The following is a 69,705-nucleotide window of genomic DNA, read 5'->3' on the forward strand; positions in this document are numbered from 1 at the left end:
ACAACTTACTTCGCATGAGTTTGAAGAGCTTCAGAGACGTACGGCCGTTCAGCTCACGGTGCTCACGGCACAAATCAAGCTACTCTGCCATCTCTCGAAAATTCACCGACAATGTAGCCTATTATTTGTTTTGCAGTGAGCAGACATCGCCTTCGTCTTGTTTGATACAATGCTGCAGGTTTCATGCGACGTTCATAATCCAAAATTAATCTAAAATTGCAATTCGTAACTTCGATCGCGTTCCATAGGTATTCCAACTCCGTCGGCCTCGGCAGACTATCCGTGTTGTGAGTGTGTGTGAGTGGGAGAGAGAGAGAGAGAGAGAGAGAGAGAGAGAGAGAGTGTGTGTGTGCGTGTGCGTGTGCGTGGCAGAGAGCCCTGGGTAGGAGGAGGAAGCAGTCTTGCAACTCCACTGTAATTAGATGACCATCACCACCTCACTTCCTCTGCGCATATTCCCATACCAGCCACCTGAAGAAAAAATAAATATAACCAGCCACCTGAAGAGCGACACCTATTAATGTATTTGAAGGCATACAATTAGCACATGTAGGCCTATCTAGATTATTGTTTTTGTTAGTTGATTTTAGCTTAATTTCTTATTTATTTATTTTTATCATATTTTATCCCATGTATATGCTGTGCCTTTTAGTTATCATTGCATGTATCTGTTTTTATCTTTGTTTTATCTCTGTATTATTTTATCTCTTCACTATGTAAATGAGGGCCGCCTGAACCTGTGTCCTTCGAGTTTAAATGTTATTGAATTGAATCACATTTTATTGTTAAAATTAATTCAATTCCAGCCATTGTTGAACTGTTGGTTGAAGCTAACCAGCTGTAATATAACTGAATATAACCGATTTTCCTAGATATCATGCAACATGTATGATGGTAGCTGCGCCTTTATTTTGACAACAGTCTGAGACGTGCACGCTGTGGTGCAAATGCATTATTATCACATGTAGCCTAGTAGGACACTCGATGTCAGATACAAACGAACATAGATGTAGACGGTGTAACATGTAATATTTAGCTTCAAAATATTGAACAATTGCACACAAAATAAGGACTTCAATAGCCTATTACAACCATTGATTAGCCAACAACACGAGAACGACGTTGCCCAAGTGTCTTGAACACACCCCCAGATCCAGCGGCCCAACCCTGTTTCTATGACAACGAGCCGTTGCAAACTGGAGATCAGCCAGTCAGTGGTCATCACCATCATCTCGGAGTTCTTCTATAGACAGCTTTTATTCGTTAAGATTTGCCTTTTTCGATTACATTTTCAAGGAAGAGGTGAGTAGTACATCGCGAGTAGAAAGAATCCTTGGTTTTGGAATAAAGTAGCTTTAGACATTGACTTTTAGATGCGGAGATATGAATGGCTGGCACGCATGAGCAAGCTAGCCAGCTAGCCTAGCCTAGCCTAGCTAGCCATCCACCCATCTGACGTCACGTCAAGTTAGCCAGCTAGGCTAGCTATCCACCCGATTGTCGACGTTACGCTAGCTACGTTGCTAGCATGAGCTAACACTGTCACTGTCCTGCTGCTTGGGTTGGCTTGGCTATGTGCTAGCTAGATCTGTGTGCTCTTCTTCCATCAGAAAAACAACAATAGCCATGAATACCGATGCAGATCGCCAACCTACAAATGATGGTATGTAGTACAGAACCGAGGCCTTTACTCTAGCTCACGTTATATTCAAAGTTTCCCCAACCGAGGAATCTCCTTGTTCCCAAGCAGGAAAGTCTGGTCGTGGAGTTGGGTGGGGCTAGCCACCTAGCATGCTAACACCAATCCTTTGTGTAGTTAACGTTATGTGGAAGACCGGTAATCAGCGGTGAACCGATGAGGGCTGTAGTGTAAGTTGGACACCACACACAATTCGTAGTTTAATCAAGCGTTTGTATTTTGGATTTGAAAGCAGAGTGCCATGCTGATGCTAACGGGACAGCCGGCGGCCTCGCTGGCCCCGCCTCGCAGATCCCCGGGCTGTCTCACGGGCTGTCTCACGGGTCAGAGGGTCCTGAGGAGAGGACTCGGGGTGGACGCCGTGTAGGAGTTCTGGAATCAGATTCTGTCTATGTCAAACTTGCAAAACAAGGAGGACAAAAGGGTAACAACAAATACTAGCTAGCTACCCAAATTCATTGAGAAAACAGATCGTCTGCCTGTGCATGCACCAAGAATGTTACTGTTTTTCATTTTTCAACAGACCTTCTGTGGCACGAGGAGACCAATTTGGGAACGGAGACCAATTTGGGAAACAAAGCCAACGCGGCATACCACGCCCCTGACTGGTTTGCCGAAGGCTCAGAAAACCACGAGCAACCGAGGTAACGTAAAATAAGAACGTCTTACTGCTGGAGAGTGGCGGAGAGTACTTCTGTAGCCTGCTGTAACCATGCCCTGTCTTCTTCCCAGCCCGACTGAAAGCGAGAAAGCTCTACGTACCCGAGAGGCCGCCCCCTTCGGGAGCGACAACAAGTCAACCTGGGAACGACAAGCTGACGATGACAAGGTGAACGCAGAGTCCCGCCAGCCGTCTCCCCACAATCAGTTAACTGTTGGCAAATTGTTTGCGCTACCAACGCTTATGTTGACCACCTATCCATTTGACCTCTTCTAATTATGCCGTCAGCTATAGTGTGTGCATTAAGTAACTGAACGCTCACAGTGAGAACTCTGTGAGCTGTGGCAACCCAGGGGACAGGGAAGACCAGCGAACAGACAGCAGCATGCAGAGACCAGGGAAGCAAGTTGAGAAAATAGGCCAGGGGTCAATTAAACTTAAGTCAAGGTTTTACTAATAAAAGGTATCAAACAAGCAAAAATCTCATGAGGCAGCATGCTGTCTGCCTCTCCCCTCCTCTTCAAGGTTCTTCTGCTGACTTTTTAGAGTCCACTGGCTTGGCCCTGGCTGATTGCTCATTCACCTCAGGTGTGCAGGATCTGCCAAGTATCTGCCAGCTCCCCAAACCACAGCCTGAAGGGTCATGGAAGCTGTAGTTCCGTTCGGCGTCCATCTTGTGGCACAGGCCGCCTAGCCTGGCGTCGCCAGCCTGATCTCGCAAGCTCACATTTTATTTCACTCCAGAGATCAGTCTGGATATCCAACCGGCCATTTGATCTACGCCCGTTGGTAACGATTCTTGGGAGTCGGAAAGCAACTGTGAGTTTTTAGACCCTTCTCATTTTTGCGAATTGGGTCTGGAGAAGCCTGGCTACAGGCCGCCGCCTCCGGTGGCCATTTTGGGATCGATGGTCCCGGGTTGCCATCGATCCCAAAATGGCCACCGGAGGCCCCGGGTTGCCACAGAGCGCCGAGCAACTGCCATCTAGCACGGATAATGATGAATGTAGCTCAGGAGGTAGAGTGGCTGACTGGGGATCGGAAGGTCCCCACTTCCATCCCAGCTAGCGGCAGCGTGCCTTGAGCAAGACACCAAACCCCCAAAACGTGTGTGCCACGGTGGCGCAATACATAGTACTGTCGCCTCACAGCAAGAAGGTCTCCCGGCCTTTCTGTGCAGAGTTTGCATGTTCTCCCCGTGTTCACAAGGGTTTCCTCCCAAAGAACCCAATACGAAAAACACGCAGAAGAACAGATGCTCTTCAGTCTGGTCCCTGACTGTAGGGTATTGTTCTGCTTGTTTACTGTGCAACATATCAACTGACCAGTTATCAAAACAAAATGCCAACAAACTGAAATGCTAGCCAGCTAGTGTTGAGCTTATATCACGGCTGACAATTAATAGGCTAAATGCTCTGAGCTCTGAGCAAAGCTGAACCCTTCAGTTACTTAACACACCCTATTAGCCAAATACATTAACAAAACATGCTTGAATCTTGAACATAAATCAGATGGCATCTATTGTAGTTGTGTGATGTAACTGCATTTGGGTGAACTGTCTCTTCAGTGATGGAAAGTGACCCAGTCCAACAAAGAAAATGCAGATCACTGGTTTTCATCTCATTTGTTTTCATAAATCTTAACCCCAATTCAAACGACACTTTCCATAATGCTTTTGTTATACCAGAAACATGGAGACGCTACTAGCAGCCAAATGCAGAAGCTGTCCGTAACTGACGAGGACCAGCAAGATGCCTGCAAATTCAAGAAAACGTAAGTGAATTAGGGCCTCTGTTTCAATAGCACCGTGTGTCCACAAGATGGCACTGTTGCACTTGCTGATCGTGTCCAAGCGATCAGCAGGAAATGGTCACTTCAGATAAGATGGGAATTTAGCCTAACGTTTGAGCCTAACGTTGAACAATACACTAAAAGGCACTGGGTTTGTGGTCACTCGGCTTGTGAGCTACAACATTGTTTGGGTAGTTAAGATAAGGACGAAGATGACAAAAAAAAGTCTTCAATATTTGGAGCCAGGGAACATCTATGGTTGGGTTTGACTGTGTAATGAAAGTCTAGTGTTTGGTTGCCCTGTACCATACTGATCGAAAGAGCACCACTCACAAACTGGTCACATGATACAGACTTCTGCCTCCTTGTATCACTGGCAGATGGCGAATGCCAGTGATATGACTGTTTGTCTTGGCTCTCTGCTGCATTAAGCAAATGTTCTTTTACATTTGACACAATGGCATGTCATTCACCAATCATGTCCCAGGCCACAAGAAATGTGGCTTTAAAATGTGTAGTATAGCATTGGCTGTGGTGTCTATCAATTATTTTCAGATAATTGTTGAATAACAAGTTGCTATTTTCAAAAAACACATACCATCATCACGTAGTAGGAAAACACGTGAAGATGTGTAGGTAGCACTCACCAACCATGAAAAGACTTAACAGGGACGACGCCTCAATTCCACCAGTTTATTCGGTCATCCAAACAATTCTGCCAATGTTTCAGTCCATCTGCCTTCATCTGAGAATCATCGTTATCATCATCATACTCATGTTGTATGAATGGCCAAATAAATTGGTGACATTGAAGCACTGTCCTGTCTTTTTTCCGAAGTTGGTGACACATCTTCAGTTTGTTTATCTGCGACACGTTTCTTGGTTTAGCGCCACAGTAAGTCTTTTTTTTTGGGGGGGGGGGGGGGGGACGTGTCCAACTCCTCCACTGCAGTACCGTCAACACACGGTCTCTCTTTTTCCATATATGTTGTATCTCTCCTCTCCCTTTGGGGGAAAACATGGTACTGTGTAATGAGTAGCCAGACTGTCTGTTTTATAATGTTTTCATGGTCCAAATTCAATGTTTGCTTTTCTAGCGATGACCCCGCGTTCCTTTTCCAGAGGGACCTTACATCATATCACCAGCCAGGGGATTATCACTGTCTCTGGGGTTGTTGGGTGTTATGGTTGATCCAGACTGGCTCCTACTGTAGGGTTACAGAGCAAGTTAGGAAATGTAGTCTGTGTTGTTGATTTGTATATGTGTTTTATTTATAATCTTTATTTCACCAGGAAAAGAAAGCCATTGAGACGCAGTCTCTTTTACAAGGGTGACCTGGCCAAGAAGGCAGCCAACAATCAATAACACAATGAAACATACATTGCAAAACATAGTGACGGCAAAGACCGATACACAACTATGACCAAGCAGATGGACAATGGTCAAGCAGATGGATACCTCGTACACTGGTCTTTTCTTCTTTCCTGTTCACACACACACGCGCTTTGTCCCTGATATGCGTGATGTTCCTTTGTCCTTGCAGAGCTCAAAATAAGAAGCCAGACCCTGTCAGCATGTCTAAGCTCCTGGGCTTCGGCTATGCCAAGGATGAGAAGGAGACATCGAACTAGGGTGCCCCGGGTGAGTAACCTCCAGTGGAGGTTTTAGATCAAATCTTCAAGGTCATGTCAACTCAAGGGGTTCATTGCAAAAAATAACATGTTTCCATTTGATGTCCAAGCGAATACTTAGTAATTAGTTATGTATTGATTGTGTATGACAGTAAAAAAAAAAGTATAAGATCTACATATTTGAAAGGAAGAGCAGAGAAATCGAGGGGAGAAATTATAATGCGTGAGCGATCCAAGAGATTATGGTATGCCGCTCGACAATTAGTCTGGGGGAAATTGAAATCCTGACTTGCATTGTTAAAGACGGTGCTGCTCATCTGCAGGCAGGGCTGGGCCACTTATCATGTGTGTGTGCGTGTGTGTGTGTGTGCGCGTGTGTGTGTGTGTGTGTGTGTGTGTTCCTTAAAACAGACTCCTGGCTGCAAGGAATAGAAAGGAGCACAGTCCTGGAGGACAACTGACATCCCTTCTCATCAGCCTTCTGCTCCACCCCCCCCCTCCCCCCAGCGCTGATGCCTGCCCAAGTTCATCTTTAGGCTATTTAAGTTAATTAGAAGTTTGTAGTTGCACTATTGTCTGGTTGGCTGTGTGTGTTCCAAGAGGTTTACAAAAGTGCGAAATTAGATAATCGGTTAGAGAGATCAGCTCTTTGCGGTGCCTGACGTTGCCTCACATTAATTGCATTTGCACTGTGACTGTATGATAACATGTCCTTACTAAACTATACTATGTGTATGTCATGATTCTTTCGAATAGTGACTGGTCCTTCATGAAAGAAGTATGGCTTGGAGTGCCTCTAAAATAAAAATGTGTTCAGTGTTTTTAAGTGTTACCTTCATGCCTTGATCAAATACATGTTATGTTCAAATAAACAAATCATTTGCGCATGGAAAACCAAAACCAAACCAATCTTTGGTCTTCTCTTCATTTATTTCCCACAATTAGTTGTAATTTTGCTCTAATGTAACGAATGAGCTGATTGTACATGATATATTAACTTGCAGAACTGTCCTTTGCTCTTCCCCACAATCTTCTAATTGGTAGAAAGTGAATGTGATGGCTTACAATAAATAATGATAAACACTACTTTACCTTCAATAATAGGCTGTTGAGCGTGCATTGTGTAGGTTGAGAGTGACGACAGGTGATTTTTTTTATTAGGCCTACGATACAGTGACATCAAATACATAAACAGTCTGCTCTGTCTCTTGGATGATATGTTGTTCATGGGAATTGTAGTTGATTAAATGCGGTCTCCCAACATAAGTCAATGAAATGTAATGTTATTAGCATGTTTTGTAACCTGCATGTGGTCACTGCTGACGTGGTAGAAGATCGACTTTGTCTTTGGAACGGGGCCAGCTGTTTGTACAGTAACACACACATGCTGTTGCATTTTAATGTGTTTGGTTTGTTTTGTTTTGGCTGGGTGAAGACCCACTCCTCCCTCGACAGCCAATCAGTCGTCAACAGGGGTCAGGGGTCAGGGGCAACTATATCACCCCACCGCACGAAACCACAGGCTTATTACCCGCACCTGCACCAGATCAGCAAGACTAGAGCTCCGACGCAGCACCGCAAACTGAACAATATATATAGTAGCTTTGGATTCAGAACTTACTTTTCTAATCTGAGAAGTACGTATTCTATTTGGAGTTGTTATGAATTGTGTCTGTTTTCATTATCAGATTTTTGTTGGTAATGTTTCGCCTTAATTTCACATCTATTTTAGTATAGGCTACAGATGACTGCAACCATGGCTCCTATTCTGCTTAACTGTCTGGGGACCGATCACGCGGAACTTATCAAGTTAGTCTGATTCTCCCTTTTGAGGCACTGGAGTAATGTTATATTTGGATTAATTTTTGCATCTTATCTTCTAGGAAACACATCTGTTAATTTATAATTGATCTCTTATGCGCTGTCTCTGATGTTATTACATTGTTAATACACAGACAGACAGAGGTCCATGTGATGAACCCTCACCTGGACACTATGGAGGAGGACATCCTCTATCATTTCAGCCTAGGGACCAAGTCTCACAACCTACCTGAGATGTTTGGAGACATTAAGGTTGGTGCTAGTCAACCTAAAACCCCAAAGTATCTGTTCTTGAACGCTATGTATGTATGTATGTATGTATGTATGTATGTATGTATGTATGTATGTATGTATGTACATATGTACACACTTAAAAAAAATCTATTCTATAGGCCTACTGTACAAATGCTGTACATATGCATGTATAAAGTCCACAACTGTAATGTCAAATTTCCCCCTAGAGAGATCATTAAAGTATCTATTTATCTATCTATGCTCTCAAAAAAGAGGAATACAATTCCTGTGGGGGCGACTGTGGCTCAGGAGGTAGAGTGAGTTGTCCAATGATCATAGGGTTGGCGGTTCGAATCCCGGCTCCTCCTGTTCACATGTCGCAGTGTCCTGAACCCCAAATTGCTCCCAGTGAGCAGGCTAGCACCTTGCATGACAGCTGTGTATGTGTGAATAAGAGGCCATTGTAAAGTGCTTTGGATAAAAGTGCTATATATAAGAGCAGTCCATTTACCAATGCCTTGGTCTCTGTCCCCCCCCATGTAGTTTGTGTGTGTTGGTGGCAGTGGAAACCGGATGAAGTCCTTTGCCCAGTTCATCCACCAGGAGCTGTCTCTGGGTGGGAGCGTGGAGGACATCACAGACATCTGTGAAGGGACTGACCGCTACTCCATGTACAAAGTTGGACCCGTGCTCTCTATCAGCGTAAGTAGGCCTACTTCAATTCATGATACCGACCTTGTATTGCTTCACTCAGATGTCAGACCACGATTAAGATAAGATAAAAACTTGGGAAATCCGGCTGTTGCATGCAGCAGAGAAGAAAAAAAGTACTGAGTAAAAAAAAAAAAAAAAAAGGCCAAGTATGTAACCGAGTGAAATGTGGAGTAGCTGGTGACTATTGGCTTTTGGCGCAACTGTCAGCGCATCTGCCTCACAAGCGGGAGAGCTTTTCGGACGCAGGTTTGAATCCCGCCCTGGGCGAGCCCTTAACATGGGTCGAACTGTTGAACACAACGCAGACGAAAGCACGACGGTTATATACGTAGTATACATAATAAAGTAATAATAAGCAAGTGAAACATCTAAAGGAAAAAAAGAGCTATTTCAATGTAAAGTATTGGCTATACTGGAAAGTGGAAGTTCCACCTTTGAACAAGATGATGTGGTGGCGCTATCTAACCCGAGGCGTCTGCCCCCTGCCCCTGCAGCATGGCATGGGCGTCCCCTCCATCTCCATCATGCTCCACGAGCTCATCAAGCTGCTGCACTACGCCCGCTGTCACGACGTCGTCCTCTTCAGGATCGGCACCTCTGGGGGAGTCGGTGAGTAGAACCAACACGCCCGCTCAAGGTGTCGGCACACTGCCCCAACCGACGCCAACGCTGGATTGGTGTGCCATGTTTGCTGGTGACAGTTGGCGTCGGTTTGGGTGGATTTTGCAGCTGAATTTGAAAGATTTCAAACATTCTAACAACTGCCAAGTTTTGAATGTTGGGAGTTGGTTGGTGTTGGATGGGACCGTGTGCCTTAAAGGCCAGTCTTTCATCCGGAATGTTCCACACAGTCCTCCTCCTCTCTCCTGTGTCTGTGTCCATTTTTTATAGGAGCCTATTTGCTAAGTGCTTAGGCTACTGTGCCTTATTATGATATACTTATATATATATTACTCGTCGCCACTGTAAATGAGGGAAACCTGTGTTCTTCGAGTCTAAATAAAGGTTATTGAATTGAATATAAGTATATATATATACTATTATGGACTACAGGGATAGCTAACACATAATGGCCTACCATGTAGGTAACATCTCTGTAACTATTTATCTACTCTACTGATAGTCATGTTTATTATTATGAAAATAATATTGTAAAATGTTCCTAATCCATAGACTTAAACATTTTCCAGGAGCTTGCTCCATCGTCTCGTTGAGAGAGGTCAGGGAAGAATTTTTACAGCTCATCTATTTTGGGTCCCTGAGTGAACGTTTTTTTTTTTTTTTTTTGCTTCACCCTGGAAAATGTAGGGGTAGCACCTATGTCCATCACCCCTTTGGTGGTTCTGTCTATAAAGCGCATTGTGCTGCCTCTGTGGATGAAATGCCCTGTACACATTTGATTTGATTCAGTTGTCCACCCCACACAGGCCTGGCCCCCGGGACGGTGGTGATCACGGACAAGGCGGTGGACTACTCGTTCCGGCCGCAGTTCGAGCAGGTGGTCCTGGGGAAGGTGGTCACCAGGAGCACGGAGCTGGACGAGGCCGTGGCCGGAGAGCTGCTGCAGTGCTCGGCCGAGATCCCGCACCTGCCCACCGTCATCGGAAACACCTTGTGCACCCACGACTTCTACGAGGGTGAGGACATGACAGGCGGTCAGGTTTATACATGGTCAGGTTTACACACGGTCAGGTTTATACACGGTCAGGTTTACATGCGGTCAGGTTTATACACGGTCAGGTTTACACACGGTCAGGTTTAAACACGGTCAGGTTTACACACGGTCAGGTTTATACACGGTCAGGTTTACACACGGTCAGGTTTATACACGGTCAGGTTTACACACGGTCAGGTTTACACACGGTCAGGTTTATACACGGTCAGGTTTACACACGGTCAGGTTTACACACGGTCAGGTTTATACATGGTCAGGTTTACACATGGTCAGGTTTATACATGGTCAGGTTTACACACGGTCAGGTTTACACACGGTCAGGTTTACACACGGTCAGGTTTACACACGGTCAGGTTTACACACGGTCAGGTTTATACACGGTCAGGTTTATACACGGTCAGGTTTATACACGGTCAGGTTTATACATGGTCAGGTATATACATGGTCAGGTTTACACACGGTCAGGTTTACACACGGTCAGGTTTATACACGGTCAGGTTTATACACGGTCAGGTTTATACACGGTCAGGTTTATACACGGTCAGGTTTATACACGGTCAGGTTTACACACGGTCAGGTTTACACACGGTCAGGTTTATACACGGTCAGGTTTATACACGGTCAGGTTTACACACGGTCAGGTTTATACACGGTTAGGTTTAAACACGGTCAGGTTTATACACGGTCAGGTTTAAACACGGTCAGGTTTATACACGGTCAGGTTTATACACGGTCAGGTTTACACACGGTCAGGTTTATACACGGTCAGGTTTATACACGGTCAGGTTTACACACGGTCAGGTTTACACACGGTCAGGTTTACACACGGTCAGGTTTATACACGGTCAGGTTTATACACGGTCAGGTTTACACACGGTCAGGTTTACACACGGTCAGGTTTACACACGGTCAGGTTTATACACGGTCAGGTTTATACACGGTCAGGTTTACACACGGTCAGGTTTACACACGGTCAGGTTTATACACGGTCAGGTTTACACACGGTCAGGTTTACACACGGTCAGGTTTATACACGGTCAGGTTTATACATGGTCAGGTTTACACACGGTCAGGTTTATACACAAGTCAGAGCACCATGTGCAACCACGACTTCTAAGAAGGCGAGGACATTTTTAGTATTTTTCATTTTACCTTTATTTATCCAGGTAGTCCCATTGAGATGCAATATCTCTTTTACAAGGGAGACCTCACCAAGACAACAGCAGCAATAAAACACCCACACAGAGTACCTTACATGGTCATAAAAGTACATGATTGAATGTGGTACCGTCGTTTTTCAGTGGGGACCCATTCTACAGAAAACAACTACACTCTTCCTGCAATGAGTTGTGTAATACAGAGGTCCACAATGTCAGCTCTACCCACCAAGCCTATGGGCATCTATATGAACATACTGGAGGTGGTTCGATGTGGTTCTGCAAGACTAGTAGCCTATATATAGCGGCGGTATAGCTCAGGAGGTAGAGCGGGTCTTTCAGTGATCGTAGGGTCGGTGGTTCGAATCCCGCCTCCTCCTGACTACCTGTCGAAGTGTCCTTGGGCAAAGACACTGAACCCCAAATTGCTCCCAATGAGCAGGCAAGCGCCTTGCATGGCAGCTGCCGCCATCGGTGTGTGAATAGCGCTTCGGGCCAGTGTAACAACTGGATGGGGAGCGCGTTACAAATGCAGTACCTATACCTATATTCATGAGGCCTGAAGACTTGTGTTTGCTGTTGGGTCTCATGCCTTTTAGCCAGCAGGCTTTAGCTCGCTGAGTTAAGCGGTGGGTGTGTTTTCCTGCAGGCCAGGGCAGGCTGGACGGTGCCCTCTGTTCGTTCTCCACCGAGGACAAGCTGGACTACCTGAGGAAAGCCCACCGGGCCGGCGTCAGGAACATCGAGATGGAGTCCACCGTCTTCGCCGCCATGTGCCGCGTCTGCGGCATCAAAGGTACGGGCTAAGAACCGAACGCGGCGCTCCGCTATTCAACTTCGCCTCAACGGGACGAAACCCCCCCGGGGTGGGGGCGGAGATTAAAAACATGTACTGTACGCGAGAAAAGGCAGAATGAGTCGAAGTGTGACGCGAAAAGAGTTGTTCTAACACTCCCGTGTGTCTCGTTTCCCCCGCCAGCTGCCGTGATCTGCGTGGCTCTGTTGAATCGCTTCGACGGGGACCAGATCTCCACCCCTCACGACGTCCTGTTGGAGTACCAGCAGAGGCCCCAGGCCCTTGTCGCCCACTTCATTAAGAAGCGGCTGGGCTACGCCGTCTAAGCGCCGTACCAGCAACACCTCTGGCTGTGGGGTTCACCGCCACGGACTCAATAGCTGCTATGTGGATATGTGTAAATAGTCATGTTGATATGTGTTGATATGTGCAGTGGAATTCTACTTATGAAGACGTTTAAGATGTTTATGAGGATTTGTAGATGTTGTGGATGTTTGATTTGCAGTTTGATGGCCTTTGCGGAAGCTCTGAGAGTCTCTCCTGTACCTATTTGTGTATATTTGTATGGTATTATATATTGCTTTGCTATTTTGCTACTTGTGTTGCACATGACAAAGTCGTCAGTTTGAAAATGAACAAATAAATCTATAAAGCGATGACACTGCTAAATTTCAGCATATAAAACCTGGGAGCTGTGAGAGGCTTTGGGAGACTGGTGACACGGGGCTACATTTAGAAATGAAAGAAGCACATCTCTGACTTCATCACACCTGACATTTCCACACGCGGAATAGGCTAGACTGGGAGGGGGTGGGGTGGGGGGCGCTACCTCTGAGTTCACATGAAACGGCTCCAGCTTCAAAATAAGAGATGGGATTTTCATGGGATGAAGGCAGCAGCAATTTCCAGATGTGATTAATGCTTGAGGGAGGCGTTTGAACTTTGCTCTGTTACGTCCAGTATGGACACCTCAGCTAATCTCGGTGTGTTCCAGCCTTGGAGGGGACGTGTGAAATGGTGTAGAACCGCCAGCAATATCTAATAGATAGCCACAGGAGCCCTTTGGAATAATATTTGCATGCAATGCAAACTTCCCTGAAGATAACATCAGCAAACACAATATAGGGACTGGTATGCAGACAAACACATACATGTGATGAAGACATGTACTCTATTGCAAACAGGTCGGGTTGGGGTCAGCGGACGAGTGTTCCGTTTCAGATTAGGTCATATGGTCTAGACAAAGGAATTAACCAAACACTGTTTTAGTAGTTTTTATTCTTTATCCCTATGCTTGTTTAGAGGTCATGTTTTCGGTGGTGTGTGTTGGCTTATTTATTGGTTCGTTAGCAGGATTATGCAAAAACTACCAGAGCGAACGCGGTGGAGGGGTGGAGCACGGGCCAACTCACAACCCATTCAACTTCAGAGGGGATCCGAATCACGGGGCCGATCCACAAATGAAAACAAAAATATGAGCGATGCCGGCTCCCCGTGTGGGGGACGCTAGAGACGTGGGGTTTGGACTAGGGGGTGCGGGGGAGGAGCCCCGAGCGCCCCAAACCCCCCCCCCCCCCCCCCGCCAGCTGCGACCCGAGGTGGGCACCACACCAAACACGCCCCCTTCACCTCCAGTCATTTATTGGAATGAAACGGACATATCTCGACGTGGGAAGGTACCAGAGACGCGGTTTGGACCGGAATAAAGCTCTCGACCTAACGAATGCAGCGATACCAAACGTCCTGCTCGCATGCAGGTGCGCGCGCACAGAGCTACGAAACGCATTCATGGGCGGAGTTCTGTGCTCTCCGAGCACCACTTCTAGTTGACCATGCAATAGAAAACAGTTCAATTGTTTCAGTGTTTTGGCTGCGACAACCATTGAGCCCTTCAAGCGGTTAGGTAGAAAACACCACTCTCATTGTTTTACAAGAGCGCACATTCAAATACATGTAATCAATAAAACAATACTCATCATATGTGACTTCTATCTCACTGTGTGGAGAAAATGTAAATATATGGCCTATACTCTAGACAGGTTAGCAGTATAGACAGCGTTGAAACAGAGGAGGTATGGTTCAGGACTTGAAGGCTGTGGACTGGGTGTCTCGTCGGGGCGGGCGGGGCGGGCGGACCTCTGACAGAACCTCTTTGGCGTACCGGCTGTTCTGGAGACCAGCGAGCCGAAGGGCCTGTTCCATCCTCACTCTGGGGTCAGACACGATCTGGAGAACACAACAACACAACGTGAGCCGGGAGACAGAACACTGTGTTTGTGTGCTTCCTAAAGGCGTGCCTTATCCACACAGATATGGAAAAACACCCAAAGAAGATAAGACATGTAGTTTCCATCTGCTTTTGATAACACGGTCGAATCTTCTTTTCTCTAATCTGAGGGGAGAAAAATTGATATAAACTCCGGTGGGAAATTGCTGTGTTTCAACAGTAAGGACAATAAAAAGGCAAAACTGAGACTAAATACAAACCAAGAGTAAATACACAAGATATACAAAAATGATGTGCAAGATACTGTATACAAAAAGAGTGCAATACAATAAACAGCAGAACCCAGCGCAATACAATCGTCCGGCTGAACCCTAGTCAGTTACTGATCTCCAAAGATGTGGGGTTAGACGAGATGATCATTGAAACAGCCCCATTGCGCAATTGACTCTAACTACTGTAAACCGATGTGTGCTCTCTCTCTGTTTCCCCCTCCCTCTCTCTCTCTCCCTCTCTCTCTCACCCTCTCTCTGTTTCCCTCTCTCTCTCTCTCTCTCTCTCTCTCTCTCTCTCCTGCCAAGCATCCCAGATGCGCTTGCCACACACTGCTAGCTCTAGCTTGGGCCTTGGACAGAGGGGGCTTTCTAAAGGTCTGTCCATGTGACAGAGAGGTTAACATGAGTTAAACATTGTTGTGAACCATCTTCCGGCTTACATAGTTACCAGTCATAGGCCCTGGGCCATCCAGGGCCACTAGAGCAGAGGCCGTCTTACCACCTCCCTATAAGAGACAGGATCCAGGTGAAGAGACCGGAGCCCAGACGAGCGGAGGCGTCGGACCGATCAGCCTCACCTGAGCGTCCGTGTACGTGTACAGCGGTTTGTGGAGGACAAACTCCGCCTCTCCATCGCTCCGCCGGCGGTTCCTCCAGGCCGCCGTGTCTCCCATCATCCTCTCTGGGTCCACCTCAGCCACTACCGCCACCTGGGGAGGGGCGCCCGCAGAGAGAGATAAAACAACAACAACAACAACGGTTAAAAACAACAACACAGCCTGGCGGCCCAGCGCTGCACTCTCACGTTCCACCAGCAGGTGGCGGCGGTGCCTAAAAAAAACTGGGTTCGCCCTTCGCCTAGGGGTGAAACGACCCGGTCCAGTCCTCCTGGGCACGGGGGCTTTAAGAGGCAGATCCAATCAGCGGAGCTAATGGGGGCCGGGCGCTGATAAGACCCACCTGGTTTCTGAGGGCCTCCAGACGATCCCGCCTCTCCTCCTCGTCTTTCAACCGCTCCAGACGCCACGCCTCGCCCTGCGCCCGGCGCCGCTGCAAAGCCTCCTCCCGGAACTGCACCCTGGAGGGGGGGGGGGGGGGGGGCAGGGAGAGAGAGAGAGAGAGGGAGAGAGAGAGAGAGGGAGAGAGAGAGAGAGAGGGAGAGAGAGAGAAAGTCAGGAAAAGATAAGTTGGCAAGGACATCAGGCCTCACGGCTCTCCTCTCCTCCACCTATCTCTCCTGGTGCAGCGCACCCCCGGGCTGAGAGAGCTTTACAAACCTGCCATGAGGCACCTCACTTCAGCTATCTCCTCTCCTCTCCCCTCCTCTCCTCTCCCCTCCTCTCCTCTCCTCTCCGACCCCCCCCCCCCCTCCCTCCAGCTCTGCACCCCCTCGACAGCCACACACCCGACAAGAGGCTGCGGCTCTCTAGGACTGCCTAACGTCGCGGACACAGACACGGTCATCCGTGATTCGGACGGGATAAGTAGTTGAGGATGATGCTGATAAGACGACGGATAGCAAATGTCCAGTTTGGGAACCTTTAAATGTCTAGCTGACTGGAATGAGGAACTGATGAGTGTAGATAAGATACTGTCGGACAAGCGATGATAAGGATTCCACTGTACCTGTACTCGTTATATATGGCAAATAAACGTTCTATTCTATCTATTCTATTCTAAGCGACCACGCGTAAGTAGGAGAATGTGTGGTTGAACTGAACAGGGAGAAAGAGATCTAATCCAGAGATTCCTGAAGTGCATTAACAGGCATCTAAAATGTAGTTCATTGTCACAGCCCAACACCGGGTCATACTACACTGACATGGTGAAGGGACAAACAGGACAAAGTCAATATTAGCCAGAGTGCTTGATGGGAAATGTGACGTCCGCCGTCTGTCCGTATCCCAGAGCCACGGAGCGAGTGAACGGAGCCTGTCAGGGTGAAGTCCTCTCCTCTGGAGTCCGTGAGACGGGAAGGTCTCTCTTCTGCGGTCTCTCTAGCGGAGCAGGGCTCACCTCTGCTTATCTCTCCTGGCCTGCTCTGCCATGAGGCCCCGCAGCTCCGCCAGCCGCCGCTGGTCTCTCCTGTCCAGCACCTCTCTCCTCCTCTGCTGCTCTGCATAGAACTGCCTCACCTGGGAGACAACACACACACTGTTACACAACAACAACAACAATACACGCTGTTACACAACAACAAACACACTGTTACAACAACAACACTACACACTGTTACAGAACACCCACTGTTACACAACAACACACTGTTAAACAACAACGACACACACTGTCACACAACAACAACACACACTGTTACACAACAACAACAACAACACACACTGTTACACAAAAACACACACACTGTTATGCAGCAGCAACAACACATACACTTACACAGCAACACAGTTACACCACAACAACAACAACAACAACAACACACACACTGTTACACAACACATACACACTGTTACACAACACACATATTGTTACACAACAACAACACAGCTGCACAACAACAACAACACCACCACACACTGTTATACAACAACAACAACCACAACAACAACACACACTGTTACACAACAACACACTGCTACACAACAACAATACACACACTGTTACACAACAACAACAACAACACAAACACCGTTACACAACAACAACAACAACAACAACAACAACAACACATACAGTTACACTCACTGTTATGCAACACATACTGTTACACAACAACAACAGAGTATTGTTGCACAATAACAAAACACACACACACACAGTCACAAAACACCACACACAGTTACAGAGCAATACCACAGAAAAGTTCACATCATGGCTCGGAGCGAGAGGACGACAGGGAAACTTTAATATCTTTATGTCCTATCGACTGTAATGGTGAAAGTCAGAGTGCAATAAATAGAATGAATGAGATGATATTTCATTGTCGGACAGATGATTGCAGAGAAGTATAAGTAATCAATTTCAGATTAAACACTGTCATTAATCAGAGATTCTACTCTCAGCCTTCCCTGTGGTCCTCTGGCCAGAGATAATGAACGAGGACAACACACACTCACTCACACACACACACATTCACACTCTCTCTCTCTCTCTCTCTCTCTCACACACACCAACACACACACACACTCTCTCTCTCTCTCTCTCTCTCTCTCTCTCTCTCTCTCTCTCACACACACCAACACACACACACACACACACTCTCTCTCTCTCTCTCTCACTCACACACACACTCACACATCCGGACACACTCGATTAATGAAGTGATGGTGGTACTCATCCTTTCTAACACGCACACTCTATTCACTAACAAATACACACACACGCACACACACACACACACACACACACACACACACACACACACACACACACACATACACAAACACACACACACTATCTGCTAACAAAGTACAATCATATAAATAGTCCTGGGACACACGTTTTATGAATAGAAATGTTGTGGTCCGGCGTTCTCCGTCTCCCGCTGCCTCGTCGGATTGCACAGGCCGCTCCCCCTCCCCCAGCTCTGACGCGGCGGAGACGTCGGAGAGCGCACGCGCCGCGCCCTGCGGAGACGAGCGGTGTGCCGCACCAGGTGCAGGCCATCACAATCAGGCGCACCTGGGACAATCAGCACCGCTCCCTATAAAAGCTCTCCCAGATCGTCGCTCAGTGCTTCGACGTACTGACCCCTGTGGTAATTCTCTGACAAGCCTACCAAGCCTCTAGCAGGTAGCAGCCGACATTTAAATGAAGTTTAAATGAATAATAAATTAATTTAAATGAATAATAAAGTTTAAATAAATTAAGTAAATGCTGACATTCCAGGCAGACTCAAGCAAACACCAAAGTAATTGAAAGGATTTCAAATTGTGTATTTGTCCCCAGGCCTGGTCATTAGCTGGACAGTGTAGAGGTTGTTGGCTAGGGCAGAGTCATGGCAACCTGACGCACCAGGTGGTTTGCTTCACATCCGTTGGAAACAGCTTGGAAAAAGGCAGGAACTTTCCAAAACACTTGGCGATTGGATGAACCATCAGTCTACCGCTAACCATCAGTCTAACTTCAACCGCTCCTCGCTGTCGTCACACCTAAACCCGCCCGGCGTAGCTGCTTGTATTTCCTCATAGAACGCTGATTGGTTAGATCGTTTTCTGATCTGGCACAAACGGATCTCTGCGGAGACTGATTTGCGAGAGAAACAGAATGTGAGCTGGCGGGATCAGGATGGTCTCGCGAAGCTTCAGCTGTTGGTGTGAGGAGAGGGCTTGACCTCTGACCTTCTCTTTCTGCTGCGCCCTCAGGGCGGCGTCTCTCTCCTGCTCCCTGCGCAGCCTGTCCTCCTCCTCCTCCTGCTGCCTGGCGGCGATGGCGGCCTCCAACCTGGCAACCTCCTCCTGGTGAACACGCCACTGCTGTAGCTGGATACACACACACACACACACACGATGAACACACACAGAAACAGACACGTGCGCGCACGCACACACACACACATACACACACTTGTACAGTTTGGGACCCTGAACATTTTGAGAAATGGAGCCATTGCAAAAAAAACGCCTCATGGTGGCCATGGTTGTTGTTCTGCTTTCTGCCATACCCTAATTATGTATTTTGCATCATATCTCCTGAACCAAACATGATAACACACATGAGGTCCCTCCTTATGTTTTGATGGTCAAGGATCACAATGATACCACACACAGCATCATACGTCGTTCAGGTGAATAGTTCATAGTGAATTCAGAGACGTTGAGAGAAGGAAATCACGGTATCTGAGACGTGCGTCCCTCCTGGTGTTCACTCGCTTAAACGTCCTTCTGACGTCGTCGTGCTCAGAAAGAGGCTCTCTCTCCCTCGCCGCTTGGATGTCTACCTCAGACTGACGGCTTGTCAGCTACCGCTAGCCTCCGAGCACACAGAGAATGTGTTGAGCTCGTCCGCAAGAGACGTACAGCATCAGCGCTGACAAAGGAGGAGACGGAGGGGGGGGGGGGGGGGTGTCAGTATCATCCATCATTGATCTTGGTCCTTGTGACATGCTTTAGGATCAAGCTGTTAGAGTTGTTAGTTAAACAATGAGAAGCAGTCTCTCTATTCCAATGAAAAAAAGCGTATTTCCGCACCCACTTTCACCTCTGCACTGGTTTATTAAAAAGTCGACGTTTCGGTCACCGAGACCTTTCTCGAGACGTCGAACCGCCAATCGTCAACCCATGCAGAGGTGAAAGTGTGTGTGGGAATCCACTTTTTGGAATGGATCTTCAGGGGATTTGATTCCCAGCGCCGCAAAAAAAAACGAGAAACTAAGCAAGTTGGTGTGTGTGTTGTGTTGCCTCTGCTCAGGCTGTCTCTCCGGACAATCTCCCAGGCCCAGGCGTCCAGCTGTGTCCCTCCCTGTCCCTCCCCGTCTCTCCCTGTCCCTCCCTGTCCCTCCCTGTTTCTCTCCGTCCCTCCCTGTCTCTCCCTGTCTCTCCCTGTCCCTCCCCGTTTCTCTCCGTCCCTCCCTGTCCCTCCCTGTCTCTCCCTGTCCCTCCGTCTCTCTCCGTCCCTCCCTGTCCCTCCCTGTCTCTCCCTGTCCCTCCCTGTCTCTCCCTGTCCCTGCTGGTGTGAACGCGCAGCGAGGCGTGGAAACAGCTTCACGCAGCACATCTGTGTTACAACGCTGTAGAACACAGCTGGATGTCGCCCCGGGGGCACAGAGAACCCTGACAGAACCATGAGAGAACCCTGCACACACAGCAGACAAGACCTAACAACCGTAGAACCCTGCACACACTGCAGACAAGACCTACCAACCGTGGAACCCTGCACACACTGCAGTCAAGGCCTACCAACCGTGGAACCCTGCACACACTGCAGTCAAGGCCTACCAACCGTGGAACCCTGCACACAAAGCAGACAAGGCCTACCAACCGTGGAACCCTGCACACACTGCAGTCAAGGCCTACCAACCGTGGAACCCTGCACACACTGCAGACAAGACCTACCAACCGTGGAACCCTGCACACACTGCAGACAAGACCTACCAACCGTGGAACCCTGCACACACTGCAGTCAAGGCCTACTCAGTCAACAATAGAACAATAGTAGTCCATGCACACGCATATACAAAATGCATACACAGGTCCGCGTGCGCACACACGCACACACACACCCACACACACACAGGCCGTAGCCTAGCAGTTGCTGAGTGAGTGAGTGAGTGAGTGAGTAACAGGCCGGTTATGCACCAGGCCCACATGCCAACAAGACGGGCGGATCCACAGATCTATCAGTGCTGAGCTTAGTGAGCCCCCAGAAGAGAGAGAGGCGCGCATTAACACACGCCATCAGCCATTAACACTGCCAACGTCGTCAAGCCCCTCCGTCGGCCTGCGTGGAACCAACAACTGGCAGCTCTGTTATTTGCAGAAGGATTTAGAGGGCCTATAACCTAATGATACAAGGATTAGCATTGGAGAGGCACTTTGATATGAAGTAAATTAGGGCTGTCGCCTTGGGGATGGATGGGGAAATAAATAGCTACCGTATTTTAATGACTTTTTTTCATGTTACAGATAGTCCTAGGGCTTACGGTATATTCCAAGTGTGTTTATAAGAATTAATAATGGCAAAACCCCCAGGTGGTTTTCCAGATCTGGTTAAATCAATATTTATTTAGTGTCTGCTAATTCTCAACCCGAAGTGCTTCTCTCTGTTACGTAACCCAAGGCAGGTGAGATATCGCAGCGGGGAGAATGTGGGTTTTGGATAAAACCTTGGATAACTGGCACATTGTAATTGCACCATCAATCAAGCGCCACCCTGGCCCACATAAGATAGCTGATGCTGGCTGAGTGAGTGTGAGTGTGTGTGTGTGTGTGTGTGTGTGTGCTAATATACCCCCCCCACCCCCCACGTCATTATTTGGTGTTATTTCTCAATTTCAATTTCAAATTTCCAATTTTATTTGTCACATACACAATTATACAAGGTACAATGTGCAGTGAAATGTTTTTTATTTCGACAAACACAGAGATTAAAAAGACAACAAGCAATAATTTAGCAATAATTTATCTACTTGCATTCTGATGAGTGCAAGTAGATAAAAGTGCATCAGAATCAGAATGCGTTTATTGCCATGCAGTTTTCCCACTTACTAGGAATCTGCTTGGGAGACAACACTGGACACTGGACACTGGACAGGGTGCAGGGACGAGACAGGACAGTGCAAAATGAGTACAAAATGCTAGTGCAAAAAAGGATAAGCTAAGAAAAAGAACAATATACAAACAGTAGTGAAGTCAGTGTATATACAGTGAGTGTGCAGAGCGTAACGTGTGTGTGTGTATGTGTGTGTTGCATGATGTGTGAGTGTGTGTATGTGTGTGTGGCGTGCATCCAGTACAGTAGCACACGAGTGCAGTGGCAGTCCATGGTACTGTATGGTAATGTGTGTGTGTGTATATGTATGTGTGTGTGTGTGTGTGTGTGTGTGTAGGGGAGGCTAGGCACAGTCCTTATTCAGCAGGCGGATGGCCTGAGGGATGAAGCTCTTCCTCATCCTCTCTGTGTTTTCCTTCAGGCAGTGATAAGGCCTTCCCTTCCCGAGGGCAGCAGAGAGGAGTCTTTTGCTGGGCTGGCTGGGGTCCCTGAGGATGCTGTTGGTCTTGGACCTGCACCGTTTGTTGTAGACATCCTGCAGGTTGGGGGGGGGGGGGGGTGGTTCTGATGGGTCACTCAGCTGAACGGACCACCCTCCTGAGAGCCAGATGGTCTTTCTTGGTGCTGCAGCTTCTCACCATAGCATTGTTTTGCCTCCTTTAAAAAAAAATTCGTCCACACGTGACACACACCATTGCAGTGGCACACACACACACACACACACACATGCTTTTCTTCGGGTGTCGCCGGTGGAAATTGTTCCCAGCATTTCTCCAAGCCGTCCTCCTCCAGGGGCAGTCAGGAGCAGTGGGCAGCCATCGTTCATGATGCCCGGGGACCAAGTCTAAGTGCTCAGTCCAGGTCCTGGTCAGGGACAGGACTGAAGAGCATCTGTTCTTCTACATGTTTTTCATATTGGGTTCTTTTGAGAGGAAACCTTTGCCAACACAGGGAGACCAGAAAGCTCAGAGACCTTCTTGCTGTGAGGCGACGATAGTTCCAGATACTACGCCTCCGTGCCGCACGTGAGACATTTTGAGGTTCAGTGTCTTGCTCAAGGACACTTCGGCACACTCCGGGCGCTGGGATCGAACCGGGGACCTTGTGATCCCCAGCCGGTCGCTCTACCTCCCGAGCTACGCTTTTAATATGAGGCAGCTTTATACTGGTCCATGTTCCCGGTCTCAAGCCTCGTCTTGTAGGCAGGACTTCAACCTGTCGCCAATAGTTTTCTCCACCCACGCCTTCTGATTGAGAAATGTGCTGATGGTCATTTTTGAGCTTCTTCAGTCCAGCACAAGCTGCACAGTACATAGGGCTCCCACAGCTAATCACGTCACCCAACACCACTATAGCCTACTACAGTTAACACTGCCAATACAGTTTGTACAACTGATTTTATAAGGCTAGACTATTTAGCCTAATGCCAGATAAATAAATAAAAAGTATCTTTGAGAGAACCACAAGAGTAATGGGCTCATTATGTGTCGTCTACAATGTGATTTGTCACTACAATCTAATTCCCCCTGCCATTCCTCTGCAAATGGCCCTCCGCATTTTTACATGGCAGCTCCTAAAAAATGAATACAACTCAAAGAGTAAATGGTAAAATGTCAGAATGACAAAAGACGCAGCTGCATTTTCTCTGTGCACACTCTGCCCCCCCAAAGCATTTTGGTTTATATCTTTCTGACATTGCTCTGGCGTTTGCCCGTTGTGACCAACCAACCAATAATTCATTCGAGTTTTTAGAGGTTTCTATAAAAATAACAGTCAGGTTTAGATAAAGGGAAGTATAGTGAAGACAGGGTATATATAACATGACCTCACTGATGGTCAGCAAACTCTGTAGTACAGATAACTGTGAAGACTTTTGTGCCAAGGGGATAAGGGAATCTCAAAAGGGCGGCTGTGGCTCATGAGATAGAGCAGGCCGTCCAATGACCGCAGGGTCGGCGGTTCGAATCCCGGCTCCTCCTGTCCACATGTCGAAGTGTCCTTGGGCAAAGACACCCAACCCCAAACTGCTCCCAATGAGCAGGCTTGCATGGCAGCTGCTGCCATCGGTGTGTGAATGGGTGAATGAGAGGCCATTGTAAAGCGCTTTGGATAAAATAAGTGCAGTCCATTTACCATTTACCATCGTGGCTGCTGTTCTGTGGAATGGTTGCCCCGTGCAGGCACATTGATTACTGGTGCACTCACCTGTGAGGAGATTTCAGAAGGCCAAAGTCTCACCACTGCCTTGGTCCATTCTTGACTCTGATGAAGATGGACTAACGTTGAAACCTTCTTATTTGTGCATCACAAATAAGAAAGTTAAGCTGTCCATGTGCTTCTGCCTTGCAAGAAACTTGTGCCCTCAGCCGAACTCAGAGTAGGAAGAAACTAATGTTTGTTTGTTTGTTTGAGTGGTTATAGTCATGCCTTTTCTCCTCAGGTGCCTTTTCAAGTCCTTGAGACACCCACCGTACAGCAATGAACATTTTATTCCTCAGTTCTGGCAGCCGAGGCACCACTGTGTGGTCCACACACTCCCTCCTGCTGGACCTGACCACTGCTGCCCCCTGGAGGCCAGGGGTCTCTTCAGGGGAAACGCTGTCTGAATCCAGTTCATCTAGAACAGTGTAGGCTAGGTGCTGCCAAGTTCTCAAGAGAGCAAGGGCTGGAAAAATGAACATATGGTCTTTTCTGGGTCCTTGTCTCTCTCTCTCTCTCTCCCCCTCTCTCTTTCCCTTTCTCTCTCTCCCCTAGGCCTACCCCGCCCCTCTCTCTCTCTCTCTCTCTCTCTTCTCCTCTAAGAATGCTTCACTTGCCAATTTGCAACAATAGCTCATCATAATCTCTATGAGAGAGGCACATCTGTGGAAGAGATTAATACGTGAGAGATGGTTTGCGAGTTCAAGGTAACCATGGCAATGACTTCACATGCCCATGTGGAAGGATAACGGGGCGGGAAAAGAAATCCCACGTCAAGAATTCATTATCTTCAGCTCCAGCAGGACGCCATTATTAATCTCTCATTAGCCTACTTCATCACAGAACCAGAGAGTGAGTTTCCTTGTACCATTCTCTCCTCTAATCTTTCCCCCATGTCAATCTGTTTGCTTCGTTGCCGCAAACACGCGCGTCGCGCCCTGAATCAAGATAGAGCGGCTCCAACCCCGGCAGCTGTACTATCCGTAACTTAATAACAACAACAACAGCAGCTGGTTAACAATCAATGTCGCGCCCGTGGAGATGTACAGAAACAGATTTCATTCTACCCACCCCACAGGGAGGCTCGTTCTTCAGCCATCTGTGTGAAGGTGGGCGTGGGGTGGGGTGTCAAGCTGAGGGCTGAAGAATTGACCATGCTTTCTCCGCCAATCAGCATGGAGGTTGAGGGAACGACGACATCGATAGATCCGTCTCGAGCGAGCTGATGGCCTTCACGCTTCGGCCACCCCCGAGTTGGTCACACAGGAGGTCGGCATGGACTAGTTCAGTCCAGTCTAACGGTCTAACGCTGGGCCTGCTGCACGGTAGCGAGGACCTGGAGCTCCTGCCGGATGGCCAAGATTGGACTCCTCCGGGAGGGGCTCCGCCAGAACCCTTATTCTGGGTCTGGGGCGGTCCACTAGGAGGAGACAGACAGGAAAATAGGTGCCACACACAATAAAAACGTCCTTGTGCTCGAGAGCGCTGTAGAGGGTTGGAGGTGGAGTTGGTGCGGGCTGGCGTGGTGCTGCGGAGGAGGTCCGGGGGTTCTGGACAGACGAGGAGGACGAAGGAGGGTGAGCGATAATGATCACAGGCGAAAAGGCAACGAGCAAAAAGGCCGGCTGTGTAAAGTTAGCGAGCGAGAGAAACGCACCGCAAATTACGAACGGCCAAAAATGTAGGCTATGGCTATACTTTACCATACGGATAGGCCAGCAAGATCTTTTGAGGAACGAAGCGCCGACCAGGTTCTCGTAGGGGTTTGCGGGCGACTGCAGACGAGGATCAGGTGTGGTGATGAGGGATTAGGAACAGGTGAGCGGAGCCGCGACGCGTCACCGCCGGAGGGCTCGCGCCGACGCGCCGAGAACCTCGGAGTCCGATTCCAAGCCAGACAGGCGAGAGGAACGGGAGGGGCTAGCCGGGAGGGCGGAGTCGGCAGGAGACGGGGGACAAGAGCGGCAGGTCACCGGGGGGGGGGGGGGGGGGGGGGGGGGACCGGAGCGCCGCACGCCCGGGTCCGAGGCGGCGTGCGGACGAGGGCGCGACGGGAGAAGAGAGAGACCCGCGTGGAGACGAGGACGGGTGAGACATACCACTGTGCTAAACTGTGTGATTTAGACTCCATAAATAAAGCTAAGATCTGTCCTATTTTGAAATATCCTCTGTGTTATGCCCTAGGATACATATTCATAAGAGATATTGGGGGGATTCTCATAGGCGACCATGCACATTACGGTACGGTGGGCCACAAAACAACATGGGCTTCGCAATGCTTCACACCATGCACGCCAATGTTCATGAACCAGCAACTCCTGCGGTGTAAAACAAGTGGTTACAGAAGCAAAGTACAAAAATGGCACAGGTGACAGTGACCCGAACCGGTCACAAGACGGGCCTGTGTAAACCAATAAAAAAAACTCACAGCTTCACAGAGCCGTATGATAAGAATGAGAGTAGACTTCATGGTGACTGGAAGAATGCGTGTTGGTTCAGAAGAGCCGGTGATGACGGAGGCGCCAGCTGGAGAAACAGCCATTAGAGGAGGCAGACAGAGTGGAGGGAGAATCCATCTTGTCCTCCGGCGCGTCTCTGTGCAGACATGATAAAGACTCCGCAACTCTGGGGGAGATTGGCTGGAATAATACCTCCATCTGGGGTCTCTCTCCATCTCACACACTCTCGCTCTCTCGCTCTCTCTCACTCTCCCTCCCTCTCTTTCTCTCTCTCTCACACTCACTCACGCACGCACGCACACACACACACATTCACACACATTCACACCCGCACAAACAATCGCACCCACACGTAGGAAAGCTGGTAGTACTATAATGATAGTATGATTCATATGAGTGGTGAGATGAAAGTGTGTATATGTTGAGTGTATGTGTATTTTATGTGTACTATATGTGTATCTTTTATGCCTGGATTGGTTCAACAACAGTGGACTCTGAGAGGTGAGGGAGTACATACTGTGTGTGTGTGTGTGTGTGTGTGTGTGTGTGTGTGTGTGTGTGTGTGTGTGTGTTTAGTCTACAGTCCAGGAACACAAACAGGTCTACAGATCATATGTGTGAATCAGACCTTGGGCGAAATGCTTTCAACATTTTCAACATGCTATTACTTCTCTGTGCTTGATTGCTCTTATCTGGCACTATGTTCCACAAATATGACCCCCCCCCCCCCCACCTGACACTCTGGGAGACTCATGTAAACACTAAAGTGACAAAGTATTCAAATATTTTGAGACCAGGTTCTGGTGTCCGACGCGTTCGACACGCCAAAACATCACCCCAGAGCATAGTGACCCGCTGTGGCAGCTGTGTTCTCACAGTTACTAAGTCAGACTGTCTTCTTATCTAATATGTGTCAGTGACACCGCCAGGCCCTTCCACCCACCCCCCCCCCCCCCCCCAACCCCATCCACCCCTCTCCAACGCTGGAGAACACAAACACTGCTCGTTTGTCTGCTCCTTGATGGTTGAAACCTCATTATGACTTCTTGCAGGAATACGTTGTTCCCCCCCCCCCCCCCTCCCCTTCTCCTACGTTGTTTGCTGCTGTGTGAATCAAACACGCCCCGGGAGACAGATACATCATGTTAGCAAGACGCCAAGGCCCTAATTAGAGTGTTGGCTCACGGCTCTGTCCCCGGTGGCAGCGTGGACCGGAAGAAGAAGCTGGCACCCGGCAGGCTAGGCTAGGCTAGGCTAGGCTAGGCTAGGCTAGGCTAGGCTAGGCTACGCTAGGCTATGCTATTGTAGGCTAGGGATGGCACAGGAAGTGTGAGGATGAGTACGCGTTTTTCCCGTGCAAGGGGCCTTCCAGAGAGCCCGGTCCGACGGGGGAGAGAGGTCCCTCTCTCCAACGGGTGTTCTCGTGTGGTCTCTCTCTCCAAGGGGTGTTCTCGCGTGGTCTCTCTCTACCGAGGGCTGTTCTCCTTTGCTTTCACTTACTCTTCTCGGCAGAAAGGGCCGATGATTAAATACCGCATGATGGGATCTCCCTCTTGCATGCGCTTCGAGCCGATCCCAACGTTTTCATTTGCGAGCGCACAAACTTTGAAAGGCAGGATGAATGATTGGACCCTGATAGTATAGCCGGGCTACGGTTCACCTCCCGTTGGAACAGAGCCCTCCATCACTCCCCCCCCCCCTCCTCCTCCTCTGTCTCCCCTGGCGTCCTACCTGCTCTCGGAGCTGGGAGCAGACGTCCTGCTGGTGCTGGCGGTCTCGCCGCAGGTCCAGCTCGTCCAGGCGGGCCTGCCGGGCCTCCTCCAGGGTGACCAGGGCCTTGGCCAGCAGGCACGCCCGGTCCCGACACCAGCCCTGGGTCACGGCGCACGCCTGGGCCTGGGTGAACCTCCACCAGTCCCAGCTCCGTTCGTGCTCCGCCTGCAACGTCACACACACACACACACACACACACACACACACACACACACACACACACACACACACACACACACACACACACACACACACACACACACACACACACACAGCCATGGATGAAGGTGCTGGATGTGTCGGTTTGAGTAGTGATACCCGCAGCATTTGTTGCTGGGTCAACACAACGTAGAACTAATTGCATACATAAATGCCACTATTAGAGGGGGAAAAAAAACACATTTCAATCACAGAAAGGATCTTCTTTGGGTCAAATTGAGGATATTCGACAGTTGGGCGATTACAGCGATTTGCAAAGTGCTTTGTAACATATGGATGTGGGTCCATCTCATCCACTAGTCTACAGCACACAAAAACAACAACAACAACAACAACAACCACAACAAACAACAGTAAACAAGCTAGGTAGTTCACAGAGCCCAAACACTGGTACTTAGGATATAGGATAAGGGCTGTGTGTGATTGTGTGTGGAGTATATTAGTGAGTTGGTTTTGTAGGCTACGTCGACACCTCTGCAGGCAGACTTTTCGCCTTATTCACCTCAGCTGCCATATTGGTCCGTCTGACGTAATTAGGGGTGCGGATGCGGAAGTGCCCGTTGACTTCAATGTTAAGGGTTCGCTGTAAAAACACCACTTCAAGAATCGAAATAGTCAAAATAACAGACTGAATACACTATCGGGGTTACAAACTCATCATTACCAGACTCCGATTGTTTTTCACTGCCGTTGTTTTCGCGTTTGGAAATACATGGGAGTGAATGCAGCTGACGGCTAATGGCTCATTCACCTCCATGTATTTCCAAACGCGAAAACAACAGCAGTGAAAAACAATCGGAGTCTGGTAATGATGAGTTTGTAACCCCGATAGTGTATTCAGCCTGTTATTTTGACTATTTCGGTTCTTGAAGTGGTGTTTTTACAGCAAACTTTTAACATTGAAGTCAACGGGCACTTCCGCATCCGCACCCCAGACTGACCAATATGGCTGCCCGCTGAATAAGGCGAATAAAGACAGACTTATCTTGATGGGGTCAGGGGAGTTATGATCATCATCAACATCGGCGACGACAAAGACACAACATAACGGCGTCGGAGTCCGCAGGGAAACGGTCCGGTAGTATACGAGACGGAACCTGCCTTCCTGGAGCGGCCCGGCGTCGGCCATCTTTGACGAGGCAGTTCCACTTGGGCGCCTCGGCGGAACGGCGGCGGGGAGGATATTCATTTGAGGCCTAATAGCGTCTAAGTGACGGCGAGCAGGCGTTAGACGGCTGACTGGCTTTATTGAAAAGCGAGTGAGCTGACGGATCGTCCGGCGGGAGCCGCTCCGGGGGGGGCCGCGCCGGGGCCCAGTCGAGCACATCCGCGCTTATTAATGCCCAACTTCAGGAACTTGAGGAACATCCATCATCTTTCTCTCTCTCTATCTCCCTCACTCGTTTCCTCTAAAACTGTGTGAATTGAATGAATGAGTGTGTGTTTTACCCCCCCCCCCTGCTCTCGTGAATGAATGTGTGCAAATGTGTCTGTGTGAGGATTCTGTGTGTCTTCGTTCAAGTGTGTGTGCGTGTCTATCTATCCTTGTGCACTCACTTCACTGTGTGGGCTCTTCAAGTGATAAATCTCTATTAGCTCAGCTGCAGTGAATACCCCCCCCCCGACCCCCTGCTCTGTGAGGGGTGACCCACGGCGTGAACAGGGGCTCAGGGGAAGTACATACTCCTCCAGAACTCCCACACAGATTAAAAGTGCATGAATTAATTCCTTAAACGCCAGCGGGCATCATGGGGCATTTCTACCCAATCCCAGTAGCGGAAGCAGGCCGTGGGCCCCTCCCACATGTTATCGATCTACGCCACGAGGAGATGAGGAGCATGATGAGGGTGAGGAACAGCTACCAGTCCCGACCACCAGGGGGCACGGCATGCTCTTCTTCACTGACACCGATCGTTATTGGGTGATTATGTGATTGGAAGATTATGACTGTGAATTGTATCTTATGGGTCACCAACCACACCATAAGTCAGTATGTGTATTGCGGTTGATAATGTGGCTTGGGATTGTAACAGCTGATTGGGCAATCTCATGGTTTGACAGATATAAGTACTATATATAAGTACTACAGTAATGCCTAGCTGCGTGCCTAGGACTGGTATGAGGAATTGATTAGTGCTGAAAAGATATTGTAAGGACAACCGAGAACAAGAATTTTTACCTTGTTTCATATGGCGAAATAAACGTTCTATTCCATTCTTCTATTCCATCAGAAACGATTACAGAGTGCAGATAGAGATTCAGAGCCCAGGACAAAACAAAGTCGAAAGTCATCAACCAACCAAACCAGAGACCAGCCTAGATAGTTCTGAGCTTCCTTGTACAGCTGAAATAGTTCTTGGGTAAAAAAAAAAAAGCAATTACGGTATTTCACAAAAGAGGTGATTAGAGTCAAATCATTGAAAGAGCCCTTTGTCATCTGGCCCTGTGTTCATTTCATCTGGCCACCCTTTTAAAAGGGCAAAAATGTCTACAGAAAACCCAGCAGGAGCCGCGTATTTATAAAGGCCTCTGACAGACCTGCACAAGGTGGCAGACTGCTCAAATTACTGCCCAGGTACATCAAAGCATTTGACTTGACGAGTAACAACACTGGCTCTGAAAACTCCCCCTTTAACCCCCTCTCCAATCCCTCACACACACACGCACGTACACGCACACACACACACACACACACACACACACACACACACACACACACACACACACACACACACACACCTCTAGCTATTGCCTGTTCAGAATCAGAAACAATTTGCATCTGAATTTACTGGTGATTGGCAGCAGCTTAAAAACCCTTCATAAATACTGTCCAAAATGATTAAATGCAGATGGAATTGGAGCGTAGAATGACAAGATGAACACAACCCTGCTAAGCCTGGTAGCCCACAATAAGAACTCCTCGGGTTCTCTGTTCCACCAGTAAATAGTAGCAAGAACACTGCTCTATATAGGAAGTATGAGTCATGTGATTTGTATAATCCTCATGTTCACAATTAGTCTCCACAATGGTCGCATATGTCTGTGTGGATGAACACTGGCAAATCTGCTTTCTCTCTCTCTCTCTCTCTCTCTCTCACACACACACACACACACACACACACACACACACACACACGCACACACACGAACACACACACACACACACACACAGAGAGAAAGAGGGTAAATCAGCCAGCAGCACAGTTACAGCTGCTCCACATGCAAACGGACAGGATTCATTATGTGTCTAATGGAGCAGACAGAATATACAATGCAATATGAGAACTGACCATGGATGAGAGCCGACCTGTGAGATATGGAATAATGTTAAATTTTCACCTTCGACTGGGGGGGAAATTCCCACCGAGGACAACAATTAAAGGATAAGGACACTGAATTTCATGTTTAGCCCTGTTCCTGGCTTCCCTGGCATGTATCTGACTAGTACAGGTTAAAATATTTCTGTTTTGTGCAGTACAGAGTTCTGTGTCAATAACGTTGGCGCGCGCACCCTGGCTTGTTGCTAGCTATGGGCACACTCGAAAAACTCTATCACACTCAAAAGAATGATATACGTGGATTTCAAGTTCAGGAATCACATGGTTTATTCTTACCAAGCTCTGAAGTAGTCCTGTAAACACCATAGGTCCTTTCACCTCTGCATTTCGAAACAACAGTAACTTGTAAACAGTACTAATTTCACCGAACACACAACAGCCATCCCTTCACGCTGTAAACCTCCGCGAAAAGGCGAAAGGACCTATGGTGTTTACAGGACGACTTCAGAGCTTGGTAAGAATAAACCATGTAATTCCTGAACTTGAAATCCACGTATATCATTCTTTTTAGAGTTTTTCGAGTGTGCCCATAGCTAGCAACGAGCCAGGGTGCGCGCGCCGACGTTATTGACACAGAACTCTGTACTGCACAAAACAGAACTATTTTAACCTGTACTAGTCAGATACATGCCAGGGAAGCAAGGAACATGGCTAAACATGAAATTCAGTGTCCTTATCCTTTAAATATGAATTGCTTTCGGGAGACGAGAACACGAACTTTCATGTTAAATTCAGGGAAAACACAGTTGTTTCACAATGGGGCTTTGCAATTTCGCTTTAAAAGGACTGATTAGCAGTATCCACACAACCAACCTAATTATGATTAATAGCGGAATTAGGCGAAATCAGCCCTCCAGTGAGTCTGGGCACTGCTTCCCGGGTGAGTCAGAGCTCCGGGAAATAACCTGCTGTGAACGGCGGCCCTCCGCCTCCGAACGCAGCCCTCAGCGTGGCGCCCGGCTGCAACTGATACGATGACGGGTCTGTGGGTGGGGGGGGGGACAGAGCGCTACGGCGGTTGTCATGGCGATGGCGGGAGGCCAGGCGAGGAGGGCGGGGGGGTGGGGGGAGGGGTGGGGGCGGCACATCCCGCGGTCTGCCGAGCACATCATCCTACTGTCTGCCTTCCAAGCAGGCTCACACTCAGAGGACGGGTCAGAGAGAGAGAGAGAGAGAGAGAGAGAGAGAGAGAGAGAGAGAGAGAGAGAGACGGACAATGTTTGTATGTGTGCATGCGATAAAATGACCCGAGAACCCATCTATACACAGACACACACACACACACACTTAATTACAACCGGCGGTCCACTGACCAGCTCCTGCCTGGTTCTGTGGGGGAAGGCTCTGAGCAGCATGTCCGTGTAGAGGGCCCTGCGGTGGGCTGGGTCCGGGTGGTACCGGCCCACCGTCATCTGGAAGAGCAGGTGATCGTCAGCGCTCCAGCCACAGTACCTAGAAACGGGCCCGGACACAAGACATGGCGTTAGAACGCCTGGGCGTCAACCCAGCGCAAAACAAAACACATTCGGAGGATTTTCTCCTTTTATAACGTGACGTCCATCTCCTGCTGGCCGAACGTCAGGTCACCCTAGAAGCTATGAAGATCAGAGGGGTGATATTAAAGATGTTTTAGGGCATTTCTGCCTTATTGGTACAGGACAGTGGAAGGACAGACAAGAGAGCTGTGAGAGAGAGAGAGAGAGAGAAAGAGAGAGAGAGAGGCGAGGACATGCAGCAAAGTGTCCGAATTCAAACCCGCGCCACTGTGGTAGCCTTTATATGTTACGCGCCCCGACCCCATGAGCCACCGGGGCGCCCCAGAGGCGTGGTATTAGCCGCACCTCCAGTGCCGTGTTTAGCATCTATGGATGGAGGTAAATATCTAGGAATCAAGGTGTCAGTGGGCTTAGAACGCTGATACAATCAACCCCCCAGTGGGTTGGGACCGCGTCGCTCTCTGCCCCTAGGAAATCACAGTATACCCTACCTACATTATACTGTCTCTTATCATCCTCCCTGCTAGTCTCTCTCTCTCTCTCTATCTCTCTATCTCTCTCTCTCAATCTCTCTCTCAATCTCTCCCTCTCTCTCTCTCTAGCGACGTACAGCATCTCTGTGATTACAATTGGCACCGATTAAGTTGGCGGCGGCAGGATGTGGTGCAATTAACGTCATCATCATTCTGTATTTTGTCTCTTTTTCTCAGCTGGGGAATATAAACAGGCAGTTCAGGGACTAGCGGTTATGGCACCCCTCGTGTGTGTGTGTGTGTGTGTGTGTGTGTGTGTGTGTGTGTGTGGGGGGGGCTACCTGTCCAGCCCCTGGAGCCGGTCCTGTACCCTCTGTAGCCTGCTGCGGTACGTCTCTGCCAGGGAGAGGAAGGCCTGGGCCAGGGAGTCCCTCAGCTCCGGGTAGGGGCACTCTGAACACAGGACCTCCTCCGGAACCTTCTCCAGGTCGGCCAGGGCATCCGCAGCCCCGCCCACGGGCTCCTCCTGTAACGAGAGAGAACGTCACCTCGACATCCAGCGGACGAAAATGATCGATCTAGCTCGACGCGCCCCACTGCACCGGCGCCACGGCAGAGGGTCAGGACAGACTCCGGGTATACGTGTGTGTGTGTGTGTGTGTGCGGTGTGTGTCGTTTGAGAAATCTAAGGACCAAGACCAAGGTTTAGACAGGTTTCTACCTCCAGTCCCAGGGAAGCGAGGTCTTCCTCCAAAGCGAGCAGCTCTGACTGGAGTGTTTTTATGACGATGTCCTGCTGCTCTTTCACAAAGTTCACCTGTGGAGTAAACAAGAGAGCGGAGGAAAACGCTGGCTCGTCTGGAATAAGTCAGAAGCCGTAGCAGACGTTCACTCTCACACTCAAGTGTACAGCACTTTAATTTATTTGTATGAAAGGTGCTATATAAATAAATAATAATCTTTATATAAGAATACACTTTATTTATAAAGCACCTTTCTAAACAAATGTGCTTTACAAACAATCAGCAGTACACCAGAACACAGGATAAAACAAACTGTGGAAAATATAAGTAAAAAGTCATTAAAAAATATGAAACTCAGCACAGGGAATGTAGCATAAAAAGATACAATAAAATAATAAAACAATTACTGTACAGCAACAACAAGAACACATGGCGTAAAAAATCATTATAAAATGATTTGATGTACAATAGAGTCTTAAGACGAGATTTAAAAGTAGAGACAGTGTTGGCTTGTCTCAGATCCTCAGGCAGGGCATTCCAAAAGTTAGGAGCCCTAACTGCAAACGCCCGGTCACCTTTAGACACAAGCCGGGCAGAGGGAACAGACAGAAGAGCCCGGTCACCTTTAGACACAAGCCGGGCAGAGGGAACAGACAGAAGAGCCCGGTCACCTTTAGACACAAGCCAGGCAGAGGGAACAGACAGAAGCTCATAGGGGCCTTCTAGACCTAATAGGTATCCAGTGAAGAGAGGCTAAAATGGGGGTAATGTGGTCACGCCTATTACTCTTAGTTAAAAGCCTTGCAGCAGCATTTTTAACCAATCGCAGGCGGGAGAGGGACTTTTGGCTAAGACATGAATACAAGGAGTTACAGTAGTCTAAGTGTAAGATAATAAAAGCATGGATTACCCTCTGCAAATCTGCAAAAGACAAAAATGCCCTGATCTTGGACAGATTCCTTAACTGAAGGAAACAGGACCGCACAACATTGTTCACTTGCTCCTCAAAACAAAGTTCAGAGCCAAAAACTACACCTAGGTTCCTAGCAGACTGTTTGATGTTTGAAGACCAATTTCTGAGATTAGCCTGAACTAATTTAATAGACTCTTGAGGCCCAAAAACAATCATTTCTGATTTACCATCATTGAGTTGGAGGAAATTGTCGGACATCCAGCCCTTAATGTCAGAAAGCCAATTATTGAGGGTGTTTAAGCTGGCCAGATCACTAGGATTAAAAGGAATGTATAATTGCGTATCATCCGCATAACAGTGAAAAGAGATATTGTATTTGCGGATGATATCGCAGAGAGGAAGCATGTATATACAAAAAAGTAACGGGCCCAAAATAGATCCCTGGGGAGAGATAGGAAGTGAAAAAAACAAGGTCTGAGTCAGTAATCCCCACCCGGTGTTCCAGATGGTTCAACAGTATTGAATGATCGACCGTATCAAACGCTGCGCTAAGATCAAGGAGGAACAGGATGGAGCAGAGACCTTTGTCAGCCGCAAGCAGGAGATAATTGGTCACCTTGAGGAGAGCTGTCTAGTTCTATGGTGGATTCTGAAGCCAGACTGACATTTTTCGAAAATATTATTTCTATTGATGAAGGAGATCAATTGTACAGAAACCCCTTTTTCAAGTAGTTTGGCTAGGAATGGTAATTTAGAAATAGGCCTATAGTTTCAGAAACTATGGGTTTAAAAATAAAGTTTTATTATTATTATTATTTATTGTTAGTACTCTGCGTTTATGATCCGGACGACACAGTGCTTCACATGGTGACTATTCACCAGCCTAGTTTGTTTACATTTTGTGGACGTTACAGAAGCTTACACACACACACACTCACACACACACACACGCACACGCACACGCACACAGTGGCCTCGCCATCTTACTCTTCATAGATCAAATTATTATAAACATCATTTAATTTCCATTTCCTTTCTCAGAAATAACAGTGTGCCTTCCTCTCCAGAGGTCCCCGGTGTTATGAGGAGTTCTGTATCTGATGAGAGTCGCACAGCTAGAGGAAATTGGTGTCAGTGTCGGTGTACAACGAGAACGGAACATTCTGGACAGCTCACCAAACTCCAACAATTGATCCCTCTTCTCTAGTATTTTCTGCTCTGTACCGTACATCCAAATTGTCTAAGACTGCTACAGGGTTTATCCCTGCTCTACCTCCATGTGCAGCTCATAGCCTACTGATTAGGAATGGCTATGTTTTTTTTCAGGGCCGATACTGACTATTATTATTCAAGGACACAGATAACCGATGTTTAGATATTATATTTGCAGTAAAAATGAAAATCTTGGTATCAAAATTTTGAATAACACAAAACCTTGTCGAAGGTGACGACTAAGTTTCTGTCCTCGGCACTGAACACTAGTCTAACGTAGCCTACTATAGCTGGCTAAATTATGGATCAGTCTCGTATCACTGCAATAAAGGGCATTGTTCAGGCATTTTCAGTAACAAGGAAACTGATAGAAATAGATGATAAGATGGCCAGTGCTGTGGGCGGGACATCACACAGGACCACAGAGGGGTGAGTACACACAGAGAGTCAGCTGCATCAGAGCCAAAGTAGCGCATTTTTAAATTAATTCATTTTATCGGCAATTGGCTTAGGAAAATTCCAATACAGATATCGGGAAAAATGCAGAATATCGGCTCCGATAACCGTACCGGACGATAGCCTGTCCATCCCTACTACAGGGGTCATACTCAAAGCAGCTGGTGGTCAGATATCAGTCATCCCAGCGTCTCTCCATCTCTCCTCACTCAGAAGATGAGGAGCACACCGGTATGAAACGACCGACTGATCCCAAAGCTAACCGCTAGATCTGCCTCTGCACACGTCTGCTCCCGCTGAGAAGTAATTATAATAATAATGATGATGATGTGTTATACTTAAGTAATTATGTGGGCGGAGGAGGGTTAATACCTCCACTATTTCTTCATCTTTCTCCTCAGAACTTTGCTAGCTATCTAATTTGTTATTCTTTGTGCTAGAAACTTACCTAGTGTTCGTCGGTTTTATTATATTCAAATACCTCATTCAGCATGGCTGAATACACTACGGGCAGAATCACCTTAATACAGTGAGATGAAAGGGCCTGTCCCGGCGGTACGTCTAGTTGAAGCAACTATCCGCAGCTGTTTAGCAAAGCCTTTACACAGAGCAGAGCCAGGCGGGTTACAGTAGGCTCTGCTCTGTAGAGGGGGAGTGAACTGGTTGTTATCTCCCGCCTTCACCGTCCACAATGCAATGCAGCGCACATCCTTAATTAGCCGTTTGGCCATTCCCTTTGTTTCAAAGCCAGACAACACATCCCTGGTCCAATTTATACACTCTACCCCCCCTGGACAAATTCCTCTGATGCACAAACAAGTACAAAGTCATAATGAAGAACTCTAAGGGGTGGCCGCTAGCACCGAGGCCAGAGAGAGAAAGAGAAGGAGAGAGAGAGGGAGAGAGAGCTACAGAGAGAGAGAGGAAGAGATATAGAGAAAGAGAGAAGGAGAGTAAACTACCTTATCGAAAAACTTTGGCCATGCGTCTTTTTTATTTAATAAAGGGAGCTAATACATGGAACGATCTACCCACAGAGCTCAAAATAGTTCATAGCAATAAGCATTTTCAAGTCAAACTGAAAGAATTCATAAAAGATAATCAGATATGTAGCCATGTGTAGGGGCATGGGGGGTGTAGGTGTATGATGTAAGTGTATGTGTGTATATAGGGGTTAGGAGGGGTGGTAATATACATGTGCACAGTGTACTGTGTATAATTGTGTGTGTACAGGTATGCAATGTGTAGTATATGTAGGGGGTAGGTATATAGTATGTTTATGCTGTGAATATTTTTATTGTATGTATGTATGTATGTATGTATGTATGTATGTATGTATGTATGTATGTATGTATGTATGTATGTATGTATGTATGCATGCATGCATGTATGTATGTATGTATGTATGTATGTCAGTGGAGGCTCGTCCATTGAGGCAGGGGAGGACAGTCCTCCTCAGTTTTTGGAGAGAAGAGATGGATTAAAATATAAATATATGAATTTATTTATAAATAATTAATATTATCTCAGTTTTGTTCATAAAGCAGGTTTTCCCTATGGATAAAAACCCAATATTGAAATTCTAAAGCTCCAACAGTGACATCTATAACATGCAGCTGGAGGACCCATAGATATCTATGGAAGGGAGGCTAGCCTCCCTTAGGGCGGGTTCTTTTCTCTTAAATCAATGTAATGCCTTTTTTCTAGCTAATTTGTGATTGGCCAAAACGCTGAAAAATTACCGCAAGGGAGAACAGTACTCTGGCCCTGTCTGAACAGGATTCAGATATTGACATTTTGTTAGTCCAATCACATTCCAGATTTACCACAGTGAAGGCCGATTGAGTCGGCGTTGATGTCTGTGTTTCTCTTCCCTGTGCCATTAGAGACTTTTTGTGTGTTCGTAGGTCCATAATACAATACATCCGAAAGTATTATGGGACATATTATACATCAAACTGTTTGTCTATTTGTCTTGATTCTAGGCATCTAAATATCTAAGCTGACATAAATACTTTTTGAGCTAGAGCTGTCTGAACACGACAGTTCCACTGGCTGACTATAGCCGGTATCGTTAGCTACGAGGTGCACGTCAGGCTACAGCATAGGCAGGCGCGCAGCCACAGCCTGGCTCCTGCTTGCGTGAGAAATGATCGCTTTGCGGTGCTTATTCCTCATCCAGTGATGGATGGGTGGATGGAAAACTTTCAACTGAATGTTCATATTGTTCTGATAACAGCAACCCAAATGAGCTAATCCCATAGCTGTACCATTGCTAGCTAGCCATGGGCGAACTGTTGGATACTGCATGCTGTGCAACGTATTCCATTGTCCAGTTGTCAAATCTATTTGCCAACAAACTGTTTGAGAGCCAGCACACCTGTGTCCCCTAATCAAAAACATTTTTCATATATCAGCTAACCTCTCCAGCACCTCACCAATATCAATTATTTTCTCTCTTTAGAGAAGAGTACAATCCATTACAACAACTATTGCTTACAATGTTTTATTGTTGTTTTGTAACATTTTATCATGGATATGATAAATAAATGCTGCATGTAGTTAAAGAAAGTGTTATTCAGTTTTTCATATGCTAAAATTGACTGTAAATCCACTTTAAAGCTGATATTTCAAATAATAACTGACTGAGGGAAAGTGCCCCCCGGCGCCCATGGGCGGTTCGCCTCTCTTCCTCCTGTCCTCCTCAGTTTTTTGAGTCACCAGCCGCCACTGATGTATGTATGTATGTACAGTATGTAGACTGAGCTGTCAGCTGCATATATCTTGCATATGTTATGCATGTTTTATGTTTGTTATTTTAAAGGCCCTTCTAGGGATGGGCATTGGAAATTAGCAATAGCTATACATGCTATGATGCAGTCCTTTGGAAGATTGCGGCACAACCTAACAATGTATACTGTATCTGTCCCTATTCAAATCAACTTTAACGAATGAATGAATGAATGAGAGATAGAAAGAGAGAGGGAGGGCAAAAGAGAGGGAGGAAGAGAAAGAGGGAGGGGTTAGGCAGCCTGATCACGGCCATGCTCTCAGACGGTCAGCGCTGCGCTCAGGTGGACAGGCGCTGAGTCAGGGCCAGCATGGTCGGGATCAAAGAGGAAGTGGGGGCTGATGGGAGAAATGCCAGAGTGTGTATGAGTCACACAGGGAAGACAAAATGGCAGGCAGATTGTTCACCCCCCCCCCCCCCCCCCCCCGAGTATGGTCCGGGTTTCAAAGACATCCCTCCTGCCTTCTGCTCCTTAATCTCCCCCATTCATTCCCAAGGAGAAAAGCCGTCCGTATTCAAAGGGAGAACTGAGCTTGTGAGGGCAGTGACTTGGAGGTGGGGTTGACGTCTAACGAACAGCAGATTCATGAGGAGTGAATGCTGGTCTGTGGGCACGCAGAGGCCTGTGTGTGAGAAGACAGGGCTGAGATTTAGGCTGGTCTGATTGAAGAGTTTACTCTATAGGCTCTGTGTCTCAGGCGTAGCTGCTGGAGAGAGACGACGCAGGTGAGCTTCACAGCAGGGAGTAGCACCATCACCACACTGGAGCAGCTTAAAGTCAAGGATCCGACTTTAATTCCTGCTAAAGTAAGTGGTAAAATAGGGTCCGCACACTTAATATCTTCTCGTCTCCCAGGACTTAAAGAGATGTTTGATCTATTGGAGTAACTTACTCTAACTCACTACCCACCAGAGGCGTTGGAGTTAGTGTACCTGTTGGAGGGCTCGTTAGTGTACCTGTTGGAGGACTCGTTAGTGTACCTGTTGGAGGACTCGTTAGTGTACCTGTTGGAGGACTCGTTAGTGTACCTGTTGGAGGGCTCGTTAGTGTACCTATTGGAGGGCTCATTAGTGTACCTGTTGGAGGGCTCATTAGTGTACCTGTTGGAGGGCTCATTAGTGTACCTGTTGGAGGACTCGTTAGTGTACCTGTTGGAGGGCTCATTAGTGTACCTAAGCGCATTGTGTTGCCTCTGTGTATGAAATGTGCTATACAAATAAAGTTTGATTTGATTTTGTACCTGTTGGAGGACTTGCTCCCCGTCAGTGAGCTGAGGCTGCTGCTGCGTGTGCAGTCTGTACTGCAGATCCTCCCTCAGCTGCCAGACTGGCTCCACAGTGGCCACCCTGAACACCTCCCGCTCACTCTCCAGGACCCGCTCTGCTCACACACACACACATACACACCCACACACATCAGTAAGACATACACACACACACACGCATACACACACACACGTCAGTAAGACATACACACACACACACACACACGCATACACACACACGCACTCACATGACATCAGTAAGACATACACACACACACGCACACACATCAATAAGACATACACACACACACATACATACACCCACACATCAATAAGACATACACACACACATACATACACCCACACATCAATAAGACATACACCCACACATACATACACCCACACATCAATACGACATACACTCACACATACATACACCCACACGCACACACATCAGTAAGACATACACATACACACACACACATTAGCATAGCACCCAGAAACCATAGGGACTACTACAGTACTAAAACATAACACACACACGGCACACGTATTATTTACAGTACGGACTGAGAGGTGTACCATACTCCAGCAGGTCAGCGAGGAGGACTTCCACGTCTGTTCCGGCGCCCGGATGAGGCAGCTCTAGAGAGGCGTTCCACTCTGTCTCGGCCCTCTCCCTGGGACAGGATCATCAGACCAGGCATTCATTGGTAGGGTAGGTGTACCGTACACCTCTCCACACAGCCCACATAGCGTGCATATCCATTAGTGGCATAAGAAATATAAGGGAATTGTTACTATAGAACGAAAACTCCCATGTCCCCACTGTGGTAATGGATTCTGCTGTGGATTGGCACATGTGTGGTACTGTAGTAGTGGTGGTAGTCTTCTTCAGAAGGCTCCCATTACAGGAGCCAACGCTTGGTACACCATTAACTACACTGTGTGGTTCTGCATCAGTCATTATACCCAGAGAACAGGCTGCACCCCCGGAGCTGATACCCAGAGAACAGGCTGTACCCCGGGAGCTGATACCTGGCCTGCCATCCAACCAGTCAGTCAGACAACCCGCCATCCAACCAGTCAGTCAGTCAACCCGCCATCCAACCAACCAGTCAGTCAGCCATCCATCCAACCATCAGTCAGTCAACCCGCCATCCAACCAGTCAGTCAGTCAACCCGCCATCCAACCAACCAGTCAGTCAGCCATCCATCCAACCATCAGTCAGTCAACCCGCCATCCAACCAGTCAGTCAGTCAACCCGCCATCCAACCAACCAACCAGCCAGTGAGCCATCCATCCAACCAACCAGCCAGTCAACCCACCATCCAACCAACCAGTCAGTCAACACGCCATCCAACCAACCAGTCAGTCAACCCGCCATCCAACCAACAAACCAGTCAGTCAGCTTGCCATCCATCCAACCAGCCAGTCAGTCAGCTTGCCATCCAACCAACCAGCCGCCTCCCTCAGCCCTCTTGTACTCCTAACACAGGGAAGAGTGCTACAAAGGCAAGCCCCCAATCAGCTACCTTCTCTCCCCTCTCTCTCTCCTTTCTCATCTCTCTCGCTCCCCTCGCTCTTTTTCAAATCGCTCATCTCCAATTTTACAAGGATCTCTTTTCACCCCTCCTCCTCCTTCTATCTTCTTCTCTCTCTCTCTCTCTCTCTCTCTGTGTCATTCTCTCTCCTCCCTGTCCGTCCGTCCGTCCTTATTCCAGACACAGCTTGTGCCAGAGCTGAATGGGGAAGGCAGGCGTGTCTATAACAGTCTGTCTAGGGGGGCGTGTAATGGACCTGGGACTCTAGGCTCTCACCCAGCCTCGGCTAGCCTGCTGTACTCCCGGCTCCACGCCTGCCGGTGCTGTCGGAGCAGGGAGCTCTCCTTCGTCGCCTTGGCCGCGTCCAGAGTCCTCCGAACCTACGAAACAGGTCTTACTGCAGGTCAGGTGGGACAGGTAGGGACAGGAGAGCTGAAAGATTTTTTTATATTTTTTTAAGCATTCATATTTTTTTTTTTTTTATTTTTTTTTGCGATTGCTTACACACTTGAAAGTGAATGCTTAGACAAAAGAAGTCAAAACCGTAACTTTTTTTTTTTTATCTTGCCTTGATCAAAGGCACCGAAAGTACAAACGCATGTTCTGCTTTGTTTACGCTCCTCCAACACACTTCTTGCAAAACACTACACACCATTTCTGACATTAGACACTTTGTTCAAGAATGAAATCTCTTGCCATCATTGGGAAAACAATTCTATTCTAAATGCAAACCATACCTGAAATTAGTAACACCCACCCACCCACACTCATGTAATTTAAACACTAATTGAACACCAATCAATCTGAGCTTTAGCACTACAAACAGACCTCAGGTAAGGTAAGCTCACCTCTTTTGTGACACCTTCTTTGCAAACGTGAATGTAATGAGAGCATGAGATGAAAGAAGAGGAGTATAGGACAAGAGCAAAGAGGGAGACCAGGCGATCGATGGGAGACATCTTTCCGATGACATCAGAGCCCCTGTAGTCAGTCCAGGGTTCGATATGGCACACAAGGTGATATTCACCCTGTTGCCAGGGGAGCAAGGGATGACGTTGCTTGTGATGTGGATGAGGTGATATGGTGACCCTAACAGAAGGCGATATCCAGAAACCATTCCCCCCATCCCTTACAATACTTTTTTTTGTTGTTGTTGCAAAAATGCCCTTTTGAAAAAGGATTGTTAGGCGATTGGTGATTGTTAGGTGAATTTGGATTGCAGAGTTTCATTTTGACATAGACGCGAGATGTTTATCTCCAAGTGTTGTGTCTTTGGCTTGAGCATCAAGTTTTGACACAATGAGCCAAATTACGCAAAAAACTGTTAATACTGAGGACCATTGTGAATGCTTGGATGTTTATCAGGGTGTGTTGTAGCCTGTTTATAAGAACACATGAGGTATGAACCAGAAAGGAGCCAGTGGTTTGTGTTCTTAACTTAATGAGGAATTCCGACCCGAGAACGGCTCTGTTTCCTTTCTCCGTCCGTCCTGGGAAAAGGTGTGTAGCTCAGTCAGAGTGTGTGATTCTGTCTCCGAAATATTGACTTTTGAAAGGCTCATAATCTGTGGGAATTTGTGCGTGGGGGGGGGGGGGGGGGGTACGTTATCACTGTTAAAACACACGAAAGGAAAATACACACGGGGTGATTGAAATGCTCAGGTGGAACATGCATAACATACATGAGGTGTGTTAGGAACCGAGGGAGAGGGTGAGTGTCTTCATTTCCCTTAATTTATTTAGCTTTTCATTATGAACGAGGGGGAAAAGCCTGTTTTCACAGCTCTCTAGGGGCACCTTCTCTTTGTACTCCCATCAGTATGAATGTGCACAGGTCACTGGCTCAGTTAATTGTGCATTAGAGCTCTCGCTTTGATTACACACTGAAAAATCACCCGCAGGATCCTGCAAAAACACTCCCCCAGCTGTTTGGTTTTCGTTTAATAAATAAGCTTAGCTGCACGAACCTACACGCCAACACCCAGACACACCACACACACCTACACAGACTTGCCACACACACCTACACATCTGCACAGGCTCACCACACACACCTACACACTCACCACACACACAAACATCTGCACAGACTCACCACACATACACCATACACACACACACACACACTTTAAACGCCTGCAGCACAGACAAACCACCGCTTTAGGCTAGAATGTTCTACTCTGAAAAAAAACAGCTGGTTGAGAATTCGGGTTGTGGACCTAGGGATCTTATCACCAGCATCCCTCCTGCAGCTCAAACATTCAAGGCTTCACTAATACAGTAGCCCCGCTCTTTTTTACTCCGCAGCCAATCCGCGGCGAACTCCTGAACCCACTTATTATTTCCACCCTGTCACCGTGGGGATATGCAGAGAAAGCTCGCCTTTCAGCCGGGCGGCGTGGACGCAAACACTGGTTTGTCTTATCAGGCTCGCGCAAGGCGGCGGATTGGAGCGAGACATGGGCAACCGTACAGCAACGAGCCAATAGAACCCCTCTCACAGTTTACCAATTAAATCACCACGGGTCTACGAGCCTAATCCCCCTCGCCCCCAGGGCTAACTCCTCACACCGCTAGGACGCAGAGAGACTGGGAGACTGGGAGCTTCAAACAGCTCTCTGGCTGATCCCCAGGCGCGCTCGTCAATCCTATTCAGACTGGCATTACTAATTGAGGTGATATTTTATTTCCTTTCTTAATATTTTGGGAGAAACCCATATGGGTTTATGTAACATTGTGTGTTTTATAAGAAATTCCATGTTTCAATGCTGACCATTTGTGTGTGTGTGTGTGTGTGTGTGTGTGTGTGTGTGTGTGTGTGTGTGTGTGTGTGTGTGTGTGCGCGCGCGTGCGTGAAAGACTGCAGAGTACACGGGCCTGCAGCCTTTTAAATGGATTTAGGATTTTAAACACACACAACCTCACAGGATACTTGAAAGAGTGTTTTAACTAAAGCAACATGTTTAATGTCTCTTGAAAGGAGCACGGCTCAGATGTAATTGGCAGCATTATCTTACGAGGAACATGTGGAATACAAACCACACATCCAATTTACTATATGCTTACCTATAGAAATTCAACCTTCAACAGCAGTCATCAAACCTAATTGCCTCTTGTGTTTGGCAACTTCATTACCAAGAAAACACATCAATGTCTAGTCGATATCAATATACACTACAGCTCTTATCAATGAAGTGGGAATTAGTACTTATCGCTAAAAATCATCCCATAGAAATGCAACCTCCAACAGCACACAGTCATCAAACCAAATTGCCTCTGGTGTTTGACAACTTGATTACCAAGAAAGCATTAGATATCACTGCAATAGACACTACTGTACATCTCTTATCATTCGGGAATTAGAGGCCCACTTATCACCACAAGCACCTCATGGGAGTCATCAGCAGGTCAGTTACCTTACTCAGATAAATACATAGCAGATAAGGTTTGGATGAAGAGGTCTTAGGTACTGCATTTGTAACGCGCTCCCCATCCAGTTGTTACACTGGCCCGGAGCGCCATTCACACACCAATGGCGGCAGCTGCCATGCATGGCGCTTGCCTGCTCATTGGGAGCAATTTGGGGTTCAATGTCTTGCCCAAGGACACTTCGACAGGTAGTCAGGAGGAGCCGGGATTCGAACCACCGACCCTACGATCACTGAACGACCCGCTCTACCAACTGAGCTATACCGCCGCCCCCTTCTTCACAGTCTTCTTTGTGATTACCTGTCATGTTACTCATAGTAGATAATGCAATGCAGCCGGTCACTCACAGCAACACACAAAAGCGTAGCGTTCTTCCAGTCAGAAAGGTGAAAAGGTGAAAACATCTACCTTTTGTCCAATGTGTGCAGATTCCTGCCGCTTGGCGTCCACCATGGCTCGCAGCTTCTCATATTCAGCTGGTTTGTATTTGGAGCTTGCGAGTCCATCCTTCATTCGCACAGTCAGTTTTTCTGTTCCCAAAGAAAGCCAGCAGCACTGTGTTCTGTCAAGTGTACTACACAAGTGTCTTAACCGTCAAGAGCTGTCAATGCTTCACGAATCTCAGCAAGTCTTTAAGCTACTGATGATGACAGGCAGTGGTTCAGAAACAGAACATGATGTGTTCTTAAGGACTCCCTATTGGTCCATCACGCGGAGACGTTTATCACAGGGAACATGAGAGGTACTGGACACTAAGCTGTCAACGTTGGACAGATTCAGAGCCATTCAGCCGTGGCTCCAGGACCGCTGAACAAACACAGACCCTCTGACACAACAAGGACAACAGAAGTCCTGTCTGACGAGGTTTGGGATTTCAGCATCCTCGTACCGGTGCGCTCTCGAGAGCAGCGGACCGAGAGGTCAGCGAGCCGCCAAGTCACAAGTCAATAGTGTTTATCAGATCACCTCAGAGCGGGCTTACCTAGATCCTCTGCTCGGTGGTTGGTTACGAAGTCACGTAGGTCTCTGCCACTCATCGCTACTCATCTGTTGAACAGTAAATAGGATTTTGTTTTAACAAGGGGAGCTTTTATTATACGGCATCAGCATAGAGGGAATTCATGAATAGCTTATAGCCTATAAATATCTCCCCAAAGTCTGAGAGAAAGGTCAACACTTCACCTCTACACTGCATGTCCCTGCAGTTGCTTCAATCAGCTTCTTCTAGGGATTAAGATTTAGACTGTGCAGAGTGTATAGATAACCACTATTATCCAGTGTTCCCAAACAGTCCATTCCACATGCAAGGTCCTCAAGATAGCGGCACTAACCTCGCACTTCTCCTCATGTCTCTAAAGTTCGGCCGCCTATGAGAAGCACGTAGGGCCGTGCGGCAGATGGCGCGGCTTGTGATCAGACACGCTAGCACATCTCAGAGGTTTGTGTGTGCCTTGTTCTGCCCAGGGTGCAGTTGGGAATGTTTCATTTTTAAATTCCTACGCCAATATTCTAGTGTAGGTACTGCAGCAATTTAATAACAGGAACAACCCGGCAGAGAAAATGTATTTGCCTTTAAATAATAGGCTATCCAATGTCCCAGTTGCAGACCAACGTCAAATGTCCTTTGATGCGTGAATCGATTATACATGGCAGAGCTGGAGGATGTGAATGCAAGAGCCATTGGAAATAACAATTAATTCATTTGATTCTCTCTCTGGACACCCCACCTCCCAGCCAAACACTCTCCCCTTCATTTCACTCTGGCCGTTTGTCAGGCTGGTGATATGTTCTACAATCAGTAGGTCTATGTATGCTTACCTAAGCCTACATTTAGAAGTATATAGTATAATAAATATAGCAGCCATGCAAAACTATATAGTATAGGCAATATGTATCATGCAGCTAGCTACATACAATGTGGTTTATGCATGTTGTTGTAGTGTTGTTGCATGGTATAGGCCTACATTTAATTTAGGGTTTGGACACCTCTAAAAACTAGGTTGGCCTAGCGAAGCCTTCACCACGGCACACAAAATACACTTTTCTTTTCTTTTAGAATCACTGATGGCACCAGGATACCATTGGTGAGGGCATTTAAAAGTGGAATAGGCCTACTGTTGCCACAGCTGTAGCCTAACGTAGCCTAGCCTATGGGCCAACAGCTGAAATCGTACTCTGATAACTGAGCAAGCACGCATAGAATCAGATTGAGCATGTCCAACTGTCCTGCCAAGTTAATTACAACATAGAGTAAATTGTTGGCAAACACCAAAGGCAAAGCGGAATTGGCAGCTGGACAGCAGTATGCGGCTTAGAACCACTGAAATTAAGAGCATTTCCACCGTGATGACTATCCTACCTTATCACCTCCCAGCCAGAGCCAAGCTATTTGGTTGACAAAAATTTGTAACCAAGGAAACTATCCCCCAACCCCTACGATTGGCCAATTCAACGATTGAAACGCCCTCTCCGCCAAACGGAGCCAATGAGGAGCGGGTATCGGGAGCCGTGTGCCCTGCCGTGCGCTGACGTCATGCTCGGTGTTGCTCCGGAGCGGAGCCGAGGTGGAAGGAACGGCTCTTCTTGTTCCCGACTATGGAGGCGACTTTCCCCGATCCACATGCATGGGACTACTAAAATACCGGATTCGTAGAGGGCTGCGACTTCCACCGAAGTTTCATGTTTCAATGTGGATACCTGCTAAAACACAGCGATCACAATAACAATCCTCCTAAAGGTAGGCTACTTTAGTTTCCATTAATTCTCTTTTAGAATAACTGTAAAATGAAAGCATCTGCATGCATGCTGCTCAAGACCTGGATTGACTAGAGCTCTGGATAAAGTCTTAAACTAATAATAAAACGCGTAGAAGCGTGTCGCAAGGTTGTTTCTGCTGCATGCTTTTGTTGCAGGATCCTGTAGTCTACTGTGGGACATAGCTGGGATCCCATAGCTGGGATCTTAACACGCTAATCTTTCTCTTGTGACCGATCCACCGCCACGCACACCTTTCACGGACTTCCTTCACATGTTGTCTACGGTTTGGTGTAGAAGCGCGGCTATAGGCTAGGCTACTCTCCCGAACTTTACATTTGTAAGGTGCACTGCAGACTACCACCGCTGCATAACGCGTTTAGCCTACTTTTAACTTGTTTTATGACCTTGTCCTTGAAACGGTGCTCGGAACAGAACTGCTACCGAATGAATAGGCAGGTGAGGCGAGCTTTGTGTGTGAGAATCTGGGGAATGCGAGATCGCCAAGGGGCGGAGATTGATGCGGCTTCTCCTCCACTTCTGTGCTTATCTCAAATTCACATGTAGGCTATGAAGTCATGGCAAAGAATATATAATAGTCTATGTGGAACTATACTTGGCTATTTACTGTCATGGATAATGGAGTAAAAATATAAAGTCAGTTGCGTTTTACAGTTGTGCAGTATAAATCTGCACCAAGAACCGTAAGGACGACCTTCGGTCACGCTCGAGAGTCGCAACAGTTTGTCAGAGCTGAACGAAACTCAAGATCATCACGATCTGGGTGATTGTTCTTACACCATGCTTTGACGTCCCTATATGCGCTTTGGTTTGTCACGAAACCTTATTAATTTACCCAGATATATTTAGTAGCCTATAGGCTTATATGCGCATGTCTGCATTCACGGATATGGACTTAAAACATGTGGGGCCGATCCACAACTGCGCTTCCCGGGAGAGCCCGTGTCAAAGCGTGTCAGTATTGCTGTGAATGGAAGTCGTGATGTTATTATAGTCTCTGTCTGTTAGGTCTATCTATAGGTGGGGTCAGAGTTTATTTACTACGGCGCATTATTGCCGTGGCTGTGTTGCCCAGCTGACTGCCGCTTTATCCCACTCTGGGCTGCATGAAAAACGTGACGCCAGCCAAGCTATCTGGGATGCACCCTCGGCCTCTGAAGACTGGTTTTCACTCCATGAATTCATCTGAAATGACACCACTCTGAGTCCTCGGTAGCATTTACCTCTCATTCTACAGGATAAACAAGGGGATGTAAAATCTGCCCATGGGAAAATTATCCTCAATCTCAAGCAACAAAATGATTTGTGGTTTTACATTCACAAACTTGCTCACATTTTTTTTTTCAGATCAAAGGGAACTAGGCTATTACACTGCTGTACACAGTATGGTACACATTACTAAGAATGATACACCATGTTAGTAATTATTTGGTACATTTAATCTATTAGTGGCCTACATCCATGGTTATGGGTGGAGCGGCATCTGTTCTTTTTCCACTTTTGCAAAAACTGAAAAATAACTGCTATAATTTTGGTGTTAGAGGCATGCTGCATCTCTCTCTTTCTCTCTCTGCATGTCTGTGTGTCTGTCTGACCCTGACATGCTATAGGATCTGTGGTAGAGCATTCAAAATGCTCCTCGTGATTCACATTACTGCAGCCGACACACTCTCAACATCTGACATCTATCTTGTGAAAGAATTCAATCTGGGGGAAAAATGGTTTGCTCATAAAGCGTTTCAGCAAAGTCTTGAGGTAAAAGTCCCAAGACTTGTTTTTTCTTGTTTGGATAATGTTTTGTCGCTCTTGACTCATATGTTTGTATTAATGCAATCAATGAACACACTGTGCTGGTCTGTCCTGTGAGACTGACTGCTGACCGTCAGATGAAGGCGGAATTGTTTTCAAGATGATGGGAACAAACTTCTGTTGTAGACTGGAACTCTGCAAAAATGTAGCTTGTCTGCATGCTTGCAAAAGGCATTTTCTTCTTTGTGTTGTTTAGACTGTTTGTTTGACCCCATACTCGTGGACGATTACATTTAACAGGAACCGACATCAGTTGAATAGTTCAGCCTTTCTGCAAAGTCTTCACCCTATGTAACATGTCGGAATAGTTCTTGCTCCACTTTTTTTTCCCTTACTTTGGCTAAAATTGTAGGCTATGCTTCCAAAAGACCCAGAATGCTCTGCTTTGAGTCCGTAAGGATGAAAACAATAGTGTTTTTTTTTGCTGAGGTGCTGTAGGCTATGTGAAATGGGTGCTCAAACACGTTAGGCCTTTTTAAGCCAGCAATGACAGTTGATAGTTAACACTACTGCAGATCATCAGGGTTTGAGAGCAGACGCTGGCACCCCGGCAGGCTCCTTGGCTTGTCTTCTCTAGTTACTCTTGAATCCATAAAATATACATGTTCCCCATTACATGGGGTGTTGTTCAAAGATGCAGATTTTTCTCAGCAGATGCCATTAATTCATACAGCTGTATACGCCACTAGATGATAGTATATCATGTCAGTAAATAACCGGGCTCAAGTGTGGATGAGCTCTGTGACAGAGACCCACACAAATCATTCTCAACCTTCAGCACCTCGCGTACTACAACGGCTGATGATTACGTGCTTCATGTCTCTTGCTAGATTAATCACTTTTATTCCTCATGGCAGTTCAGGCCGGGGTTGTCATGCAAACCTGCAGCATTAGTCTTTTTCTTAAGATGGACACTCACTTTATCTGTGGCCTCATTGCTGAATATCAAGGGTATCCAGCAGTCAAAAGCTTTTGTATATTCGTCATATACTTATTTCTCTTCCATCAAATACCCCCCCCTCTATTACTTTCCATCCCACATGGATGGTGTGGTCTAAAGAGAGTTGGTTTGCTACTCAAGGACAACCGCAAGTTGTAGACTAGGCACAAGGGAAATTCCACTCTGACTTCATAATATATAGCTATCTCCATTTTATCACTTGGGGAGTCTTTTCTGGGAAGAGCGATGTGGAATTTGCAATGACAACACGCTGTAGGGTATTGAAATCTGACATCTGTATTACAGAGTAGAGATTGACAAAAACATCAACCCTGATTATGCTTATTCTGGCCTCACTACACTGTATAGCCAGCTATCCCTGCCTGCATTTGGTAGAATTTAGAGTCCCATTTTAGATGTAATATTCTTTCCTTTTCCTATCATATGTAAAATCTAGGTAATTATGGAATTACACTCCATGCAGTCAGTGTGCATTCAGCTTTGCTGTGGCCTGCGTAGTCAAGGACTGGCGTATGTGTCTGCAGCTCACCGCTGATCTCACTGGATATGTGTAGATAAATTCCTGAAAGAGCTCCAGATTTCATGCTTTGGTTGGACCCTGGACGGGCCGAAGATAATAAAGAACACAAAGCATGTCAGCGCTTTTCCGAGATTAGGCCTCACAATAGATTTTTGTCCGGTGGAATAGCTCTCCCCATAGTCCCGACATGCTGAGTCTGAAAGACAGGCCCACTGCACCCCAGCCCACTGCTGCTACGAGGGCCAGACAGCAGCCAGTGTGAAAGGGCTATTTCAGTGTGAATTACCCCAGATGTGGTTGGACCACTGGAGTTCCTTCCTGTCATCTCGTCCTAACCCGCTTACCCATCGACCTACCTGCAGGTTCACCTCGACAGGGAGCGAGGAGGCATCTCACTGAATATTGCAAAGTGCCTGTTACCGTATCAGTCCGAGCTCTCTGGTTACTGAATCTAAAACGACTGAATTTTCGACCGAGAGGAACAAGGCTGTCTACCGGTGGAGTCTGTGTAGATGCACACAAACAAGGCTTGAGAGGAATTCAGCTGCAGTCACTTAAGAGATAACTTGGCATGACATGGCATGGTGAACCGGACCGTCGTTAAGCCTGATGTCATACACCCGTAAGTAATTCGAGTTCAGCCGTGGCCAGAAGGTGACTATGTTTGAAAATGTCTTTGTTTGAGTTATGTGGTCAGTAGAGAAGAGATGTTTTCCCTTAATGGAGCACTATATTGTAGTAGATGAATCAAGGACACATCCTTTTCTGTAGCGTGTTGATGTATGGTCTGTCTGTGTGAAATATTACACATGCGGTGTCCGGTTTCGTTACAGTGTGGTTTGTGTGGAGGCCTGGCCGCTGGGTTTAGTCGTAGAGGTGAAGGCGTCTCCACTATGTCACGCTCCCCTGTTCTGACCGTCATGAGGTATGATGTCAGAGGTTCCTGCGGTGTTTCGGGTTTGCCACCGAAACCTGAGTCATCCAGATTTCTGAGCTTCACCTGTTTCCATAATAGCATTTCTAAAACAAGATGGAAGATTTCACTTTTGAAATGTCAAGCCATTTAAAAAGGGAATGAGAAAATGAACCTGGGTTGAAAAGGGTTTTAGATGTGGAAACTGAACAAATGCGGTTCACACGTGACATTTACAAAGGCGTTTCAAAGATCCTACTGCATACTGTGGCTGTGGAGTTGGAGAAGCAGATTTGGCTTACAGTTATCTGTAGGATCTTCTGGCATGGTAAACATTTGCTCCGCTAGTTTATTGATAAAATGACAACATCAAAGCTATAGTGAATCTGGAGCCTCTAGGAAATGGTGGACAGATCGATGCTTAAATTAATCAGACATTTCCACTGCTCTTTTTCTCCTGCATGGTTTTCCCCTTCCAGCCCCAAAGGTCAGAGGCATGATCCTGGAAGACGAGGGGAAAAATACAGAATAAACTGTAATATCCTTCCCCTGTGTAATGTCTGAAACGTTGACATTTCGCACACTGTGGACTCAACTATGGTCTCTGTTTTAACAGCTAGCCTATAATGTCAAGCAGACAACCAGTTAATTGACTTGTTTTGTCCTTCTTTTAGCTGTGAATTGGTTTCTGGTGACATATCGGCCTGCTTCGTTCTAACTCTAAGCCTATATGACCAAACCCTTGTTTGGAATCTGTTAATCTCCAGCTGTTTCTCGTGCCTTCTTTAGAGTTGTTGAGATAAAGGGATAGTGTGGCCTTCTAAATGGCCTTCTGTAACTTTCTGAAATACTTGGTATTTAAAAAAAAAAAAAAAAAAAAGAAGTCTAACCAAGCATTCCTCACTAGTCCCATTAGTGTTGTTTTGAGGCAAAAAACAAACTTTTTTAAATATCTGAAACACGTGATATATCTACAATGACAGATTAGGACTTCACTTATCCACATTGCAACCTAATCCCCATCAGCATGTATTTTGGGTACACATCTTAGCGAGCTATAGCCTATCTTCACTGCACGGACGTCAGGTAAGTTGCTATCTTATCTACATTGCAACCTTATTTACGGTTTCCCTAGCACTCAATTTGCTGGCTTGCTTGATAGATTGCTAGCTATCCGGCACGCTAGCTAGCTACTAGTATACTACCTAGCCATAGAGGCTGTCAAGCCCATAGGTAACGTTAGCTAGCCAGCAGTCAGAGAGGAAAAAGTTAAATTGACCAGCTAGCTAGTTAGCTAACGTTACACATTTGAGACGAGGCATTCTTACTTCTTTCGTGGCTAACATGTTGGACGCCTACTCACCTATTCGCCACATGTTGGATGCCTATGTTACACTCCATTGACTTATGCTAACAATGTTAGCTATCTAAAATATAATCTAATTTGGCCTAGGCAACAGAGAAGACAATCTGCTTCCTGTTTATACCAGTACGCACACGTCATCTTAAATTAGACTGACCATTTTGAACGGGCATGAATCTTAAAAGCTAAATCTTAATATCCACCCGATACAGCATGAATCAGCCGATTTATTTGAGAAAAATCAACACAGGAGGGCACCTGCAGGTTGACATAATCTCGATTCATAGCGTGATACGCAGGGTAGGCCTATTTATTTACGAGCGCTTTTGACAGTGGGTGGGTGGGCCAAACAACCCAGATGTGGACACAGAGTGCTAAACTAGCTAGCGTTCCTACTAGCGAGCTAGCTAGTTCACTAGCGGTAGCTAGCTGAGCGAACTAGCTACAGTTAGCGATAAATAGCGCAACTAGCTGGCGGAACTAGCTAACTAGCAGTACGCAAGTACCGTACATAAGCACCATCCACATGATTCAGGGATCATGGGTCAGTTAGCTAACTACTAGCTACGTGGACACAGGGATGAGGCTGATTTACAAAACTGGACGGCGCTGAGTGGGCGCGCTCCGCATATCGCAATACCACTGCTCGGGCACGCTCGCCTGGAGGCTTGCGGGCAAGCAGGGGAATTACTCAATGCTCGCTGCCCGCGCGCCTCTATGCATTTCATATCAATGATATGAATCGAGATATGTCAACCTTTTGACCTGCTACCAGGTCAGCAGGCGCCCTCCTGTGTGATTTTAATCAACTGATTTACATGGATTTTTCTTGAATAAATCGGCTGATTCATGCTGTATCGGGTGTACCAATCTACAACAGTGTTCATTTTGTAGGACTGCCCCCAACTTAAGATTTTCCTGCTCGACTAGTAGTCCTTAGTTCAAGCGACTAGTTGACTAGTCATTCCCATAGAGCTATAGGTCGTTCCTTTAAAAAAAGTTTGTTTATATTTTATATTATTAGCCACCCAGCATGGCCACTTTATTTAGTCAGGCTAAAGTTAGGCTACTTACGTTATGTTCCAGATCATGTCATGTTTGAGGTAGTTGAATGATAGGCAAATGCTTGCAGAGTTTGTATGTCACCTTCTTGGGGTCATTCTTTATACATTCAAAATTATCCTAATGCTCGGATGATTTCCTGCCTGACAGTCTAATAGCAGCTCCCGAATGGATTTTGAGTTTGTTTTTTACCCTGCAACTAAAAGACTAATGAAAACTTGGTCGATGCACTTGTAAGTTCTGGCAAGTAGTAGTACATTGGCTTTTCCTACGTTAAATGCAATTATTGTTAGTCGCTTTGGATAAAAACGTCAGCAAAATTACTGTAATGTAAGTGTAACTAAGACTCTTTTAGTCGACTTTTGGGGGGCAGCCCTGTAATTTTGACAGCAAATTCTGATTTAGTTTTAGTCATACTCTTTTGACTAAAATGCTTTTAGTCATATTTTAGCCATCTGAATTGTTTTAGTTTTAGTCTAGTTTTAGTTGACTAAATAGCATTAAGATTTTAGTCGACTAAATATACAGTAGATTTGGTCGACTGAAATCGAATGGGTTTGGGTTACATTTCTGTGCATTCTCCCTGCCTGTGTTTGAGTTTTTTCAGCGTGAGCCATGAGTTTCAGCATTTTGATTGGATCACTTCCCAAATCAACCCTCCCTAACATCGTCTCGTGACGATAACTAAATAAAGGTCATTGAATAATTTGGTAATAGTTTTTGTCAACTAAATTAACACCGATCTACAGTCAGATCAATAGTTGGTTCAACTGCTGAAACAGAGCTCAAAATCCTCTCAGTGGAATTTCAAAATAAAAGTCTATGTACACTAAACTAAAACACAAGGTGTTCCACTCAGAATACTATGTTTCCAATCACTAATTCCACTTCAGTCACATTCTTAGGACACCCCAGGTAGACACAGCTGTGTCATGGCAAGTGCATTTTGAACAGGTATAAATCTTGAAGCTAATTCTCATCTACAGTCTGAACAATAGTTCGAGGTCATGATTTGAATGGTGAATTTTAACTGATTCAGTCGCTTTATCTGCTAGATGGATAGGGATGGATATGATTGATCTAGATAGTGCATGATAGAAAGCTCAGAACAAACTAAGAAGCACTTGTGTGATGAACATGATGGCACACTACACTTTGTGGTGTGCAGCTCTGACAGACATGCATCCCTGGCTATGCCTTTGATAAAAGTATTCATTCCACTGCAGATCACATCATACCTCAGAGTACAACTAAGAGGAAATTTATTTTACTAACCTGCTGGCTGTGATTTATTCTTCAATTAAAGTACCTCTCAAAGATCCTTCAAATCCCCAACCGCCGTTCAACCTTGCCTCAGCTTCTTCTCATCGGAGGGCAGTGTATTCCCCTTCCTGTTATTTTATACTGTGAGCCACCATATTATATAGATAGAGTCCCTTTGTGAAAGTGTGCTTGTTTTTTTTCTTCAATTCCCAACCCTTTGACCCCCATTATACCGCAAACTCCACCAAATGCAGTATTTCTAAAAGGGCACCCGGAGGTGAATTGACGGTTTCACGTTTTCTTCAAAACCAATATCCCTTTTCTCCAAACGAAGGGTCAGTAAGGGTGTGTTAGCGTCTTTTGGATAAAACTGATATTTGCTTATGCTTCATTTATTTTTTACAATGCCCCAAATGGAGGCTCCAAAACAACAAATAATGGAACTACAGTACTAAGATCTAGGACACATTCCCCCCTAGTGCTTCCTGTGTGGACAGCCAGTCGTATGCAAATGGAGTTTCCATTACATTTTAATTAACCTTTATTTATAGGTATACAGTAGGAATATGACAATTAAGAACACTTTCCAAAGACGACCTGTGCAATAAAAAACTGTGGGGGGGGTAAAGTTGCATGTAATATTCAGCATCAAACAGAACAACACCATGCATCGATAAAAAAACAACATTCAATCAGTCTGTGTTCAGAGGTAGGAAGGACAGGTTCATTGTCCCATCATCCTACCTCTGTGGGAAAGTATTCACTGTAGCTTATCAATCAATCAATCAATCAATCAAAGTAAGTCAAGTAAATGTTGTTGTTTTTGTCTTGTTCTCTACACAAGACGTGTACAGTCCAAATTGACTAGATTACACACTCGGTCATTTAAGTTTCATTCGGCCCATTCCAAGCTCTGTACACTTGAGAGACTGTGTGGTATGCTGCTTTGGATGGATGGATGGATGGAAACCAGTACATCAAATGTTTGGTCGTATTCCTCGTTCAAGCCTTGTAGCTTTGTGGTTAAGGTCAATGATTACTTTCGTTTGCTCACAGCCACGGCTCCGTGAAGCAGTAGATCTGCAGATTCAGTGTGACAGTGACACGCCGTCTAGCATGTCACGAATGACGGAGATGCTAAAGGATTCTGTAAATAAAATCAAGTTTAATTTCACACAGCAATCGTCAGGGAACCGGGGCCGTGTCATTTTCCCACACTCTGAATGTCTTTACCCATCGCCTTGTTATTGGCGCTGGCATTGCAGAAGGGTGCTCAAACCCGCTCAGTGTAGACAAACGTGGGAATTGTCCGACTGCGCCAAGGTATGTTTTCCCAGCTGCTGGAAGGCCAGGAGAAGACAGAGGCTGTTAAAGAGGACAGAGAGAGGTTCATGACGACAGAGGAAAAGGCCAAAAGCCGGCAAGGCCCCCAGGGCCAGGAGTGACCGCAAATCTCAGCACCCATCTACCAGACTAGAGGTCTAAGATCAGGAACATATGGAGCGATCAGGTAAATACTGTGGAGAGCCTGTTTGTAGTGCTAATAGGCCGGTGGAGGCTATAGGCTAATGACATGCTCTGTGCCACATACTCTTTAATTTCTGGAGAAATGTACTTAAACCAGAACACGAAGGCTGCTATTAAAACCCTCTTTTAGCGTGGTCCTCATAAGCAACCCCCTCATTTGAATGGACAGCAGTGTGCCCCCTCTGCCCCCTGCCTGTCCACTCTGAGGGGGGGGGATTTAACGAGCACTGTTAATGCAAATCAGACGTCGGGAGAGACACCACCACTTCCTGTTTATCCCACTTCAGACCGCACTCCAAGATCCAGCCTACCTCCTTCCTCAGGATCGCTGGGGCGCCCCCATCACTTCTCCCGAGGGTTATTGGGTCGGGATTCAGTGGTAACCCCCCCACCCACACACACACACCTCTTTTATTTTATTCCCCACCCCCTAGGGGGCTTTTACCCCCACTTAGGCCGTTATTGTAAATAAGAGTTGCTCTTGATTAACTTGCCTAGCAAAATAAAGGTTAATGATGAAGTCGACCGGCGTCTTCTCTCCGAGCTAGTGGCGCTAGTCTTTACGACAGCGCTAATTCTTGCGTGTCCCGTGTCCGCCATTTCCCCGTCACTCAACCCTGTAAAGCTACCCGAGGGTTGTTGTTGGGGTAGTATTTTGCCAGCAGGATGTTGAATGGTTAACTAACGATTTTAGTTGATCTGTATGTGACGGACAACTGGACCACCATCTTCACAAGAGGAACACTATCCGCACCCGCTTCCTATCCCATATCAACGAGAACCAGATTTTCCCTTTTCATTTCATAGAATGGGATTATGCGCGTGTTATCCGTGATAAGCATTGTCTCTGGAGTCTTTGTAAGCGAGTTCACCGACTGTCCGAGTGTTGACAGCAACAACAACAACAACAAACAGATGGCTTGGTTCCTGTCATTTCCTCACAATGAAATGATACACTTGTTGGACAGTCACAAACAAGTCCGGACATTTTGAGTTTCTCTAGGATTGATTGGAGAAAGAGCACCGAAGGGGACAGGTGTGTGGGTGTGGGTGGAGAGATGGACGGCCCTGCTGGGCTCCTCGGCCTGGGTCACAGAAACAGCCCGTCAATAGTGACCGAGCAGAGACGGACAAACAAGACCGATGGAATGGAGACACATCTGGTCATATTAATACCCCACCATGAACTCACATGCCACAATGACACACTGGCCTGGCATTACTGTCACAACCGCGAACGCACACACACACACACACACACACACACACACACACACACACACACATGTCCCAGAGGGATACGTGTGACTGTAATTGTTGCTGCTGTCATTCTCCTTATCTCCCGATTCCTCGTAATGAACCCACAAGGGCGCCCTATTGATGAATAGGTATCCACCTAAGCTAAGCTAATGCTGTTCTTAGCGGTGTGATTGATCGCTTGTCAGAAGAGGGTTCATCTGCATCTACAATCATGGCAAAACGAGGAGGCAGGGGCTGCTGAGCACGCTCTGTAATTCACTCTAGACAGCTGCATTGTGGGAAGAAGGGTGACTGCCAATAATGGGGAGATTTTCATGCAAATGGACCCTTTACATTGTATTTGATTTCTTTCATTTCATCTTGGTATTTCCTTACTACCCCACTCCATAAAACCCAGAGCTCATACAATGTTGGTATTGAAATGTGATAACCACCTGATATGGCTCGAAACGAGGGGAATGAATGCCAACACCGTCTGAGTGAGAGCCAGAATAGAATGGAACATTGATTAAACCGAATTTATTTCCGCCCCAGGTGAAAATGGTGAATAACTGTCCTAGGCCTTTAATCGCATCCTCATACAGTGTCTCTAGTCATTTCTCGTTGCTACCTCAACACAGAGCAGATGTAGCCCTGCAAATCTTATGGCGTCTTCTTCCTGTTTTGCTGTAACAGACGAGCCTGTTGTGTAGGAGCGAGAGAGAGGGTACATTGCCTGGCATTCCTCTACAGAACCACGAGACAACCTCAGTTGACTCCGCGGGTTTGGTCTGTTTGTGTGTGAACGTTTCACCTCGGAGGTCTAGCTGATCTGGAGCAGTGTTTTAGAGGGTCCTGGAAGATTTGCATGCTACACAAGACATGAAGATGCATGTTTTGCTGTGTTCCATCTCCCTCTCCAGCCCTGCTTCTTTGGGAGGTGTTTATACTCCCAATCAGTATAATTTATGCCTTAGTTCTGTCACAACATGTCACTGATGACATGTTCCAAACAGCTGATGAAACACTTCAGTCAGGCCCTCGGTGGGACTGGAGTAGCGTTCGGGGGTGAATGACTGCAACAGGAAGTTCTTGGCTTACTGGCTACACTGCCGATCCCGTGTTTGAACTGTTGCAAAACGTAAACAGGATTCCGGATTCCTCAGCCTGGAGTCATCGTCCTCTTGACCATGTGCGGATGGTGAGTCGCTCTTCCTGCTCATGTAAAACGAGAACATCTTATCAACCTATCAATAACTTGGTCGCTAGCCTACGGGTATACATTTGGCAAGAGAGAAGACGATAGGCCGAGATATCAGATGCAGGTGTGTGTTGTACAAGCTGCGTTCGGTATGGGTGTGTTTCCTGCTATCCCTCCGGCCAAGAGCCCATCCCTGTACGAACGCACACTCACATTGGCCCTGGATAGGTTGGATGTTGCAACATCTGTGGGATATTCAAGGTGCAAGCCAGGCACGGGCACAGGATCAGAAGGATTCCTGCTCACGACCGATCCCTTACCCCCCCCATTCCAGCGAGTAAGAGGAAGGGGTGCCCCAGGGGGATCGCTAACCTCCAGCGTCTTCATCCCTACTTCAACACTGCAAGGATAAGAACTATGGCCGACTATGTCTGGGTTATTCCTGGTATTTTACTGGATTTTGAAGTAAGTGTGTGTGTGTGTGTGTGTGTGTGTATGTGTATTCCTGCATGAGCTTCAGCTCGGGTTTGGAGACATTCCTCAACAGTTGGGTGTGTCAGACAGAGTAAAGCATTTTCAGCTGTTGGGAGCAACAGAAAGTCAAATGTTTAAGGATCTAATAATAGCCTTTTGTGTCGTTACAGAGGGCTGCACTTTGGACATAAACAAACACACTTTGCTTTTCTCTTCAATAGAAGTCTCTTGTGCGGTCTGGTTATCTCTGAAGAATTTGTGTCATAATACTGAGGGGGGGGGGGGGGGGTTAGAGAAAAGTGTATGACACAAAATGGCCTCCTCTGGGTATCTTTTGTTATGATGTAAAGGGTATTTAGGCTCACAAGTGCTTGTTTGTGACAATGAACCAGCTCACACCCATTACCTTTTTTTTTTTTTTTTTCTTTTAGTTTTGGCTGTGGTCATCAGTTCTTAAATATATGCGTGTTTATCTGTGCAATAGTTTGTGCAGGAGATTTCAGAATTTGTCTCCGGTCACTACTTACTAAGAAATATGTTGGTCTGACGGCGCAGCCTTGAGACATACTCTGTTTGGCCAGATGCATAATTGTAATTCTGCTTTCGGTTATTTTCTAGCCCAGGCTGAAATATGGTATCAATTATGCTTAGTCAAGTCTGAAAAGGCACACCAGACCACAAATATCACTTTTATTTATCTAAGTCAATATGCTATTCGAAAGCAGCAATTAAGCGTTGCGGGTCTGTGGGGAGCTTTACTGCGGCTGTGGGAACTTTGTAATGGAAGCTTCGCTACCCTCCGGCACTTGGCGTAAAACATGTTGACCTGCCAGGTCATTGTAGATAGCCTGGGTATCGATCAGTGGGATTAGATGGGAGTTAATTATGACCTTTGTTTGACTCGCTCATACTTGTTTAAGATGTCCTGAGGAGTGACAGACAGGGGCAGGGTGGTGGAGAGAGAGTTTTAATGGAACTGGAGCCGATATATAATTTTCAGTCCATCTGCATAAAGGAGTTTAAAAGTTGTAATTTAGCATCGCAGGGAGACGAGCAGACCAGCAATTTGAAGGCTCCAGTTTCCAAATAGATATGCAGAGAGATATCATGTCATGAATACTAGTTTACCATATATGGGTCTGCGAAAATATATATTTTCCTTATCATCTGCTAAGTCCCCCGACTGCCTCTGTAAGTGTGGAATTAAGTAGCAGCATTTGCATTTTTACAGTGTAACTCATGTTGTTCAGAGTGAGAGGAGTGGCAGAGTGGAGTGCGTGCTCTCAGTATGAGCTCAGCTCGATGCTCACAGGTCTTGCTGAATTATTTCCCGGACTGACTCCCAAGCCACAGACTGAGCAATCAGTGTTTGAACTCTGCTGCTCATCCAAGACTCCCTGCCTCTGAAATTCAGGCTAATGTATAATTATTTCTAAGCCAAGTTTATTTTTTTTGCCGCTACCTGTCTTTGTTGGAAGATCGGGGCCTTGTTAATTTAGGTGTCAATCAGCCTTATGATGCTTTCCCTCAAGGAGGAATTTTCTCTATCAATTTACCCACCCTCTCTCTCTCTCTCTCTCTCCCTCCCTCCCTCCCTCTCTCCCCCCGACACCCACAGCTCTAGACAGTCAGGTGACCGAGGCTTGTATGAGGCTAACCTAGGGAAATGAGAAATGAAGGTATGTCTGTCTGCCTCCCTCTCTCCCTCTCTCTCTCTCTCTCTCTCTCTCTGTCTCTCTCTCTCTCTGCTTGATTTTTAAACTGATTATATGATTTGGCTGCAGATCCCTTTTCAGTCAAGATCCATCATCCAGGAAGAAGAAGTAATAAACATAAAACAAAAACTTTGGAAATGTGTATTTGGTAGATTTTACTCTGTTGTAACAAATCTTCTTGGCAATACATGTTATACCATTGGAAAGCCTGTTTATTTCCCTTTTAATTGGTGCCCCATTTGTAAGGAACGTGCATCTGTGGGATGAGCAGCACAGTGGTGAGGTGCCCCCCATGGAAAATGTGATTGCTAACACTAACTGCCAATTCCAAACCGCTTATTCTGCTGTTGCTATTGACTCTTGTTTGATGGATTGGATGATTAAAATCTATCAGTAACAAGGAAGAACCAAGACGTATTATCAATTTTAATTTACAATTTATTTATTGAACATACAGTCAGGAGCCTCAGTAGTGTGTGGAAGATCCATACGCAGCCATAACAGCCTGGCTCCTCCTCCTCATGCTGGTCACCAGCCTGGCTCCTCCTCCTCATGCTGGTCACCAGCCTGGCTCCTCCTCCTCATGCTGGTTACTAGCCTGGCTCCTCCTCCTCATGCTGGTGACCAGCCTGGCTCCTCCTCCTCATGCTGGCCACCAGCCTGGCTCCTCCTCCTCATGCTGGCCACCAGCCTGGCTCCTCCTCCTCATGCTGGCCACCAGCCTGGCTCCTCCTCCTCATGCTGGTCACCAGCCTGGCTCCTCCTCCTCATGCCGATCACCAGCCTGGCTCCTCCTCCTCATGCTGGTCACCAGCCTGGTCACACGTGGCTGTGGGATGGCATCCCATTCCTCAACCAGGATTTTTCACAGGTTAGCCAACGTGGTTGTGTTGGTCACTCTAGCACGAACGGCACACCCAAGCTGACCCCACAAGGGTTCAATTGTGTTGAGATCAGGACTGTTAGCAGGCCATTCCATTCTCTCCACTCCCAAATTCTGGAGGTAGTCTCTGATAAGCCCCGCTCTGTGGGGGCGGACATTGTCATCTTGGAGGATGGAGTTTGGTCCCCGACTGTTGACCTTGTTACTGATAGACTTCAGTCATCCAATCCACCAAACAAGAGTCAATAGCAACACCTCTGTTGGGCCTAGTTTATTATATCTCTCTCTTTCTTTCTCTCTCTCTCTCTCTCTCTCTCTCTCTCTCTCTCTCTTTTTTGAGCTAAAAAAACACATGATATCCATAGACGGAATAGTTAGCTACTACTGTGTTGTTTAAGCACAACGTTGCACATGCGCACTTCGACTGAATGCTGCGTCCCGGGGGCGCAAGTTTTAAAAGGTAATAAATGTCCATGTATTATCTTTCTGAGTAGATTGTTTGGACGGTTCAGCTTACTTTTAGTCAATCTAATTGGAGAATTAGCACCAGACATGTTTGTAAAGGTCCAAATATTGCAATGTATTGCTTTAATATATACATATTATAATATTTGATACATTACAGTAGACTGGGTCATATATAATTGTCCAACCATCAACAGTTTAGTCATGTCCAGTACGGTGTCTGTGGGTGTTCCTCTGATGTCATAGCAATGAGTACAGAAGCCCAAGCTTTGCTTTTAAAGTGGTTCCACTAGAACAAATTTCACTGATGTTCATAATGAGTTGCAAGGGTGGCAATTAGTGTGCGCGGGTTTGGCTGACCGACCGGCTCTGGCCATCTTGCACATGAGACGGTCAGAAATCACATCTAGTGGTGCTCGTTATAAGTTGGTTTTCCCTCTGCCAATACATTTAGCTTTGAACGCAGAGACTGTGCTGTGCTTCAGTAAAACCATAGTCTGTTCTTCTCTGGGGGGAACGTCTGCTTTTCAAATCCGCAGTTGAGAAACGCTAATCCTTGTTGTACATGTTAGGATTCTCACAGGCTGGTGTTTCATATTCATTCAAAAATAAATTCCACGTTTCTGCTCGACCGTTGCCACAAAAGAGGAGCATCATGTGTGGTGGACACCATGTTTACCGTGCGTGTTTATGTGCGTGTTTATGCGCATGTCTGCTGTGCACTTGTTTCTGTCCTGCTTGACTGTAATGTTGGTAAACACTGAGATGGCCTGTCCCAACAGAGGAGACCCCAGACTGTCCCTCACCCTGACCGTGAGGTGACTCAGAGGACACCAACACACACACACACGGTGACACGGCGCCCTGTCTTTGTCCCCGGGTGCCCAGGGTCCCGTCTGAACCCTCCCCACTACCCCCCCCCCCCCCCCCCCCCCCCCCCCCCCGGGCATGATCGTAACAGCGTCTTTTAAAACCGCGCTAATTGCATTCGACCGTTGCTTTGCATTATGGGTACTTTGCAGCTCCTCTGTGCTGACCGAATGAACACGGCAGACTTGAAACCGCCAGGAAAACAAGACGAGCAATCTTGAATAACCAGATAGGTGAGGCGAGGGGTGTGCCGGGCCGGCAGGCTGGGTCGTCCAGCAGGGCCGTGCTAGTGATTAGAATGTTCCGGAGTCTGAGCTGAGAGGATAGGATGGGGAACTTCAGAGGTGAGCGAAGATGCAAATTTGGTTTTCCTTCCGTATTATTGCTTTTCTGAGAGAGATTTTCCTACGGTGTGCAGTTTGCAGAGCATGGATTTACTGCAGAGACAGAGAGGTGTCACGAATGAAGAACTCCTTTTGAATCGTTCCAGGCCTGAGGGGAATCATTCACAATATGCTGCTCAGAATCTGCTTGCAATTATTTGTGTATTTGGCAGAAATGAAAAATATATTTTCAGAGTGCTGACGAATTAGCGATGTCGAATTGTGTCACCATAATGTGAATATTGAGAAAGACTGAAGACAGTCCATGCATGAACCAACAAAAGACCGTTCCATTCTTCGTTTGGAGCTACAAAAACATTGTTGTGACAAGGACGAGGCAGAAGAACGGCATACTTGCAGAATCCCTGCCGAGTATAAAACAACAGCACAAACCAACACACTGCCGTGTCCCGCCCAGCTGGCTTAGCAGCTTCTGCCAAAAAGAAAAAAGAAAAGCACTTCGAAACAATCTTGTCTACGTTGCGCTCTTTTTGTTTCTGTCACATCCTGGTTCTGGCAACCGGGGAGGGAGGAGGAGGCGGAGCTTAGCCGGATTTGAAATGTCCTCTCTCTGGTTCGCTGCCCCAGCTTTGGTTTATGAGAAATCAAAGGACCATACTTTCCACAGAACGGCGTGTAACAATAATGGAAACGTTTCGTTCCTTCCAAAAAATTCCACATTTACAATGTATATCTGCTTCGCCCCGGAGCAGGAAAACATTTATCCTGTCTGTTCCATTAATGGAAAACCAAAGGAGCGTCTCGTAGTGTTGCCGAATGTGATCCTTCTCCCGGCGCAGGCTCGTAGTAAAACCCCCTGCCGTGTCACCTGATACCCGACGGCCACGTGATTGATAGCCGGCTCTGCCACCTTAGAGTAGCCGTGGTGACAACATCCCAGAATACCGGCGGGGCGGGGAGGGGGGGGGGGGGGGTGGGGTCACACTCGGGCCATGCGTCTGGGAGACCTCCCACGTCTGACAAATGTTCTCGGGAGTCCCCTGAGCCTGGCCTTCTGTAAACTACCCTGCAGCCGGCTACTGTCAGGATGGAGTTAGATGGAACCTTTCCTGCGTGTGTGTGTGTGTGTGTTTGCCCACCTTTCATACTGTATTTGCATTACAGAGGCGCGGAGGCGGCATGTTAATGCACCCCCACCAATCACAAACGACCGCTATAATGAGGATTATTAGAGGAGAGGAGGCGGATTCATTGGAAGAGAGTATTGAGTTATTCTGCCGGTGTCTGGTCATGCGTCTGAGCTACCATATGAATTAGGATAGGATGCTTTTTAATGACTCTCTTCCCACATATCATATTCTCCGTGGGAGTTTGAGACGGGCGGACACGCCGGGCGTTGGCCGACCTCGAGGAACGCCGGCGCGGCGGTTTTCATAAGTTAAGATATGGAAATGAAACAGCGCTGTATTTCCCGGGCCCCTGGGGGCCACGCTGACGGCAGTCGTGAGTTTCACGGCCGGTAAAAGTCATCGTAAAAATTCCTGTTTTTTCCCCTGCTGGCGTCTCCCGTCGCCTGCCCCCCCCCCCCCCCCCCCGTTCTGCCCCCCGTGTGTGTATGTGTGTGCGTGCGTGTTATCGGCTCCTGTCGTCCTCTCTGGGCCGGTCGCCGTCGAGGAGCGAGGCCGGCACTTGGGGGCTGAACGCGCCCCGGCTAGTAAATCTGGCGCAGCCGCCTCCTGGAGCAGCGCCTCGTCTCCAGATATAACGAGACCATACCTATCTGTCCTCCTCACCCGGCTGCTCCTCCCCCCGTCGACGGGGAGGGAAGTGAGGGAGGAGGGAAGGGAAGGAGAGGAACACCTTATCTCGTCCGCGCCGCGCCGAGCGTTTCTGGAACGGAATCGGCCTTCCTGGAAGTGGTGTGTCCTCAGTGGGTCTAGCTCGAGTTAGTGACGGTCTGTTTGTTTGTGTGAGTGTGTGTGTGTGCGTGTGTGTGTGTGTGTTTATGAGACCGGGTGTTAATCATCATTGAACTTTTTTTTCTGCCTCATGGCCATATGGATATTTTTACTCTTTTTAATTGACTTGATGTAGTGAAGCTTCGTTGGTTACAATGAGCCATATGGCGTGTGCGCGTGCGTGTATGTGCGTGTGTTTGTGTGCGTGCGTGTGTGTGTGTGCGTGTGTGTGTGTGTGTGTGCAGTCCTCCTCCAAACTGCCCTTTCTAGTAGTTTCTATTCAGCTGCAATCTTTTCTAGAGAAAAATGATGTCTATGAGAAGTTCCAGTCTGGTTTTAGACCTCGTCATAGTACTGAAACCGCTCTGTTAAGAATTTTCAATGATCTTGTCTTAAGTGTTGATTCTGGGTGTGCTGCCATCCTGGTAACATTAGATCTAACTGCGGCCTTTGATACTGTGGATCATAAGACCCTTCTATCCCGCCTAGAACAGTGTGTTGGCATCAAAGGTGCTGCCCTCAAGTAGGGATGAGACGGTATACCGTAAAAACCACGAACCGCGGTATAAAATGTCCACGGTATTAGAACCGTGACATTCCCTGTGTTTACGGTATTACGTTTACGGTATTAGACAGTAATGCGCTGCTGAAACTCCACATTTCAAGTTGCTTGCAACAGTTAATTTTGTAATTTAAGAAAGCTTGCTAAACTCAGCTTAATTACAATAGTGTGTATTTTCCATCATGTGTTGCACTGTAGGGGTCTAGAACTCAGCAATAAAGCTGTTTTCCTTCAAAGTAAAATATTTGTTTTTTTAATGTGTGTTGGGGAGGTGAAATGGCGTATACCGTGAAATACCGTAAACCGTACCGTGTAACTAGATACCGTACCTTACCATACCATAATGCAAAAATCCATACCGTCTCATCCCTACCCTCAAGTTACTTCAGTCGTACTTGACTGACAGGAGTTTCTCTGTCCACCTAGGGGAGTTCTCCTCAAATGTAGCCCCCCTTACCTGTGGTGTCCCGCAAGGCTCCATCCTAGGCCCTTTATTATTTTCCTTATATTATATATATATATATTATATATATTTTCCGCAAACACAATGTCTCCTTTCATTGCTCTGCAGATGATGTCCAAATGTACCTTCCGTTGAAAATGACGTGTCAGGATTCCCTCAAGCCTCTGCTAACTTGTTTAAATGATGTTAAGACATGGATGGATGTAAATTTTCTCAATCTTAATGATAGGAAGACAGAGGTTATTGTGTTTGGACACTGTCAAAAGGACTTCTCTAGGACCCCTAGCTGCCAAGAATCACCCTTTTATCAAAAGTCTGGGTGTTACGTTTGATAGTTTGATCAATTTGACAAACAAATAGACTCCGTAGTAAAAGGCTCCTTTTTTCCAGCTAAGGCTCCTGTCCAAATAAAAGCCCTACCTCTCTCCAAATGACCTGGAGAGGGTTATCCATGCTTTTATTTCATCCTGGTTGGACTACTGCAATGGTCTGTATGTGGGTCTAGACCAGCTCTCCCTGCGACGCCTGCAGCTAGTGCAGAACGCTGCTGCCTGCCTCCTGACCGGTACAAAGAAGTGAAACCACATCACACCGGTGCTGCTTCCCTGCACTGGCTCCCTGTTCGCTTCAGGATTGACTTTAAAATACTGCTCCTTGTCTTTAAGGCACTGAATGGCCTGGCCCCTCAGTACCTAGCTGAACTTCTCCATGTTCACACTCCAGCTAGAGAACTGAGGACATCAAACGAGCTTAAATTGGATGTCCCAAGGTCTAGGCTCAGGACTAAAGGCGACCGAGCTTTTGCAGTGGCTGCCCCGAAGCTGTGGAACAGCCTGCCGCCACAAATTCGGTCTGCCCAGACCCTAGACATGTTTAAATCACAGCTAAAGACTCACCTGTTTTCACTGGCTTTCTGAGGCTAGCTAAGCCATACATCCCTGGCCCTGGTATGACTGTGTAGTTTTTAAATGGTGCACTTTTATATTCAGTATTGTTTGTATGTATTGTCTGTTTTTATTTCACTTATACTGTAAAGCACTTTGGTGCAACTTCGGTTGATTTTAAATGTGCTATATAAATAAAGTTGACCTTGACCTTGACCGTGTGTGTATGTATGGGTAGGCGGTGGATTGGGAACAGTCTGTGCCTGTGTTCTGTGTATCTGAGGAGTGTGTCGAGTC

At 46.9% G+C, this 69,705-nt stretch overlaps 4 protein-coding genes across 8 annotated transcripts in view; 2 read left to right on the forward strand and 2 right to left on the reverse strand.

The window, feature by feature from the left end:
• Window positions 1-256, reverse strand: part of LOC311313165 (activin receptor type-1-like) — a 28,231-nt gene extending 27,975 nt beyond the window's left edge. For both annotated transcript variants that reach the window (XM_084443235.1, XM_084443234.1), the window contains exon 1: window positions 10-256. The gene's annotated coding sequence lies outside the window, so the exon portion shown is untranslated. The remainder of the gene's footprint in view (window positions 1-9) is intronic.
• A 941-nt stretch (window positions 257-1,197) lies between these two features.
• On the forward strand, window positions 1,198-6,663 carry LOC311313167 (uncharacterized protein C7orf57 homolog). 4 transcript variants are annotated; one of them, XM_084443238.1, is made up of 8 exons: window positions 1,198-1,302; window positions 1,611-1,663; window positions 1,932-2,123; window positions 2,223-2,343; window positions 2,432-2,528; window positions 4,048-4,133; window positions 5,696-5,793; window positions 6,195-6,663. In XM_084443238.1, exons 2-7 carry the CDS (start codon window positions 1,627-1,629, stop codon window positions 5,781-5,783), a joined length of 621 nt encoding a protein of 206 aa, XP_084299364.1. In that variant the 5' UTR covers window positions 1,198-1,302; window positions 1,611-1,626; the 3' UTR covers window positions 5,784-5,793; window positions 6,195-6,663. The 4 variants fall into 4 exon arrangements, with proteins under 4 accessions (XP_084299364.1, XP_084299366.1, XP_084299363.1 ...); XM_084443240.1 differs by having other exon boundaries at window positions 1,935-2,123; XM_084443237.1 differs by lacking the exon at window positions 1,198-1,302 and having other exon boundaries at window positions 1,529-1,663.
• Window positions 6,664-7,316: 653 nt separating this feature from the next.
• upp2 (uridine phosphorylase 2) lies at window positions 7,317-12,837 on the forward strand. The gene is made up of 8 exons (XM_084443236.1): window positions 7,317-7,420; window positions 7,516-7,592; window positions 7,739-7,856; window positions 8,382-8,540; window positions 9,047-9,161; window positions 9,980-10,189; window positions 12,034-12,180; window positions 12,364-12,837. Exons 2-8 carry the CDS (start codon window positions 7,528-7,530, stop codon window positions 12,504-12,506), a joined length of 957 nt encoding a protein of 318 aa, XP_084299362.1. The 5' UTR covers window positions 7,317-7,420; window positions 7,516-7,527; the 3' UTR covers window positions 12,507-12,837.
• Window positions 12,838-14,259: 1,422 nt separating this feature from the next.
• On the reverse strand, window positions 14,260-47,194 carry LOC311312928 (coiled-coil domain-containing protein 148-like; the record flags this gene model as incomplete). The annotated part of the gene is made up of 17 exons (XM_084442936.1): window positions 14,260-14,406; window positions 15,258-15,389; window positions 15,640-15,757; window positions 16,696-16,814; window positions 18,978-19,118; window positions 28,236-28,442; window positions 30,260-30,310; window positions 33,148-33,286; window positions 34,145-34,329; window positions 34,525-34,620; window positions 40,184-40,256; window positions 40,852-41,078; window positions 41,160-41,299; window positions 41,766-41,863; window positions 43,005-43,108; window positions 46,566-46,687; window positions 47,140-47,194. 17 exons carry the CDS (start codon window positions 47,192-47,194, stop codon window positions 14,260-14,262), a joined length of 2,154 nt encoding a protein of 717 aa, XP_084299062.1.
• Window positions 47,195-69,705: the final 22,511 nt, after the last annotated feature.

This window comes from Borostomias antarcticus (assembly GCF_949987555.1).
Source record: "Borostomias antarcticus genome assembly, chromosome: 9".
NCBI classification, from domain to species: Eukaryota; Metazoa; Chordata; class Actinopteri; order Stomiiformes; family Stomiidae; genus Borostomias; species Borostomias antarcticus.

What these genes read in the sequence shown, in the direction of transcription:
- LOC311313167 (XM_084443238.1), top strand. Translation starts at nt 1,627, where the DNA reads ATGAATACCGATGCAGATCGCCAACCTACAAATGATG. An exon ending in AAAACAAGGAGGACAAAAGG is followed by an intron (nt 2,124 to 2,222) that starts GTAACAACAAAT and finishes ATTTTTCAACAG; the next exon opens with ACCTTCTGTGGCACGAGGAG. An exon ending in GAAAACCACGAGCAACCGAG is followed by an intron (nt 2,344 to 2,431) that starts GTAACGTAAAAT and finishes TCTTCTTCCCAG; the next exon opens with CCCGACTGAAAGCGAGAAAG.
- upp2 (XM_084443236.1), top strand. Translation starts at nt 7,528, where the DNA reads ATGACTGCAACCATGGCTCCTATTCTGCTTAACTGTCTGGGGACCGAT. An exon ending in CGGCACCTCTGGGGGAGTCG is followed by an intron (nt 9,162 to 9,979) that starts GTGAGTAGAACC and finishes CACCCCACACAG; the next exon opens with GCCTGGCCCCCGGGACGGTG. An exon ending in CACCCACGACTTCTACGAGG is followed by an intron (nt 10,190 to 12,033) that starts GTGAGGACATGA and finishes GTTTTCCTGCAG; the next exon opens with GCCAGGGCAGGCTGGACGGT.